Raw genomic sequence first — 72,089 nt, 5'->3', positions numbered from 1 at the left:
GATTTCCATCGCTCCACCATTGGCGGCCGTGCCTTCAGCTGCCTGGGCCCTAAGCTCTGGAATTCCCTCCCTAAACCTCTCTGCCTCTCTCTCTCCTCCTTTAAGACACTCCTTAAAACCTACCTCTTTGACCAAGCTATTGGTCACCTGTCCTAATATCTCCTTATGTGGCTCGGTGTCAAATTTTGTTTAATAATCGCTGCTGTGAAGCGCCTTGGGACATTTTACTATGTTAAAGGCGCTATATAAATGCAGGTTGTTGTTGAGGGTGGAAGAGTTCGGGATGCGGGTTTAAGGAGATAGTCGGTTACAGAGCAAAGGAGGCTGGGATTATCTGCGATCTACAGCCTTTTACACCATAAACTTGGGTCCCTCTCGTTGGCTCAGCAGGTTAGCTCAATAAATAGCTGAGCCATGAAGATCAGGAAGGCCACAGGTTTGACCGTTGAGTCTGTGATTAATCAGCTGATCTCAACCAGGTTGGCGATACCATCACCGAATTCATCGCCTCATCACAACCCCTTGGTTCACCTAGTCTTCACTCCCATTATCCATCCCGTTGTCCTGCTCTGTCAGCCATCACCTGAGCTTTTCAATAAGCAAAAAACTAATGCACCATCTGCCCCAAAGCCCTAACCTCAGCACCGATTAATTAATATGATGAATGCTCCCAGTCAGGAGTTCTGTTTCTATACCCGAAACATGAATCTGTCTTCTCTGTTTCGATACTGTGGGACATGCTGCGTAGTTCTCTTTGACAATGTATTTTTACCTTATGGTTTAGAGGGGCATTGTTGTTAATTGTATCCATGTGATTTATATCAATTAATGTTAATTATATTCAGGTGGTGTGTATAAATTGAGAACGCTCTAGCATCCATTTATAAGAGAGCTGATCTAGGGGGTGTGTGTGTGTGTGATGTTGAGCTCTGTGAATAAAGGCTTGGAAGCAACTGAAGACCAGGCTCTAGTATTTTATCCTTCACCACTTGGCTACCCAATTTATTACAATTGTTGCCATGGTAACTGGATGATCTGAGTATGTATTGCCCCGTGCATCAGGTGCTACAGAAGGATTATTTCCTTTTAATTGTAGTCCTGTGTTGCAGCTTCACCAGGTTGGCACCTCATTTTCTGGTGCTGCCCTTCTTCACTCTTCATTGAACCAGGTTTGGTCATCTGGTTTGATGGTGATGGAGGATGAGGAATATGCTGGTCATGAGGTTACAGATTGTGGTGGAATACAATTCTGCTGCTAATGGCCCACAGCGCCTCATGGTTGCCCAGTTTTGAGCTGCTACATTGGTTCTTACTCTATCCCCATTAGCATGGTGGTAGTGCCACACGACACGGTGGACGGAAGGCAGGATTGGTCTCCTCAAGGACTGTGTGGTGGCTACTCCTACCAATAGTGTCATGGTAAGATGCACCTGTGACAGGTGGACTGGTGAGGATCAGGTCAAGTAGATTCTCTCACCATCTGCTTCAAGCCCAGTCTGGTAGCTCTGTCCTTCAGGACTCGGCCAGCTCCGTCAATGGTGGCATTACCAAGTCACTCTTGGTGATGAACTTTGAGGTTCCCCACCCAGAGCACATTCTGTGCCCTAGCTACCCCCAGTGCTTCCTCCAATTGGCATTGAACATGGAGGAGGACTGATTCATCAGCTGAGGGAGAGCGATAGATGATAATCGGCAGGAGGTTTCCTGCCATGTTTGACCTGAAGCCACGAGAATTCATGGGGTCCTGAGTCAATGTAGGGAACCCATGAAGTGGGGTCACTCCCACCCAACTGTATCCCACATTGACCGTGCTCTGTGACCTATTATACTGGACATTGGGAGTTTTCTGTACCCCATCATACTGTACATTCACAATGTTGCAGTATATATCGGTGGTGGTTCAATGGGTAACACTCTTGTTTCTGAGTTAGAAGGTCATGGGTTCAAGTCCCACTCCAGAGACTTGAGCACAAAATCTAGGCTGACTCTCCCAGTGCAGTACTGAGGTGCTGTCTTTTGGATGAGATGTTAAACAGAGGCCCTGTCTGCCCTCTCAGGTGGATGTAAAAGATCCCATGGCACTATTTCCAAAAAGAGCAGGGGAGTTCTCCCCGGTGTCCTGGACAATATTTATCCTTCAACTAACATCACTTAAACAGATTATCTGGTCATTTATCTCATTGCTGTGTGTGGGATCTTGCTGTGCGCAAATTGACTGTCGTGTTTCCTATATTACAACAGTGATTACACTTCAAAAGTACTTCATTGGCTGTAAAGCATTTTGTGATGTCCTGAGATCATGAAAGGCGCTATATAAATGCAAGTCTTTCTTTTTCTTTTTTACATTGTCATTCTGTATCCTATTATAATGTACATTGACATATCTGTGTACCCATAATGGTGTACATTGACAGTGTTCTGTACATTGTGTAATCTGGCGAGACCGTCATTTATTGCCCATCCCTAATTGCCCTTGAGAAGGTGGTGGTGAGCCGCCTTCTTGAACTGTGGCAGTAATTTTGCTGTAAGGAGCCAAAAGCTGAAATAACAATTAAACAGGAAATTGTAAAACTTTGGGGTTAGTCACAAGATTTTGCTGTTGGTATTTAGTCCCTTTTTGCTGAGTTCCTGACCTGCCATATGTGAAGTGCCTGATGAGGGAGGAGGCCTGTGTTACAACAAAGGCCTGTGATACAACAGAGGCCTGTGTTACAGAGCCTGAGGCCGAGTCACAGCCCAACACAGGAGAAGCCAGTGGAAGCAGTGGCTCTCTGAAACAATCTATTCAGCACAAACAAAGTGATGGTCTTATCTTCCCAGTTACTGTGAGGCCGGGGGCCGGAGGGTAACGGGAATGGCTGGATCTCACATCTCAGGCAAAGCCTGAATATCACATTCCCAGTGCCCAGGTGTGCCCAGGCTAAAGCAGAGACACTAGAGGAATAAACTAAACGTCGCTGCACTCTGTGGGGTGAATCTTTTACGACGGTGTGAAACAGGTGATACTGAATCTGAAGCCCTCTTTACATCTCTCCCCATTTTAATTTCCACAGACTTCAATCAGGAGAGATGTAAAACCAGCTGCCTGGTTTACACCGTCACACAAAGTCAAAATCTTCCACCTGTGCGGTAACATCTCTCTGAGATTCTGAAAGCTTGATTCTGTCTGATGAAAGCAATGAACTGACCTCAGTAACTATGTTTAAAGATTAACCCCATGACTTGCTTTTCTTTTTGAACTTTTGAAAATGATTTCGCTCTCTCCTCTCTTGCTGAGCTTCAGACTTTGGGAATATCGGCCGGCCTCTCCTTACATTGGCCAAGTGGTTATTCTTTGTGAGCCCAGACAGTGGCTACAGGCTGATCCACCGTGATGGACATCACAACTGGGACCTGGATAAAGTCCACGCACAGAGTTTCTAGCAAGGGATGACACACATCACACACCAGACATCACAATCCAGACGTCACACTCCAGATGTCACACTCCAGACGTCACACTCCAGACGTCACAATCCAGATATCACACTCCAGACGTCACAATCCAAATGTCATGCTCCAGACATCACAATCCAGATGTCACACTCCAGATGTCACACTCCAGATGTCACAATCCAGACATCACAATCCAGATGTCACACTCCAGATGTCACACTTTGCTACAGATATATAGCAATCTTAGTAATGAGGAAGAAAGCCAGGCATTAAACCAGGAGCCAGAAATTGACCAGAAGTTACAATTACACTCTGATTGGCCTCCTGTTGTTACAAACAATAACAATATATATATATTTATCTAGTGCCTTTAACGTAGAAAAACATCCCAAGGCGCTTCACAGTGGCATTCAGACAAAATAGATGCCGGGCCAAAGAAGGAGATAGGAGGGGTGACCAAAACCTTAGTGGGTTTCAAGGAGGGTCTTAAAGGAGGAGAGAGAGGCGGAGAGGTTTAGGGAGGGAATTCCAGAGCTTGGGCCTGAACAGCTGAAGACACGGCCGCCAATGGTGGGACCAATGATGCACAATTGCCTGGAATTGAGTTATTATTTGCTATTTTCCTACAGGGAATCCTTGAACAAGAGTCTTAAAGGAACAGGCCAGCAGCTGAACATCACATGCTAGACTCCACAGTATCCATGAGCACTGCCACAGGAGATCAGGTTGAACATAAATATATTGTTAAGAGTCTGAAATTACTCGTCCCTTCAGCTTTCGTTCATTGTGCTTTTCGCAAAGTGATGAATCACTGCGACTGACTTTACTTCTTTGTAACATCTGGCCCTTAACCTCAGTGTGCGTAGAAACCCAATTAATTTTTTCCTGCTTTAGACATAACACAGGAGCCCCTCTTTCCCTCTGATTTGTGACTCTTCAAAGTGCCCGTTTTTTGAGCTGGTTGCCTCCGTCGTCTTGTCTCAATGGAAATATTAGTCTGTTGTCCCACGGCTCCCTGGCCCTTTCTTTTGTTAATTATTTTTATTTACTGTCTGGTAAAGGTTTCTCTTACTCGTTTAACTTCCTCTCCATCCAGCACAGTCCTCTATTGATAACCAAACATAAAACACCTTGTGTGCAGCATTAACCTGGCAGTTTGTCGCGCAGTCTGTCTCCTTTCACAGGTCACTCCATGACTTTGTGCTTCTAATGAGCAGCTTCACTCAATGGAAGTGTATATTGGAAAAAAGAACTTGCATTTCTACAGCGCCTTTCATGACCTCAGGTCGTCCCAAAAAGCTTTACAGCCAATGAAGTACTTTTGAAGTGTAGTCACTGTTGAAATGTAGGAAATGTGGCAGTTAATTTGCGCACAGCAAGATCCCACAAACAGCAATGTGATAATGAACCAGATAATCTGTTTCTTAGTGATGTTGGTTGAGGGATAAATATAGGCCCCAGGACACCGGGGAGAACTCCCCTGCTCTTCTTCAAAATAATGTCGTGGGATCTTTTCCATCCACCTGAGAGATTGGGCGGGGCCTCAGTTTAACGTCTCATCCGGAAGTCGGCACCTCCGACAGTGCAGCACTCCCTCAGTACTGGCACTGGGAGCTTCAGCCTGGATTATGTGCTCAAGTCTCTGGAGGGGGAACGAGGTGAGAGTGCTACCCACGGCTGACACCTAGAGAGTGGGGACAGGAAGAGAAATCCTAGATCTGCCAAAACCTTTCAGGACAACAGATTATCCGGTAGGAAATTTGATTCTCCCAGCTTTAGTGCAGGAAATTTAATTCTTGAGAGACCAGGCTGTAAATTAAAATGCGGAATCTCTCCCCCCCCCACACTGAGCTCGCAGGCAAAGAGACAATCTGCTCTCAGCACTCTCTCTGGTCTATCAGCCGGGGGGTTCCCCAGGGAACTGCCTCCCCTGCTGCTCCTGGTCCAAGATACCATTATGCCTGTAAAGTGACACTTCATCATAGTGTCATCTTGCCTCTGATATCAGCCTCTCCTCCTGAAACAGGCCCTGTGATCAGATGTCAAAAACGCATTATATCCACAAGATTGAGAAGGTAATGGTCATTATCTAACTCTTGCAAAAACTGTGCTTGGGAGCCTGAGCACGATAATAAGATCGGCAACCACCTCCGTCAGCCCATATATTATCCGTCTGTGAACAGTACAAGGGAATGACACTTCGACTGCCTTCTCCAACAGCAGGATGAAAGAATGAAATGCTCTGTCCCTTATCTCGCTGACAGAAAACCACACTAGACAGTTCTGCTTGATTCTATCTCCCTCCCTCCTCCCCCACCCCCATGCCTTTTCTCTCCCTCTCTCCATTCTGACATTTGCTTAATCTTGCAGCCTGTCAGTCTCTCTTTCACCAGCCTTGATCCACCCTAATCTTGTCCCTCAATTTTTTTTTTCTTCTCTTCTCCCAATAATTTGCCGAAATGATTGCGTTCCCCAAGGTCATGTTTGGGCTTTGGAAGCCATTAACCTTGTCACATGCGATGATGCTTTCTACGGATTCTCACTCGTTGGAGGGCAAAAATAAAGTTACCAACCATTTCACCGGGGTGTTGGGGGTGGGAATTAAAAATGAAACATTCACCTTACAGGCGGGTTGAATCTGGCAAAATTAACTCAGATTGTGTGGCAGGTGAGGAGCTCTAGGTGAGTGGCCGGAGAGTGAAGAGAAAGGGAAGAAATGTTTTTATTAATATCGTTTCTTCTTCTGTCAGTGTGGCTCAGTGGGCAGCACTCTCGCCTCTGAGTCCAAAGGTTGTGGGTTCAAATCCCACTCCAGACACTTGAGCACAAACTCTTTAAAAAAAAACCCGCTGGTGCCGGTGCTGCACTGTCAGAGGTGCCGTCTTTTGGATGAGACATTAAACCGAAGCCCTGCCTGATCTCTCAGGTGAAGGTAAAAGATCCCACAGCCTCTATTTCAAAGAAGAGCAGGGGAGTTCTCCCCGGTGTCCTGGCCAATATTTATCCTCAACCGACATCACTAAAATAGATTATCCATTATCACGTTGCTCTCTGTGGGATCTTGCTGTGCGCAGATTGGCTGCCTTGTTTCCTACATTATAACAGTGGCTACACTTCTAAAATACTTCATTGGCTGTAAAGCGCTTTGGGACGTCCTGAGGTTGTGAAAGGCGCTGTAGGAATACAAGCTCTTTCTTTTCTTTTTCTGTTCTCTGCTGAAGGCACCGGCTCTGTTTCCGAAGGGCACTCATTGACCTCTGTTTCCCTGCCCAAGTTCCCATTCTACACGTGTGCGCACAGTTGAGTGTGTGTCTGCAGGGAATTCGACTGTGGGAGGGTGGCATCACAGCCAAATCCGATCCTATCCTCGTCCAACATAGGCACACCTTCCAGTAGTAGCCACTGGACAGTGATCAAGAGCAGGAGCTCTGGCTGATTTCCTCTCTCTCTAACCCAGGGGTCACTGGACAGGGATCAGGAGCAGGAACCCTGGTTGATTTCACTCCTCCCCCTTGCTCAGGGGCATTGAGTCTAAGTGAGGCAGCTGAATTGCCACCTCATTTACCCCATCCCGAACCTGAGACCTCAGTAACGCACCCAGGCAGCTCGTTCGCTGACTGAGCAATCGGGGCGGGGACAGGGGGTGGGGGAAAGTCACTTTTGATCATTACAATGCTTTACACTGCTGTTCTGGTCAAATAATCACAAACTTTTCCTCATTAAAGGTATTGTATATATCCGACTCCCAACACTAAAGAGGGTGACTCGTACCTTAAGATGCAGAGTAGACGGGCCGTAAATCTGATAAACACTCCGGCTGTGAGCTTTAGGAGTATTTGGAAAAACTGCCAGACACAAACTGCAAGGAAATGGAGTGACGTGCCAGGGGACGGAGAATGAGAGGGGGTGAGGGAAGGGGGAAAGGGGGAGAGGGGAAAGGGGAAGGGGAGAAGGGGAAGTGGAAGGGGGAGAGAGGAAAGGGGAGGGGAAAGGGGAGAGGGCGAAGGGAGAGGGGGAAGGGGGGTGGGGAAAGCGTGTGCTGGGCGTGTGCTGGGCGTGTGCTGGGCGTGTGCTGGGTGAGTGTTAGAAACACTGAGAATTGGGCACGGACGCCTGTCTTGCCTGATTTGCGGCGCTCCTGTGAGTCCAGTGAGCTGCCATCCCCTCTCACCCCTCACAGCCCGCTCTGGGCGAGACTCCCCGCTGACCCCTATGTTGGAGGGGGGGTTTGCTGGTGATGTCTGCACCCCTCCCCCACTCCCCATTAGATCTCCAACATAACAACATAGGAACAGTAGGAGGCCATTCAGCCCCTCGAGCCTGTTCCACCATTAAGTTAGATCATGGCTGATCTGTATCTTAACTCCATTTACCTGCCTTGGTTCCGTAACCCTTAATACCCTTACCCAACAAAAATCTCCATCACCCCATTCGATCTCCATCACCCCCATTAACTCCCCATCACTCCCCTTAACTCTCCATCACCCCATTAACTCTCCATCACCCCATTATCTCTCCATCACCCCATTGTCTCTCTATCACCCCCATTAACTCTCCATCACCCCCATTATCTCCCCATCACTCCCCTTAACTCTCCATCACCCCCATTATCTCTCCATCACCCCCATTATCTCCCCATCACTCCCCTTAACTCTCCATCACCCCATTAACTCTCCATCACCCCATTATCTCTCCATCACCCCCCATTATCTCCCCATCACTCCCCTTAACTCTCCATCACCCCATTGTCTCTCCATCACCCCCATTATCTCTCTATCACCCCATTAACTCTCCATCACCCCCATTATCTCTCCATCACCCCCATTATCTCTCCATCACCCCCCATTATCTCCCCATCACTCCCCTTAACTCTCCATCACCCCATTGTCTCTCCATCACCCCCATTATCTCTCTATCACCCCATTAACTCTCCATCACCCCCCATTATCTCTCCATCACCCCCCATTATCTCTCCATCACCCCATTATTTCTCCGTTCCCAGTATACAATGATCGGAGGCAGAGGTTTTTCGATAGGAAGTACAATTGTGTCCAGCGGGACTGGTCCGGCCAGCTTTTCCTTCCCCTCAGCTGAAAGGCAGCAAAGCTCCCAGTTCACAGGGGTTTCCAGCTGAGATTGGGATTGAACGATTGGACTTGGCTGGTTGGCTGAATGGCCCTTTCCAAAGTTACAACTGCCCCTTCATTACAAGACAAGGTCACAGGTTCAATGTTACAGAACAGTGTCGCGGTCTCAGTAACATCCACCATGGAAATACAGAGTGATAGGGAATGGTCCCTATAAGCAGCTTACCCAGGGCCCAGGGGGTATTGGTATTTATTGCTGGGACTGCTGTTAAAGCCATGTTGAACTGGTAATGTGTTTTTCACACATACACATCCATACACACTCACTCACAATCACAAGCGTGTATATCCATCGACACCCAAACACGCACATACGCGTGCGTACACACCTGTACACAACCCCACACATAAACAGCCACTGCTCCACACACACACACACACACACACACACTAACTCACAAACATTGACAGACACCCATGTACAAACCCTCCACAGATACCCACACATTTAGGGAAGGCAGTTTTCGATGCAATGAAACCAACTCCAGAAAACTCCTTGCTCTCGCAATTTGCCTGCCACTCTTCCTCTCTTGGGCCCACACTCCACCCATCGAATCACCACTGGCCACCCTTTCATCCCGCTGTAAAATTGCAATGATGTGACAGAACTACTTTTCAGGCTTGTCTCAGTGGGTGATGGATGATGATGTGACCTGGGTCTTCAGACTGGATGGGCAGGTTGGACAAAAGGAATGTTGGCTGTGCCTGCCGACTGTTTTCTTTGGTTAATGGAGCATTGAGAAGGTCTTAACCCCCTTGACTTGACAGAACTTTGTGTGCAAGATGTCAGAGAAAGAAGAATTGGAAGGTGGGGGAGGAGAGTGAACCCAGCCCAGAAAACGCTTGAACTTGTTTGGTGTCTTAAAGCTTTTGTCCAATGCCACATTCCAGACTTACCTCAGGGAACACAATCCCTAACACAACAATCATTGTCTCTCGTTTCATTTTCCTAGTGGAGCTTTAGAAAAATGAATGAATTATTAAGCATCAGTGGAGAGCAGTGTCAATGATTAAAGAGTCACATTCGGCCATTTTGGGCTTAGAAGACAAGAATGTCCTGGATCCCTCAGTGGTTTGGCGGCTAAATGAACAACCAGATGTGATCCTAACTTGCGCTAAGTCCTGTTCACCCATCACCCCACTGTGCTCGCTGACCTACATTGGCTCCCGGTCTGGCAACGCCTCAATTTTAAAATTCTCATCGTTGTGTTCAAATCCCTCCATGGCCTCGCCCCGCCCTATCTCTGTAACCTCCTCCAGCCCAACAACCCTCTGAGATCTCTGCGTTCCTCCAATTCTGGCCTCTTGCGCATCCCCGATTTTTATCACTCCATCGTTGGCGGATAACAAGGAGAAATCCTGAGCTTAGGGCCCAGAATTGGAGGAATGCAGAGGTCTCGGAGGATTGTTGGGCTGGATGACGTTACAGAGATAACTAGGCTCAGGTAGGGAGACGGTTTGGACCAATCACAAATCGAAAACACCTTTTCAAAAAAAACCTAGTTTTCCACTCTTTAATTTTCAGATGTAACCTGTTACCAGATGAAAGTAGCACATCGAGGAGTCTGTCAGAAGGTGTTTAATATCATTACAATTTATTGCTGCCTTTATAAGACTGACTAGGATCCTCATGGTATGTGACAGATGAACATATTACATGTGTAAGCGTGTATCAATCACAATAAGAGGCAAAGTGATTTAAGGTAAACACATCTGAAGCCTGCAGTCACATCTGCGTCCAGTAACATCTCACCAAGAAAGGAGATTTGATTTTGCAGAATAATTAGCATCTTCTGCTGTTATTTTAATTTATCTCTCTCTCCTCTCCTGACTCTCCAGTCATGACTATTCAACCACAGAGGGCATCATCGCTGGGCCCAATCCTGACCCTTGTACCCAACACTCACACATATATATGTACCTTGCAGCAGGGGGGGTCATTCAATTTATTCTAGGGATGTGGGCGTTGCTGGCCAGGCCGGCATTTATTGCCCATCCCTAGTTACCCCTTGAGAAGGTGGTGGTGAGCCGCCTTCTTGAACCGCTGCAGTCCGTGTGGTGAAGGTTCTCCCACAGTGCTGTTAGGTCAGGAGTTCCAGGATTTTGACCCAGCGACGATGAAGGAACGGCCGATATATTTCCAGGTCGGGATGGTGTGTGACTTGGAGGGGAACGTGCAGGTGGTGTTGTTCCCATGTGCCTAGAATCATAGAATGAAACAGCACAGAAGGAGGCCATTTGGCCCATTGTGCCTGTGCTGGCTCTTTGAAAGAGCTATTCAATTAGTCCCATTCCCCTCCTATTACCCCATAGCCCTGCAAATGTTAACTTTTCAAGTATTTATCCAATTCCCTTTTGAAAGTTATTATTGAATCTGCTTCCACCGCCCTTTCAGGCAGCGCATTCCAGATCATAACAACTCGCTGAGTAAAAATAATTCTCCTCATCTCCCCTCTGCCTCTTTTGCCAATCACCTTAAATCTGAGTCCTCTGGTTACCGACCCTGCTGCCCTTGTCCTTCTAGGTGGTGGAGGTCGCGGGTTTGGGAGGTGCTGTTGAAGATAGTGATCAGGACCAGGAACCCTGGCTGATTTTTTCTCCCCCTCTCGACCCCGGTGGTGGGGGGGGGCTGAGGCCAATTGCAGCAGCCCTGCCCCTTCCCGACTGAGGTACCCAACGCAGCACAGACTGTGCACTGACCCTAGGACACCCCCACTGCTCAGTGCCGCACTCCAATGTGTCTATTCCTGATAGAGCCTTGTCTACGATACAAAGAAAAACCCTCAGTTCCAGCATAAATGTGTCCACCGGATTTCCGGAGCTGTTCCTGCCAAAGTTTGTGGGGTTGGGGGAGGTGGCAGTGAGCGGCCACATCACTGGAGGTTCATCTTGGGAACACACCTGCCAGAGGAGGCCGGGCATTGTAGCCCAGGGTGCTGGGATTCCTGACCCAAGAAAGAAAAGGAAGAAAGACTTGCATTTATATAACGCCTTTCACGACCTCAGGATGTCCCAAAGTGCTTTACAGCCAATGAAGTACTTTTTGAAGTTTAGTCGCTGTTGTAATGTAGGAAACACGGCAGCCAATTTGCGCACAGCAAGATCCCACAAACAGCAAAGCGATAATGATCAGATAATCAGCTTTAGTGATGCTGGTTAAGGGCTAAAAGGGTTAAATTATAAGGACAGGTTGTGTAGACGAGGCTTGTATTCCCTCGAGTTTGGAAGATTAAGGGATGATCTAATTGAGGTGTTTAAGATGATTAAAGGATTCGACAGGCTGGAAAAAGAGAAACTATTTCCTCTGGTGGGGGGCCGTAATCTTAAAATTAGAGCCAGGCCGTTCAGGGGTGATGTCACGAAGCACTTTTTCACACAAAGGGGAGTGGAAATCTGGAACTCTCTCCCCCAAAAAGCTGTTGAGGCTGGGGGTCAGTTGAAAATTTCAAAGCTGAGACCAAGAGATTTTTGTTAGGTAAGGGGATTAAGGGTTATGAAGCCAACATGAGTAAATAGAGTTAAGATACAGATCAGCCATGATCTCATTGAATGGCGGAACAGGCTCAAGGGGCTGAATGGCCTCCTCCTGTTCCTATATTCCTAGATCAGTCGGTATTGGGGAGGAAATCGAAAGGCACGATCCTGTGGGGTCGCTGTTACGTTTTGGGTGACCGAGAGGTGCAGTGGACCAACGGCAAAGGGAACATAGAACAGGCGCAAACAGGCATTTTGATGCAGCTCGCCCAATATCGGGCGGCCCGGACCAGGGGAGGGGAGGGGGTTGCAATCACGGAGGGTCAGTGGATCTCAGGACTTCTCTGGCTCAATCATCAGTTAAATGGGTCGGAAAGTGCATGGCGCACGCTCCAACTAGTTGAGTCCTAAATCGAGGTCCTACCTACGACCCCCGCTCTGATTCTTGTTCCACCAACTCCCTGCTGGTGGCAGTGCAGAGAACCGTGACTCAGTGTCGCCACCACTAGGAATTGAGTGGAATATTAATCAATAGCAAATTAATAACAAAAATATAAAACGTGCTTTATAATGTTTTCAATTGAAATAGTTTTTAATATTTGTAAGTCACTGTATCACCAAGTGAGCAATTCGCTTATTCTAAATTTGGGACATCCTGAGGCTTCTTTCTTTTGACTGACCAAATGCCGGCTTCCATTTTAAATCCTACTGAATGGGACAGTCTCTATTTTAATTTAAATGCTGTATATATAAAATAAAGCTGGAAATTTCCATTGTCATCACATCTAAGAGCCTATTTTATAAATGTGTGCTGCCAGGCCTCTGTTCTCTGGTGTAAAAGGACCGTGTTACATAGAATTACATAGAATTTACAGCACAGAAACAGGCCATTCGGCCCAACTGGTCTATGCTGGTGTTTATGCTCCACATGAGCCTCCTCCCTCCCCTCTTCATCTCACCCTATCAGCATATCCTTCTATTCCTTTCTCCCTCATGTGTTTATCCAGCTTCCCCTTAAATGTATCTACACTATTCACCTCAACTACTCCTTGTGGTAGCGAGTTCCACATTCTCACCACTCTCTGGGTAAAGAAGTTTCTCCTGAATTTCTCATTGCATTTATTAGTGACTATCTTATATTTATAGTCCCTAGTTTTGGTCTCCCCCACAAGTGGAAACATCTTCTTTATGTCTACCCTCTCGAACCCCTTAATAATTTTATAGGCCTCTATCAGGTCACCTCTCAGCCTTCTCTTTTCTAGAGAAAAGATCCGCAGTCTGTTCAGTCTTTCCTGATATGTATAACCTCTCAGTTCTGGTATCATCCTCATAAATCTTTTTTGCACCTTCTCCAGTGTCTCTATATACTTTTTGTAATATGGAGGCCAGAACTGTGCACAGTGCTCAAAGTGTGGTGGTCTAACCAAGGTTCGATACAAGTTTAACATAACTTCTCTGCTTTTCAATTCTATTCCTCTAGAAATATAAATGTTCTAACCCTCACAAGTCGGCCTCTATTCCCTCTGTCTGGTCTGGATTCCATCTAGGGGGTTGCCAACCCTCCAGGACTGTCCTGGAGTCTCCAGGAATTGAAGGTTAATCTCCAAGACACTGCAGTGAGCAAAAACCCGGGAGAAAAATCATGGGGGCATTAAATAAATTGTGCTTTTTTAAAAAAAAATTCTTTGAACACTTTGATTATTAGTAATAAAAATATTTGAGATGGGGAATAAAGGCTGTTTGACTGACAGTCAAAAATCATCCAATTGGGTAATGAAGGGTCTGATCGCTTTCTGATTGGCCGTGGGAAGGCGGAGCGCTACGAGGATGGACATGTTGGTCGACCAATGGCGGGAGGGTGGGGACGGGGCGGTTGGAGGCATGAGGTCATGTGATGAAACCTCCAGGAATATGTCCAACCAGAGTTGGCAACCCTAGATCTATCCAGTCTTCAGATGAGAAAGGGCGATGTTGTAACACACTGTGTCACTCAGTCACTTACAAAAGACATCTTCATCCCCCGTTTCTAAGCTAGATTTGAACTCTAATATCAGAAGTGATACACTTGCCAATGCCATCCAGGCCCCAATCAGAGGGCCAGGTCCTTCATAATTCTCTTTCCGGGTTAGATTATAAATGCAGAAGGAAGGAGACTTTCAGCTTCCATCTCCATGACCTTTATCGGACCATGATCTGAAATTTGAGAATCCGCTGTCCGAGCAGATCGAGCCACCAACCTCCTCACCATCGCAAGGCACTTTGTCTTTGGATTTGAAGGCAGGTCCCAGAGATGAAAGGTCAATGTCTTGACATTCTCTGCCACCCAGTCCCCCACCAAAGAGTGGAGATTTCATCCTTTTTCCTCTTTGAACTGAAGTCTCACAGGTGAAAGGTTACTGTTCTAATACACTTGCCCCATCCAGTGCCCCCTCGGAGAGAGATGACCTCCCCCCCCCCGCCCCATCTTCTCATTCAGTTGTCAGCCGTGGCTCGGTGGGTAGCACTTCTCGCCACTGAGTCAGTAGGTCATGGGTTCAATCCCAGTCCAGAGACATGAGTACAAAATCTAGGCTGATACTCCCCGTGCAGTACAGAGGGAGTGCTGCACAGTCAGAGGTGCCGTCTTTCAGATGAGACTTTAAACCAAGGTCCCGTCTGCCCTCTCAGGTGGATGTAAAAGATCCCATGGCACTATTTCAAAGCTGGGGAGTTCTCCCTGGTGAATATTTATCCCTCAACCAACATCAAGGAAAACCCAAAGATGTTTATAAATACATAAAGAGCAAGAGAATAACTAAGGAAAGAGTAGAGCCTATTAGAAACCAAAGAAGTAGCCTATGTGTGGAGGTGGGAGATGTGGGTATGGTTCTTAATGAATACTTTGCATCTGTCTTCACAAAAGTGGGGGCCGATGCAGAGATTGTAGTTAAGGAGGAGGAGTGTGAAATATTGGATGGGATAAACATAGTGAGAGAGGAAGTATTAAGGGGTTTAGCATCTTTGAAAGTAGATAAATCGTCAGGCCCGGATGAAATGTATCCCAGGCTGTTAAGAGAAGCAAGGGAGGAAATAACAGAGGCTCTGACCATCATTTTCCAGTCCTCCCTGGCTACAGGCGTGGTGCTGGAGGATTGGAGGGCTGCTAACGTTGTACCATTATTTAAAAAGGGAGAAAGAGATAGACTTAGTAATTACAGGCCAGTCAGCCTAACCTCAGTGGTGGGCAAATTATTGGAATCAATTCTGAGGGACAGCATAAATCGTCATTTAGAAAAGAACAGGTTAATCAAGGACAGTCAGCATGGATTTGTTAAGGGAAGGTCGTGTTTGACTAACTTGATTGAATTTTTTGAGGTGGTAACAAGGAGGGTTGATGAGGGTAACACGTTTGATGTAGTGTACATGGATTTTAGCAAGGCTTTCGACAAGGCCCCACATGGCAGACTGGTCAAAAAAGTAAAAGCCCATGGGATCGAAGGGAAAGTGGCAAGTTGGATCCAAAATTGGCTCGGTGGCAGGAAGCAAAGGGTAATGGTCAACTGGTGTTTTTGCGACTGGAAGGCTGTTTCCAGTGGGGTTCCGCAGGGCTCGGAACTAGGTCCATTGCTTTTTGTGGTATATATTAATGATTTGGACTTGAATATGGGGGGCTTGATCAAGAAGTTTGCAGATGATACAAAAATTGGCCATGTGGTTGATAGTGAGGAGGAAAGCTGTGGACTGCAGGAAGATATCAATGGACTGGTCAGATGGGCAGAAAAGTGGCAAATGGAATTCAATCCAGAGAAGTGTGAGGTAATGCATTTGGGGAGGGCAAACAAGGCAAGGGAGTACACAATAAATGGGAGGATACTGAGAGGTGTAGAGGAACAAAGGGACCTTGGAGTGCATGTCCACAGATCCCTGAAGGTAGCAGGACAGGTAGATAAGGTGGTTAAAAAGACATATGGGATACTTTCCTTTATTAGCTGAGGCATAGAATATAGGAGCAGGGAGGTTATGCTGGAACTGTATAAAACATTGGTTAGGCCACAGCTTGAGTACAGCGTACAGTTCTGGTCACCACATTACAGGAAAGATGTGATTGCACTAGAGAGGGTGCAGAGGAGATTTATGAGTATGTTGCCAGTGATGGAGAATTTCAGCTATGTGAAAAGATTGGATAGGCTGGGGTTGTTTTCTTTGGAACAAAGGAGGCTGAGGGGAGATTTAATTGAGGTATACAAAATTATGACGAGACTAGATAGAGTGGATGGGGAGGACCTATTTCCCTTAGCAGAGGGGTTAGTGACCGGGGGGCATAGATTTAAAGTAATTGGTGGAAGGATTAGAGAGGAGCTGAGGAGAAATGTTTTCACCCAGAGGGTGGTGGGGGTCTGGAACTCACTGCCTGAAAGGGTGGTAGAGGCAGAAACCCTCACCTCATTTAAAAAGTACTTGGATGTGCACTTGAAGTGCCGTAACCTACAGGGCTACGGACCAAGTGCTGGAAAGTGGGATTAAGCTGGATAGCTCTTTTTCAGCCAGCGTGGACACGATGGGCCGAATGGCCTCTGTCTGTACCGTAACTTTCTATGATTCTAACATCACGAATAAAACAGAATATCCGGTCACTTATCACATTGCTGTTTGTGGGATCTTGCTGTGTACAAATTGGCTGCCCTGTTTCCCTACATTACAACAGTGACTACACTTCAAAAATGCTTCATTGGCTGTAAAGCGCTTTGGGACGTCCTGAGGTTGTGAAAGGCGCTATAGAAATGCAGGTCTTTCTTTTTCTGTTTTCCCTTGCACTTGGTCTGGATTTGAAGCCAGGTCCGGGAGGTAAAGGTCTCTGTCCCACTGCTGTGCCCCCCGGGCCCTGTGTGTAGAACAGGCAGGGCGAATCCTGCTCGATCTCTCTGCCGCTCTGTGTAAACTGACGGCAGTTGTCATTTATTTTGTATAGCGGAATGTTTTTACACAAGACTTCAAACCGGTCTGATGCTCAGACGGAGCGGACACAACACCCGGCTGTCCCTCGGCCGGTCAATCGCCAATTTGCCTAATTCCCCCGGTCACTTTCCGCCCGGCCCATTGCACTTTGTCCTTTTAGACTCAGTCAGGAATAGCCTGTGGGGGCAGTTTGACAAATGAATTTTCCACAGCCCTATTTTCAGGGTGTGAATGGAACAAACATTTTTGACATTAACTGATAGCAAACATTATAAATAGTTCATAACTCCATCCACATTTCCCTGCAGAAAGTGCAGAGACCCCCCCTCCCAAACACCCCTCTCCTCTCCAGGTCTGGTGATTAATTTGGACCATCACTCATGTGTCGATACACCTTCTGAGCTCACAGAGGCTCCTGTCCTCTCCACAGCGCAGATAACAAGCGGACGGAATAATGAGGGATGTCATTTCACTTTTCATTCTGAAGGAAAGCCCATTACGTGAGTCAAGCTCCTGCCTGACAAGCCATGAATCAACCAGTCTCCTATGAAATTAAAATCAAATTATCAGTGCCGCTCAGGGCCCACCTGTAACTGCAGCAGGTAGGGGCAAAGACACAGGGTATTTATTTGTTAAATGAGGGAAGAGAGAGCAGGGAGAGAGCGAGCAAAAAAAAACCCAGATGCACACAGCGATTGAAATGAGGACAATGTCCCCTGTTAAAGAGACACTGTCCTGGATCAGGAGTTTCAGCGTCTCAATCCCAAATGGAAGGTCGGAGGTTTCCCTGAATTCCCAGGGCTACCTGGCACTCACTTTCTCTCCCACCAGCTCTAGGAATGAGATGTTCGATGAGACAGAGCAATCTCATCGCAGCGACCAGGGAGAAATCTCGGTGTTTGCGCTTGCTACCCCCTAACAGAGTGATGTTGGTCTAGACCGTGGGGAAATCACCAAACCCAGGTAATCTCAACCTCTCAAATGGGGATGGATGAATGGTTCAGGGCAACTGACAAGGGACAAATGGGCAGAGAAGAAAAACCTGGAAAAAAAGGTATAAAGCATTCTTTTCCTCTTCCAATTCAAATTTTAACATCCCCCTCATTAAAGGGGTTTTAATCTCCTGGCCAGCCCCCCATCTTGCACCCTCCATAAACTTGAGCTCATCCAAAACTCTGCTGTCCGTATCCTAACTCGCACCAAGTCCCGTTCACCCATCACCCCCTGTGCTCACTGACCTACATTGACTCCCGGTCCAGCAACACCTCAAATTTAAAATTATCATCCTTGTTTTCAAATCCCTCCGTGGCCTCGCCCCTCCCTATCTCTGTAACCTCCTCCATCTCTACAACCCTCCGAGATCTCTGCGCTCCTCCAATTCTGGCCTCTTGCGCATCTCCCGATTTTCATCGTTCCACCATTGGCGGCCGTGCCTTCAGCTGCCCGGACCCTAAGCTCTGGAAATCCCTCCCTAAACCTCTCCGTCTCTCTCTCCTCCTTTAAGACGCTCCTTAAAACCTACCTCTTTGACCAAGGTTTTGGTCACCTGTCCTAATATCTCCTTCTTTGGCTTGGTGTCAATTTTTGTCTGATTACACTCCTGTGAAGAGCCTGGGGATGCTTTACCAAGTGAAAGGCACTATATAAATGCAAGTTGTTGTTGTAAAGCGAAGGGGACACAGAGGAACTGAAAGTCTCTTTCATTTCTCCCATATCAAAGCGAGGGACACGCAAATGCTGTCACGATACATGGACACGTTTCGATATTATTTGTGTCGTCGTGTTGAATGTTTGTCAAAGACAAAACCCCTTTACAACATTTCCTTTTGCTTCTAGGACCTGGGTTCAAATCCAGTCCAGACTGATTGGCCGAAAGTGGCCCTCGCTGTTGGCTGTAAGAATTCTTTGTGAAATGACTTTGGCAGTCTCGGTCTAATCCTGATGGACATGGGCCAACAATTCAACCCTAATTGGCCACAGGATGCTGGTGGGAAATGAAAAAAATCTTACACAGCTGAGGTACATTGTTGGGTAAAATTGAAAGAGCTTTACTCCATATCTAACCCGCGCTGTACCTGCCCTGGGAGTGTTTGATGGGACAGTGTAGAGGGAGCTTTACTCTGTATCTAACCCGTGCTGTACCTGCCCTGGGAGTGTTTGATGGGACAGTGTAGAGGGAGCTTCACTCTGTATCTAACCAGTGCTGTACCTGCCCTGGGAGTGTTTGATGGGACAGTGTAGAGGGAGCTTCACTCTGTATCTAACCCGTGCTGTACCTGCCCTGGGAGTGTTTGATGGGACAGTGTAGAGGGAGCTTTACCAGCATAGACCAGTTGGGCCGAATGTTTCTTTGATGTAAATTCTATGTAATCTATCTATGTAATATAAATATGAAATCATTGGTAATATATATATATATATATATATAAAATCACCGGTTATGACGTCTAATGGAGTATTTTTTAAAGTCAGTGGAATGTTTTTTGGATGGTTACTGCTGATGTTCCCCAGTCTCCGTTTGCCCCGTTTCTCATCAGCTGTTTCCAGGCGGGGCTGTTTTTCATTCTCCGCTGAATGTTCACTAACTCACCTCACCAATGTGTCAATTTTGCATCCAAGAATTTTCTTCACTGATAAAGGAATATTTTAATAGCTTATTGATTTTACTTTCCTGTGACGTGTTCCAGATTCTGTAATGAACTCTCCAAACTGCTCCTCGCTCAATAACTTAATTACAATACACTATGTTTCCTTTCCTCTAATGTAAAACTCAACCGCTTATCTTTGCGAATTCGTGACATCTTCAAAATGAGGGGTGAGAGAGAGCGAGAGAGAGAGATCTGTGTAATGAGAACAGCATACTCCTCATTGTACCCCAGTGACCGTGTCACTGACACCCAGGTTGAAACCCGCTCCCTGAGGTGATAGGACACTGCTCAGAGACACCGCAGGTTAGATCAAAGTATTAACATCACTCCTCCCCCACCCCAAAATCAAATAAGAATTTTAAGGAACACGGATAGGTCATTCAACCATCCATTTCTTGATTGCCCTCTGCTGCAGTTGCCCGTTTTCTCAGTATGTCTCTCAACACCTTTCTCCAGAACTGCATCAATCTCTTGGTCCCATTTACACTGTGGTGCTTCAGTGACACATCCTGGTGACTGGATTCCTTCCCTTCTTACACCTGACTCTCTAAATGTCCAAAAGCAAAATATGCTGGAAATCTGAAATAAAAACAGAAAATGCTGGAGAAGCTCAGCAAGTGAGGCAGCGTCTGTGGAGAAAGAAACAGAGTTAACGTTTCAGGTCGAAGACCTTTCGTCAAATATGAAGGGTCTCCACAGATGCTGCCTGACTCTCTAAATGTCCAGCTAGCTGCTGTAGGTTGGGATAGAGGGAGGGAGGGCCGTTCATTGGCCTCTAATGGCAAGTGTGTGTGTGTGTGTATGTGTATGTGGGTGTGTGTGTGGCTGTGTATGTGTGTGTGTGGGAGTATGTGTGTATGTATGTGGGTGTGTGTGTACATGTGTGAGTGGGTGTGTGGATGTGTGTGTGTGGGTGTGTATGTGTGTGGGTTTGTGTGTGTGTGTGGGGGTGTAAGTGTGTGGGTGAGTATGTGTGTATGTATGTGGGTGTGTGTGTACATGTGTGAGTGGGTGTGTGTATGTGTGTGGGTTTGTGTGTGTGTGGGTGGGTGTGGGTGTGTGTGGGGGGGTGTGGGTGTGTGTGGGTGTGGGTGTGTGTGGGGGGGTGTGGGTGTGGGTGTGTGTGGGTGTGGGTGTGGGTGTGTGTGTGTGTGTGGGTGTGGGTGTGTGTGGGGGGGTGTGGGGGTGTGTGGGTGTGGGTGTGTGTGGGTGTGGGTGTGTGTGTGTGTGTGGGTGTGGGTGTGTGTGGGTGTGTGTGGGTGTGGGTGTGTGTGTGTGTGGGTGTGTGTGTGGGTGTGGGTGTGTGTGGGGGGGTGTGGGTGTGTGTGGGTGTGGGTGTGTGTGTGTGTGTGGGTGTGGGTGTGTGTGGGTGTGTGTGGGTGTGGGTGTGGGTGTGTGTGGGTGTGTGTGGGTGTGGGTGTGTGTGGGTGTGGGTGGGTGTGGGGGGGGTGTGTGTGGGTGTGGGTGTGTGTGTGTGTGGGTGGGTGTGGGGGGGGTGTGTGTGGGTGTGGGTGTGTGGGGGGGTGTGTATGTGTGTGTGGGTGTGGGTGTGTGGGTGTGTATGTGTGTGTGTGCTACATGTGTGTGCGTGCGTGCACGCAGATGTTGCTGAGAACAGTGTTGGACTAGGCTATGATGTCCTTTATGGTTGAACATCCCATCAGCATTCACTGCCCAGGTTCACACATGAAGAATGGGCCAAATAGCCCGGTGGTGAAGGATGGAATACTAGAGCCTGGTCTTCAGTTGCTTCCAAGCCTTTATTCACAGCACTCCACATTACACCCACCACACCATAGATCAGCTCTCTTATAAATGGATACAAGAGCTTTCCAATTGTACCATCTGAATACAATTAACACTAATTGATATGAATCACATGGATACAATTAACAAAATGGTGGGATACTCAAGAACAACTGGCTCTGTACCCCAGTTCGAGTCAAAGACTTCAGGAGAGACGTTGGGGGTGGAATTGGTCATTAACGATAGCGTGAATCGGGTCGTAGCGAATCCATCACGTCTTACACTGCCAAAGATCAATTTCACCCCCAACAACAACATTTATATAGCACCTTTAACGTAGTAAAATGTCCCAAGGCACCTCACAGGAGCGATTATCAAACAAAATCTGACACCGAGCCACATAAGGAGATATTAAGATAGGTGACCAAAAGCTTGGTCAAAGAGTTAGGTTTTAAGGAGCGTCTTAAAGGAGGAGAGAGAGGTAGAGAGATTTAGGGAGGGAATTCCAGAGCTTAGGGCCCAGGCAGCTGAAAGCATGGCCGCCAATGGCGGAGCGATGGAAATCGGGGATGCGCAAGAGGCCAGAACTGGAGGAACGCGGAGATCTGGGAGGGTTGTAGGGCTGGAGAAGGTTACAGAGATAGGGAGAGGAGAGGCCATGGAGGGATTTGATTACAAGGATGAGAATTTTAAAATCGAGGTGTTGCCGAACCAGGAGCCAATGTAGGTCAGCGAGCACAGGAGGGATGGGTGAACGGGACTTGGTGTGAGTTAGGATACGGGCAGAAGAGATTTGGATGATTGTCCAAAATATATCTAAATACCCGCTCCACACATTGCCTGCTTTAATATACTCCTGCAATTACAATTCACCAAATCTGTTAGCTTAATAACCAGTCCTGACAGACTGTCGGAAAGGTCAAAAACAGGGTGCTTTATATTCAGGGTAGCAAGGACTTTAATTTAATTGAAAATTGATTGTCAGGGGGAAGTTATTAAGGGTGATTACTGTCTTGAGAGTGCGCTGATTGGATTTATGCAAATAAGTGCGTTCTCCAGGTACAACACGGCACTGCACAGAGTGTCGTGTAATTAGGCTGTAGGTATAGCCAGTTACCGTGGTTACTTTTTAATTTAGGGTTACACAGCGGCAGTATAACACTGCTGGGAAACATTAACTGTTGGGGATGTCAGAGTGAGTTTTACTACTTTGAACTCGGGCTGTGAATATCTTTTCATTAATTATGATTCCTAGTTGGATCATTTTCGTTTAAGGTTGTGGAAAGTTATTCCAAGCTGCAGCACTCACTTCCAAGGGGGCTATGTAAACGCAGTTTAACCCTGTATGTGCATCCGATGTGACGGCTCAGCGCTTACTGTGGAGCGGAGCCACATGGCACAGGAAGATCCTTGGTCTGTGCGAAGTTAGCTGATCGCAGCCTGGGCAGCAGCATGGGGGACTGCAATTGGCCGCAGTGCCCGCTGGGTTCTGCAGGGAAACATCATCACTCGTTAAAACAGAAAGGCAGAGTATTAAAACAAAAAAGCAGATTATTATTTAAATGGTGATAGATTGGGAAATGTTGATGTAGAAAGGGACCCGGGTGTCCTTGTACACCAGTCACTGAAAGCAAATGTGGAGGTGCAGCTAGCAGTTATGAAGGCAAATGGTATGTTGGCCTTCATTGCAAGAAGATTTGAGTACAGGAGCAAGGATGTCTTACTGCAGTTATACAGGGCCTTGGAGAGACCACACCTGGAGTATTGTGCACAGTTTTGATCTCCTTAGCTAGGAAAGGATATACTTGCCACAGAAGGTGTGCAGCGAAGGTTCACCAGACTGATTCCTGGGATGGCAGGACTGTCGTACGAGGAGAGATTGGGTCGACTCGGCCTGTATTCACTCGAATTTAGAAGAATGAGAGGGGATCTCATTGAAACATATAAAATTCTGACAGGGCTAGACAGACTGGATGCAGGGAGGATGTTTCCCCTGGCTGGGGGGTCCAGAACGAGGGGTCACAGTCTCAGGATACGGGGTACATAAGAACATAAGAACATAAGAAATTGGAGCAGGAGTAGGCCAATCGGCCCCTCGAGCCTGCTCCGCCATTCAATAAGATCATGGCAATTCACTGTGTAGGACATTTAGGACTGAGATGAGGAGAAATTTCTTCACTCGGAGGGTGGTGAACCTGTGGAATTCTCTACCACAGAAGGCTGTGGAGGCCAAGTCACTGAATATATTTAAGAAGGAGCTAGATAGATTTCTAGACACAAAAAGCATCAAGGGGTATGGGGAGAGAGCGGGAATATGGTATTGTGATAGAGGATCAGCCATGATCTTTACTGAATGGCGGAGCAGGCTCAAGGGGCCGTATGGTCAACTCCTGCTCCTATTTCTTATAATCTGTTTTAGTGATGTTGGTTGAGGGATAAATATTGGCCAAGACACCAGGGAGAAATAGGGCAGATGGGGCCTCAGTTTAACGTCTCTGGAGTTAGATCACAGATCTGCCATGATCTTATCAAATGGCAGAGCAGGCTCGAGGGACTGAATGGCCTACTCCTGTTCCTATGTTCATCTGAAAGACGGCACCTCCGATAGTGCAGCACTCCCTCAGTACTGGCACTGGGAGTGTCAGCCTAGATTTTGTGCTCAAGTCTCTGGAGTGGGACTTGAACCCACAACCTCCTGACTCAGAGGCGAGAGGGGTACCCACTGAGCCACGGCTAACAGCTGATGTCCGCTAACGACAGCATCAGCCTCAACTGTGATGCCCCCTGTAGTTGAATAGGCTCACACATGAGGAACAGAAACTTGGGCAAGGTACCAGAGGAGGCGGGTGCCCATGGAACTGTACCCCAGCCAAAGACAGGAAAGAAGGGGAGGAAACGATGGAAAATAATAGTTGAATCTCATTCACTCTTATCTACTTGTTTGGTCTTTAATTTTAAAGTCTCTCAAACAGGACCTCACATCCATCCAGAATCCGGAATATAGAAACTTTGCCTCGTAACATCCACACAGTGAATTGCCAGAACCTCCGTCAGCCAGCACCAGACATGATCAAATAAGGTCCTGAGCCCATAATCTAGGCTGACACTCCAGTGCAGTACTGAGGGAATGCTGCACTGTCAGAGGTGCCGTCTTTTGGATGAAATGTTAAACTGGGGCCCCTAATCTAGCAGTTCATGTGGATGTTAAAGGTCCCATGGTACCAAGAGCAGGGGTGTTCTCCTGGTGTCCTGGCCAACGTTATTGCCATTTGTGGATCTTGCTGTGCAAAAAATGGCCACCGTGCTTGCCTAAATAACAACAGTGGCTGCACTTCAAAGGAACTAATTGTATGTGAAGTGCTTTGAAATGTTTTTTCAGAGTGCAATATAAAGGGGAAAGTGCAGGAGGGGGAAAAAAATCACAAAACAATTTACAACCAACAACAGCATCACAGAGACAGGTTGACTGCATCGTGAACGAGACCAGATCACATACCTGACAATGAGTACAAACTTTAAGTGAAGCTCTATTCAGTGCCTGGTCAAACACCCTTGTCCAAAACAGTTTAACCAGTGACTAGTGGTGGAATGTGTGTGTGCATGTGTACCCTAAATGGTAAGTCTTAACAGTGGGGAACAGAGGGATCTAGAGGAGCGGATAGAGGCATCTTTACAGGTAGAAAAGGCCATAAAAGGTAAATGGGATTCTGCATTTTAAACGTAGAGGAACTGTATACAAAAAGCAAAGAAGTGATGTTGAACTTGTACAGGTCATTGGTTGGACCACAGTTGGAGCTTATTGCATGCAGTTCTATTACAGAAAGGGTCCAGAGAACATTCATTGGAATTATACCAGGAATGAAAGGCTAAAATAATTGAGGCTTTTTTTGCACTGGAACAGAGAAGGTTCAGGGGGATCTGACAGAGGTTTTCAAAATTATGAAAGGATTTGAGAGGGTAAATAGTGAAAGACCGTTTGGTGAATCAGTAACGAGGGGCACAGACTGAGGGTCATGACTGGAAGAATGAAAGGGGAGGTTGGAAGAAATGTTTTCATTCCGGGGGGTTATTAGAACGAGGAACCCTTTACCGCAGGGGGCGATGGAGGCAGAGACTGTAAAAGAGAAAGGAACATACAGAAATTGGGAGACAGAAGAGGGTAAGAAAGCAGAGATGATAAATGCGTTAATGCCACTTGACCAGCTCCTGTGACAGACAAATTTTCCAGAGGGGGAGATGAGGAGACATATTTTTACCCAGCGAGTTGTGATGATCTGGAATGCGCTGCCTGAAAGGGCGGTGGAAGCAGATTCAATAATAACTTTCAAAAGGGAATTGGATAAATACTTGAAGGGGAAAAATTTGTAGGGCTGTGGGGAAAAGGCAGGGGAGTGGGACTAATTGGAGAGCTCTTTCAAAGATCCTGCACAGGAACTTTGAACTGAATGGCCTCCTCCTGTACTGTATCATTGTATGATTCTAACATCATTTAAAAGGCAATTGGATAAGGATTTGAAAAAGATACAGGGAAAGGGAAGGGAAATGAGAATAGAAGTAGACAGCTCCAGTTGGAGCTCACACTGGCCCAGACATGATGGGCTGAATGGTCTTTTATGTTGTAAATTTATGACTCTAGGGTCCTAGAGCAGCACAATGACTGAAGGCCGCAAGTTGAGGGGGGGGGGGGAAGTGGTCTGCAAATAGGGGTTGCCAACCCTCCAGGATTGTCCTGGAGTTTCCAGGAATTAAAGATTAATCTCCAGGACACTTCTGTGAGCAAAAATCTAGGAGAAAAATCATCGGGACATTAAACAAAATTGTGTTTTCTTTTTAATTTCCTTCGAACACTTTCGTTTATTGGTTATAAAAAATATTGGAGATTGTTGAAAACGGGCTGTTTAACTGACAGTCAAGGTGAATCCAATTGGGTAACAAAGAGCCTGTTCCCTTTCCAATTAGCCGTGGGAAGGCAGTGCACCTGGAGGATGGGCCAATGGCAGGAGTGTGGGGGCAGAGGTCATGTGATGAAACATCCAACCAGAGTTGGCAACCCCTAACTGCAAATGACCCCAGGCCACATTTTGAGCGTTAATGTCCTAAAATATAACTCGTGTTAACCCTTTAGGTGCTGCCTATCCTCAACAGCTTCAGGATTCGTGGATCCCCTTTGGTTATCCTGCCTTACCCCACACCCAGGTTGAGAATTGAGGGGAGTGGAAGGATCAGTAGGTTTCTCCGATGCTTCAGGTAGGGCTTTGGGTTAACATTTCATTCAAAGAACCTCCAAAAATACAGGTCTTCCTCAGTGCTGCATTGAAGCATCAGCCGAGATTATGTAACTATGTCCTAGAGCGGGACTTGAACCCACAACCTTTAAACCCAGAGACAAGAGCCACTACCAACTGAGCCAAGCTGTCCAGTAAATAAATTAATTGGCCATTGGAATACTGAGCTATGGGGACCAGTAAATCCCAGTTTCTGTCCCGATCTGTGCTGCTTTCTGACCTCAGTCAGGACAGCAGTTGTGGAGGGTTACAATTGGGCTCAGTGCCCTTGTGCTGGGAAGGGAATCGACCGAGGCTCCCGCTGCTGATCGCTCTCCAGTGACCCCTGCTGGACAGCGCTAGTGCATCAGATGAGATCAGAATCAGCTCGGTTTCACAGGTCAAAACGCTCCCCAACACTCATTGCCCGCACCCACACATGAAGACTAGTGGGGGGTGGGGTGGGGTGGGGCAGGGGGAGAAAGAGAGGGGGTCCCAGCCTCCAGGGAACCGTTCCCAAGCAACAAGTCTGCGCTTTCAACAGAGGTGGGGCGCGAACCGGAGAAACAAAAGATGGGGAAGGTTTGTCAGTGGGCAGATTACATTGTTACAGGACACGGTAAGGTGTCGAATGTTGGGAGCCCAGCGACCCGATCTGACAGGCCCTTTGTTACGTGTCTATGTTACGTTTGCGAAGGTATACAGCCTCTAATTATGATAGGGAGAAGCAGCACCCTGCAACTTTCTCAGTGGGTACAAGACGCTCGTACGTAATACATTCTGACACCAGTGACTCTATTATGAAGTGGGAATAACTCCTAGAGTCTCAAATTCTTCTCTCGTTGCCCTGGCAGCCGTTTAGCAACGAGTGAGTTAAAGTATCTGTTGAACCAGAAACACAACAGCCTAACCCCGTGGGGACAGAACCCACAACCAGTGACCTACCAGTCAATCACCACTGAAAAGGAATCAGCTCCTCCGCTATCCAACTGCTGATGCCATTTCACCCAACATGCCCTGGTCACCGATGAGACTCAATAAAATATCTCCACCAGCAATGGTGAGCAAAGAAAATTATTTAAATATTAAGAGTATCAACCTCATTCAGCAGGGTAGCATTCTGAGAAAGCCAAACTTGCATTTATACAGTGGATGTCCCAAAGCACTCTACAGCCAATGAAGTACTTTGAAGTGTAGTCATTGTTGTAATGTAGGAAAAGCAGCAGCCAAGTCCCACAAACAGCAATGTGATAATGACCAGTTAATCTGTTTTAGTGATGTTGGTTGAGGGGTAAATATTGGCCAGAACACCAGGGAGAACCAAATAGTGCCGTGGGATCTTTTACATCCACCTGAGAGGGCAGACGGGGCCTCGGTTTAACGTCTCATCTGAAAGACGGCACTTCCGACAATGCAGCACTCCCTCAGTACTGGCTCTGGGAGTGTCGGCCTGGCTTATGGGCTCAAGTCTCTGGAGTGGGACTTGAACCCACAACCTTCTGACTCAGAGGCGAGAGCCACAGCTGACGCTTGAATGGATGAATTAAGATGGGCCGAATGGCCTTCCTCATCTGTAATTATCTTGTGAAACTTTTTTGCAGGTCTGTGTCAACACATAAATGGAGCAAAACACATCTTTCACGTCACAAAGGTCACTATCGCTGTTTTGTGATCTTGTCTTTCGACGGCACCTTACGTCAAAAGCATCTCAAAGTGCTTCACAAAAAATACCTTTTGAAGTTAAGACAACAGTTGCCATCCCGTACCAGCAAGATCCCACAAACAGCAGTGAGAGGATTGACCAGTTAATCTGTTTCTTGGTGGTGTTGGTTGAGGGGGGAATGCTGGCCCCAGGACGACTCCACGTTCTTCGAATAGTACCGTGGAACCTTTGACGTCTACCTGAATCACCAGGAAGAGACTCTGTTTAATATCTCCTCGGAAGGAGTGGCCCTCCTACAATGCAGCAGTCCGAGTACAGCCTAGATTAGGTGCTGCAATGCTGGTGTGACGGGTAAATACACAACCTCCTGAACCAAAGACTCGAGAGTTTTTGGGTAAACCTCACTTCAGATCTATTACTCAGCACTGAGATCACTGGCAATAACTATGGGCTCATACTGTGTAAATGGGATACAGTGTCCCCTCAGTACTGGTACAATCCATTACTGTGAAGAACAGCTGGCAGGGGACCCAGTGATTTCGGGTGGATTCTACCAGGGGGAAAGCGATCACTCTGAAAGATTACTGCCCCAATCTACCCCAACGTTTTAGCACAATGGCAGCCGTCCACTTGCCTTAAAGTGTAAAACCTTCCCAGTCCAATGGCAGACGGGCAGAGGGAAAGGAATATAAGTGCGTGGATTATTGTAGAAACTGCAACGACCTCCACTGTTGCTCCTCAACCAGCTGGACCAGACTCCAGGGTGCACAACCTAGACTATAAAGTGAAGGAAGAGGATTTAACAATTAAACATACTTTCAAAAGACATTTTTAGGGAGTCTTTTTAGTTTGACATTAATAAATCGAGTTACACTGAAACTACAGGACAGAAACAGGCCATTCGGCCCAACTGATCTATGCCAGCATTTATGCCCCACATGAGCCTCCTCCCTACTTCATAAGAACATAAGAAATAGGAGCAGGAGTAGGCCATACGGCCCCTCGAGCCTGCTCCGCCATTCAATAAGATCATGGCTGATCTTCAACCTCAACTCCACTTTCCTGCCTGATCCCCATATCCCCTGATTCCCTTAGAGTCCAAAAATCTATTGATCTCAGTCTTGAATATACTCAATGACTGAGCATCCACAGCCCTCTGGGGTAGAGAATTCCAAATATTCACAACCCTCTGAGTGAAGAAATTCCTCCTCATCTCAGTCCGAAATAGCTGACCCCTTATCCTGAGACTATGTCTCCTAGATCTAGACTCTCCCAGGCAGGGGAAACATCCTCTCAGCATCTACCCTATCAAGCCTTCTCAGAATCTTATTCATTTCAATGAGATCACCTCTCATTCTTCTAAACTCCACAGAATATAGGTCCATTCTACTCAATTTCTCCTCATAGGTAGGAACATAGGAACAGGAGTAGGCCATTCAGCCCCTCGTGCCTGCTCCGCCATTTGATAAGATCATGGCTGATCTGTGATCTAACTCCATATACCTGCCTTTGGCCCATATCCCTTAATACCTTTGGTTGCCAAAAAGCTATCTATCTCAGATTTAAATTTAGCAATTGAGCTAGTATCAATTGCTGTTTGCGGAAGAGAGTTCCAAACTTCTACAACCCTTTGTGCGTAGAAATGTTTTCTAATCTCGCTCCTGAAAGGTCTGACTCTAATTTTTAGACTGTGCCCCCTACTCCTAGAATCCCCAACCAGCGGAAATAGTTTCCGGTCAACTCTCTCATCCCAGGAATCAATCTAGTGAACCTTTGTTGCACCGCCTCTAAGGCGAGCATATCCTTCCTTAGGTAAGGAGACTAAAACTGCACACAGTACTCCAGGTGTGGTCTCAACAAAGCCCTGTACAATTGCAGCAAGACTTCCTTACTCTTGTATTCCAACCCCCTTGCACTAAAGACCAACATACCATTTGCCTTCCTAATTGCTTGCTGTACCTGCATGTTAACTTTCTGTGTTTCGTGTACAAGGACACCCAAATCTCTCTGAACACCAACATTTAATAGTTTCTCACCATTTAAAAAATATTCCTTCTTTCTATTTTTCCTACCAAAGTGAATAACCTCACATTTCCCCACATTATACTCCATCTGCCACCTTCTTGCCCACTCATTTAACCTGTCTATATCCCTTTGCAGACTCTTTGTGTCTTCCTCACAGCTTACTTTCCTACCTAGCTTTTTATTGTCAGCAAAATTGCATACATTACACTCGGTCCCTTCATCTAAGTCATTAATATAGATTGTAAATAGCTGAGGCCCAAGCACCGATCCTTGCGGCACCCCACTAGCTACAGCCTGCCAACCTGAAAATGACCCGTTTATTCCTACTCTCTGGCTTCTGTGCGTTAACCAATCCTCAATCCATGCTAAATATATTACCCCATCCCATGAGCCCTTATCTTGTGTAACAACCTTTCGTGTGGCATCTTATCGAATGCCTTTTGAAAATCCAAATATACTACATCCACTGGTTCCCTCTTATCTACCCTGCTAGTTACACCCTCAAAAACTCTAATAGATTTGTCAAATGCGATTTCCCTTTCATAAAACCATGTTGACTCTGCCTAATCATATTATGATTTTCTATGTGCCCTGTTACTACGTCCTTAATAATAGATTCTAGCATTTTCCCTACTACTGATGTCAAGCTAACTGGCCTATAGTTCCCTGTTTTCTCTCTCTTTCCTTTCTTGAATAGTGGCGTTACATTTGCTACCTTCCAATCCACAGGGACCGTTCTAGAATCTCAGGAATTCTGGACGATCAAAACCAATGCATCCATTATCTCTGCAGCCACTTCTTTTAAAACCCTCGGATGTAGGCCATCAGGTCCAGGGGTTTTAGACGGCTTTTAGTCCCATTAATTTTTCTAAAACTTTTTCCTTCCTAATATTAATTACTTTAAGTTCTTCCCTTTCATTAGACCCTTGGTTCCCCACTATTTCCAATATGTTTTTTGTGTCTTCTACTGTGAAGACAGATATAAAATATTTGTTTAACGTCTCTGCCATTTCCTTATTCCCCATTATAATTTCTCCTGTCTCAGCCTCTAAAGGACCCACGTTTACTTTCACTATTCTCTTCCTTCGTATATGCTTGAAGAAGCTCCTACAATGTTTCTTGCTAGTTCACTCTCATTCAATTTTCTCCCTCTTTATCAATTTCTTGGTCATCTTTTGCTGGTTTCTAAAACCCTCCCAATCCTCAGGCTTACTACTCTTTTTGGCAACATTATAAGCCTCATCTTTTAATCTAACACTATCCTTAACTTCTCTAGTTAGCCACGGTTGGATCACTCTTCCTGTGGAGTTTTTATTCCTCAAGGGAATGTATATTTGCTGGGAATTGTGAATTATTTCTTTAAATGTTTGCTACTGCTTATCTAGTCATATCTTTTAAATCTAATTTCCCAATCTACCTTAGCCGACTGGCCCCTCATACCTACATAATTGGCCTTATTTAAATTTAAGACCCTAGTTTCAGGCTTAACTCTCAAACTCAATATGAAATTCTATCATATTATGATCACACTTCCCCAGAGGATCCTTTATTACAAGATTACTCGGTAATCCTGTCTCATTTCCCAATACTAGATCTAAAACAGCCTGTTCCCTAGTTGGCTGCTTGACATATTGTTCTAGGAAACTCTCTCAGATACATTCCATGAACTCGCCCTCCAAACTACTTTTGCCAATGTGGTTTGCCCAGTCTATACAAAGATTAAAGTCCCCCATGATTATTGCATTACCCTTGTTGCATGCTCCTCTAATTTCCTGATTTATACTCTGTCCAACATTATGACTACTGTTAGGGGACCTGTAAACCACTCCCACCAGTGTTTTCTGCCCCTTGTAATTTCTTAGCTCCACCCATACTGATTCTACATCCTGATTTTCTGAGCTAAGGTCCTTTTTCACTACTGTCCTTATATTATCCTTTATCATCAGGGCTCCCCTCACCTCCTTTTCCATTTTGTCTGTCTTTTCTTAAAGCCAACTACCCTGGAATATTTATTTCCCAACCGTGGTCACCCTGCAACCACGTCTCAGTAATAGCTAAATCAAACCTATTTATCTCTATTTTGTCTTGTTATGAATGTCTCGTGCATTCAGAGACAGCGCCTTTAATTTTAACTTGTTACTTTTTTTTCCTAATGTCACCTTAGTCACTAACCCTACCAGGATATCCTTCTACTCCTTTCTCCCCCAAGTGCTTATTTAGCTTCCCCTTAAATGCATCTAAACTATTTGCCTCAACTACTGCTTGTGGTTGCGCATTCCAAATTCTTACCACTCTTTGGGTATTTTTTAAAAATTAGTTCTCCAGATGTGGGCGTCGCTGGCAAGGCCGGCATTTATTGCCTATTCCTAATTGCCCCTTGAGAAGGTGATGATGGGCCTTCTTCTTGAACCGCTGCAGTCGTGGGGTGAAGGTGCTCCCACAGCTGTTAGGGAGGGGGTTCCTGGATTTTGACCCAGCGATGATGAAGCTCAAGTTGGTGAAATGAGAAAATGAAACAGGGTGCTCTCAGAGGGGGGGGGAACAATCGAACAACACAGACAATCCAAGACTGTCAGCACGTACATCGAATCAGCAGTAACAATCACTTCCAATTCCAGGGCTGTACCTGAACACTCGGATAGGAAGCTGCCCGATAACAGCAGGGATTGCCAGCTGAGATTGTGCTTTCGGCTGTCTCATGCTCCATGAACATGATCACTCGTGCGTGCTGTATATACATCGGGCAGGAGGGGATACGTACAGGAGATGTATACCATTTACACAGGTATAGCAGATCACGAGAGGCAGATACACAGTTGGCTCCCCCCATCACCAAACCAACTTTTCCCGCTCCCAATTACTGTATCCTCTGCTTCTGGGGAGTGCAATGTACTGTTTCAGGGACATGTACCATACAGCATCAGATGTGAATCAATTATTACTTTAATCCTGTACATGTTGAACATACAATGCTGGCAGGAGGTTTATTTGGCACATCATTACCAATAATTAAAGGGGGGGGGGGGGGGGGGGGGAGAAAATCACGCTCAAGTCATTACACTGTAATGTGTATGATTCTATGTGACTGTTAAACCATCCCTTCAAACTACTCCCACCCCCAGACTTGGGTCACTAGTGCTGCACCCTAGTGTTACACAGCTCACAATGCTCTCTCTGGACACAAGCCAAGTTTGCTGGCTGTGTTCACAGTTTGGTGGACATGGTACCAAGGTATCACATACTCACCATCACAGATCACTGGAATCCTAGCGACTGCATCCTGTATAAAAAGAGACATCAACATCCGAGTGTTACAGTGCTAGGCACCGGTGAATAACCAGCATTGTACTCGGTGTGTGTACACAGGGAGGTATGCACGCAGGACTTGACATATGTTTAAGATGCAGTAAAAATGAGGAACGAGTTGGCAGTCGTTTCTATATCATTTTATTATTAGGTTTAATAATCAGTGATTTTGCCTGTGAGGGGACAGAATACAGGACATCAACGAACAGCTGCTGTGACAATTCTACCGTGTGGGTGTCTGCACGTGGGAGTGTGTGTGCGTGCACGTGGGGGTGTGTGTGTGTGTGTGTGTGTGTGTGCGTGCACGTGGGGGGTGTGTGTGTGTGTGTGTGTGTGTGCGTGCACGTGTGTGTGTGTGTGTGTGTGTGTGTGTGTGTGTGTGTGCGTGCGTGCGTGCGTGTGTGCATGCAGAGTAAAATGCATGTGTTCTGACTGCATACAGCGATATGAACACAGCTCCACATTCTTATTGAACTGGCGAGTGAGGTATTCAAGTGCGGCCTGGACAGGTGTAATTTTTCTAACATCAATTTCAAGGCCTGTTGCCCCACAGTCTGAGTTAACTGTTAACCAGAGACGGTGGGCAGAGTCTAAAGCTTTACTCAATAACCCACACGTGAACCATCCAGTTAAACACAATACCTCCTCACGGGTAGAAAAAAACAGTATCATAAATTTAGTTACAAAATGTTAGCAACAAATATTAAACCCCTGTTACACCTGCTGAATTCAGGAGGGTTTATAAACCTTCCCCTTCCACCTCTGCCTGTACAAGTCGGGTCACAGCACTGGCTGGAGAGGAGCACAACCTTAAATCTCCGAAACCCTCAGTTACTAAATTATATTAGAGGCACAAAATCTCCAGGCACATTCTTTTTGTGTTAAACCCTTTGTCCAATCTTCAATCTACTTTGGTGTGTGCAGTAAGTCTATAAGCAAGTGGCAAATAATCCGGAGCCTGCCCGAGGGTCGGCTTTGCCCGAACACAGAGCAGGCGGGTTAGACCACGACCCCCATCAGGTTCACCCGCCGGTTCTGATACCGCTTGGAGATATCGGCCTCGATCTGAAAGAGAAAACGGAGCAAAAGGACTTTACACAACCCCTGCCGCACACCATCAGGCGCTAATACACAGCCCCGCCGCACACCGTCAGACGCTAATACACAGCCCCGCCGCACAGCGTCAGGCGCTAATACACAGCCCCGCCGCACACCGTCAGGCGCTAATACACAGCCCCGCCGCACACCGTCAGGCGCTAATACACAGCCCCGCCGCACACCGTCAGGCGCTAATACACAGCCCCGCCGCACACCGTCAGGCGCTAATACACAGCCCCGCCGCACAGCGTCAGGCGCTAATACACAGCCCCGCCGCACACCGTCAGACGCTAATACACAGCCCCGCCGCACAGCGTCAGGCGCTAATACACAGCCCCGCCGCACACCGTCAGGCGCTAATACACAGCCCCGCCGCACACCGTCAGGCGCTAATACACAGCCCCGCCGCACACCGTCAGGCGCTAATACACAGCCCCGCCGCACAGCGTCAGGCGCTAATACACAGCCCCGCCGCACAGCGTCAGACGCTAATACACAGCCCCGCCGCACAGCGTCAGACGCTAATACACAGCCCCGCCGCACAGCGTCAGGCGCTAATACACAGCCCCGCCGCACACCGTCAGGCGCTAATACACAGCCCCGCCGCACAGCGTCAGACGCTAATACACAGCCCCGCCGCACAGCGTCAGGCGCTAATACACAGCCCCGCCGCACACCGTCAGGCGCTAATACACAGCCCTGCCGCACAGCGTCAGGCGCTAATACACAGCCCCGCCGCACACCGTCAGGCGCTAATACACAGCCCCGCCGCACACCGTCAGGCGCTAATACACAGCCCCGCCGCACACCGTCAGGCGCTAATACACAGCCCCGCCGCACACCGTCAGGCGCTAATACACAGCCCCGCCGCACAGCGTCAGGCGCTAATACACAGCCCCGCCGCACACCGTCAGGCGCTAATACACAGCCCCGCCGCACAGCCCCAGGCGCTAATACACAGCCCCGCCGCACACCGTCAGGCGCTAATACACAGCCCCGCCGCACACCGTCAGGCGCTAATACACAGCCCCGCCGCACACCGTCAGGCGCTAATACACAGCCCCGCCGCACACCGTCAGGCGCTAATACACAGCCCCGCCGCACAGCCCCAGGCGCTAATACACAGCCCCGCCGCACACCGTCAGGCGCTAATACACAGCCCCGCCGCACAGCCCCAGGCGCTAATACACAGCCCCGCCGCACAGCCCCAGGCGCTAATACACAGCCCCGCCGCACAGCCCCAGGCGCTAATACACAACCCCGCCGCACTCTGCTGCCTTTATCCTAACTCGCACCAAATCACGTTCATCCATCACCCCTGTGCTCACTGACCTACACTGGCTCCCAGACCGGCAATGCCTCGATTGTAAAATTCTCATCCCTGTTTTCAATTTCCTCCGTGGCTTCACCCCTCCCTATCTCTGTAACCTCCTCCAGCCCTACAATCCTCCGAGATCTCGGCGCTCCTCCAATTCTGGCCTCTTGCACAGCCACGATTTCCTTCGTTCCACCATTGGCGGCCGTGCCTTCAGCTGCCTAGGCCCCAAACTCTGGAATTCTCTCCCTCAACCTCTTTGCCTCTCTCTCCTCCTTTAAGAAGCTCCTTAAAACCTACCTCTTTAACCAAGCTTTTGATAACCTGTCCTAATATCTTCTTATACGGCTCGGTGTCAAATTTTGTTTGATAATCGCTCCTGTGAAGCGCCTTGGGACATTTTACTCTGTTCAAGGCGCTATATAAATGCAAGTTATTGTTATTGTTGTAATAGTGTCAGACACTAATACACAGCCTCTGTCGGACACTAATACAGCCACATACACAAATACTCGAGTACAGTCACCCACGTTAATACTCGAGTACAGTCACCCACGTTAATACTCGAGTACAGTCACCCACGTTAATACTCGAGTACAGTCACCCACGTTAATACTCGAGTACAGTCACACGCATTAATACTAGAGTACAGTCACACGCATTAATACTAGAGTACAGTCACACGCATTAATACTAGAGTACAGTCACACGCAATACTAGAGTACAGTCACACGCAATACTAGAGTACAGTCACACGCAATACTAGAGTACAGTCACACGCAATACTAGAGTACAGTCACACGCAATACTAGAGTACAGTCACACGCAATACTAGAGTACAGTCACACGCAATACTAGAGTACAGTCACACGCAATACTAGAGTACAGTCACACGCAATACTAGAGTACAGTCACACGCAATACTAGAGTACAGTCACACGCAATACTAGAGTACAGTCACACGCAATACTAGAGTACAGTCACACGCAATACTAGAGTACAGTCACACGCAATACTAGAGTACAGTCACACGCAATACTAGAGTACAGTCACACGCAATACTAGAGTACAGTCACCCACATTAATGCTCGAGTACAGTCACCCACATTAATGCTCGAGTACAGTCACACACATTAATGCTCGAGTACAGTCACACACATTAATGCTCGAGTACAGTCACACACATTAATGCTCGAGTACAGTCACACACATTAATACTCGAGTAGTCACACACAATACTAGAGTACAGTCACACACATTAATGCTCGAGTACAGTCACACACATTAATGCTCGAGTACAGTCACACACATTAATGCAGAGTACAGTCACACACATTAATGCAGAGTACAGTCACACACATTAATGCAGAGTACAGTCACACACATTAATGCAGAGTACAGTCACACACATTAATGCAGAGTACAGTCACACACATTAATGCAGAGTACAGTCACACACATTAATGCAGAGTACAGTCACACACATTAATGCAGAGTACAGTCACACACATTAATGCAGAGTACAGTCACACACATTAATGCAGAGTACAGTCACACACATTAATGCAGAGTACAGTCACACACATTAATGCAGAGTACAGTCACACACATTAATGCAGAGTACAGTCACACACATTAATGCAGAGTACAGTCACACACATTAATGCAGAGTACAGTCACACACATTAATGCAGAGTACAGTCACACACATTAATGCAGAGTACAGTCACACACATTAATGCAGAGTAGTCACACACATTAATGCAGAGTACAGTCACACGCATTAATACTCGAGTACAGTCACACGCATTAATAGAGTAGTCACACGCATTAATAGAGTACAGTCACACACATTAATAGAGTACAGTCACACATTAATAGAGTACAGTCACACATTAATAGAGTACAGTCACACATTAATATAGAGTACAGTCACACATTAATATAGAGTACAGTCACACATTAATATAGAGTACAGTCACACATTAATATAGAGTACAGTCACCCATGTTAATATTCGAGTACAGTCACACGCATTAATACTGGAGTACAGTCCTACATAATACAGCACCGGACATGTTAATGATTTACTTTTCCAAAGTTTTCTAACAACTTTAGGCCCACACACGTGAGTGCCTGGACGAGTCACTTACTAGCTTCCGAAGCTCTTTGGTTCTCTGGATTAGAAGGTCTAGTTTCGGTTCCAGGGCAGCCTGCTCCTCCAGAGACCGTTGCTGTTTCTGGACCATCAAGTGCTGCTTTTCTCCCACCGCGTCTGCCTGCTTCAGCTTCTGTTGCAGGAGGTCAGTCACACGGTCTACGTATCTGCGGCAGGGAAACAGCCCCGTTAAATGCATGCGACCCGCCATGCTTTCATTTCACTTTGAGAGATTTTCCTCTCTACCCCTCCCACCCCCAGGATTCTGACTGCGGTTGGGGCTTGATTCCACAAGTGCTAGATGCCCTGCGGTTCCTCGCTCAAGCGCTGTCAGACAAGTAACGTCAGCAGCCTATTTAACCGTGGGGGCCGTTGCAGCTGTAAGCAGCGTCTTGCTAATGCGATGATAACATGCCAAGCATAAGAACATAAGAAATAGGAGCAGGAGTAGGCCAATCGGCCCCTCGAGCCTGCTCTGCCATTCAATAGGACCATGGCTGATCTGATCCTAACCTCAAATCTAAAGAACACAAGAAGTAGGAGCAGGACCAGGCCACTCAGCCCCTGGGCCCGCTCCGCCACCCACAGGGCCTTGACGGTCAGAAGACTGACTGAATATAATCGACTAAGAGAGAAGATATGAGAGAGTTAAGGTACAAACCGTGAGAAAAGCAATGATGGCGTCACGCAGACGCACTAAAGAGGATTATATCATTTACAAGATGACTTAATGGGTTAGCAACAGCCATGCTCAATCCTTGTCCTGATGCCAGACACATGCACACTCCAGCTGGAATCACTTAGGGGAGGGGGATCTGGGCTGATGTTTCCCCTCCCAACCTAGGATGCTGTGTCCACCAACTGTGGCACCCTTACTGCTGTTGTGATTCAGATCAAGTAACTCAGAACAGACCCAGGATTAATACATAGAAACACAAAAGGGAGTGGAAATCTGGAACTCTCTCCTCCAAAAAGCTGTTGAGGCTGGGGGTCAATTGAAAATTGATCGATTTGTGTTGGGTAAGGGTATTAAGCATTACAGAACCTAGGCAGGTAGATGGAGTTAAGTTACAGATTAGCCATGATCTAACTGAATGGCGGAAGATGCTCGAGGGGCTGAATGGCCTCCTCCTAGGTAAACCCCGGAGGGAACAGAGAGCAGAGTCAAAGTCAAAATGCGAAGGGGTAAAACACAAGCAGCACCAAACCTGGGAGAGGCGTGAATCATGAACAGGTGTCGCATCTTCACATTGGTCAGCCTCTGAACGAGGTCACCCACCACCGCTGCCATGGCAACAACCTTACCAACATCCTGAACCTGGACGATGGTCGGGGCAGTTTGAAACTGGTTCATGGAGAGGATGTCTGCCTCCTCTCTCATCTCGATGAGTCGCTGGGTCAGGAAGACCTGTAACTGGCAGAGACGATTAAAGAAATGCAATCAGGAAGCAGCCCAGAACGGAGGGTAACAGATGCTGCGGCTAACTTTTAGTCTTGGACCAACCAGAGGCAGCTCTCAGGAGTACTCTATCACGGAGTGATGGGGTATAGGTCTGGCCCCTGCAATTCCCCCACACAGTCAAGGGGTGCAGCTCTGGCCCCGCGATTCCCCCACTTCAGACACTTCACTACAAGAAGTGAAACAAAAATCAAATTGAAACATCGGACTAATAATTCTCAACAAGTTTAGTGAAACTGGCCCTTTCACCCACTGTACAGAAGCTGGGATAACCCGGCCTCCAAACAGCATCCCAGACTTTAGAATTATACAGCACAGAAGGAGGCCATTCGGCCCATCGTGCCTGTGCCAACTCTTTGAAAGAGCAATCCAATTAGTCCCACTCCCCTGCTCTTTGCACATAGCCCTGCAAATTTTTCAATTTCAAGATTATATCTTTTGAAAGTTACTACTGAATCTGCTTCCGCCACCCTTTTAGGCAGCACATTCCAGATCGTAACAACTTGCTGCATAAAAATTTTTTTTCCTCATCTCCCCTCTGGTTCTTTTGCCAATTACCTTAAATCTGTGTCCTCTGGTTACCGACCCTCCTGCCAGTGGAAACAGTTTCTCCCCATCGACTACATCAAAACCCCTCATAATTTTGAACATTGCTATGTTTAGCTTGGGAGCATGAATAGGAAGGAAAGCTGGACTGAACCCCAACCCATCAACATCACACTGCTGGGCAGACCCAACGCAGCCTCACATACACTCGCTGCAGTGAGTCAGCGAGTCGGCTGAGGTCCAGAAGTGAAGAGGAAATAGCCCCCTCAGGCTCTATTTGAGTACCGCTGGTATATGATAGATATATGAGAACAAGTTAAAAGAACAAAGTTTTCAACAATATATCTAGATAAAACTTTTGAGACTGTGCGTTACACTTCAAAGTGCCAAATATGTTTAAAAAAAGGCGGTTATTTCAGGCTGAGGTGAATTGCAGGCTAATATTACGGAGAGAAATATGTAGAGTGACCTGGAGCTGGAATTATACAATCACAGTGCAATCTACAAACTTCCCTCACCAACAGGGACTAACATCAGTGCCCGTACAGATCACCTCCCCACAGGGAAGGCTTGAGCAGCGGGTAAATGCATCAGCTGCAGTGGTACTGGGCCAAGAAATGAAGAGGGTCTCCAGGTTCTCTCCCCGGTCTGTGCGCAGTTCAGTGGGGGAGGGGAAGCTGCAGGTGATGCGTTGTCCTCCACAGATAGGACAAGGAACAAAACATTAACCAGCTAAGGGCCCCTACTCCTCATCGCTCTCCAGAGGCCCTTGCTGCGGAACAAAAAAAATTATAATCGAAAGCCTTGCTAGTGCACACTTCCTATAAGCATCACACTCACTTATGGTCACACTCAAGTCATCATCACACTCACTTATGGTCACACTCAAGTCATCGTCACACTCAAGTCATCGTCACACTCAAGTCATCGTCACACTCAAGTCATCGTCACACTCAAGTCATCGTCACACTCAAGTCATCGTCACACTCAAGTCATCGTCACACTCAAGTCATCGTCACACTCAAGTCATCGTCACACTCAAGTCATCGTCACACTACGAGCAACTCCACATGAAATCTGAAGAGGAGGAGCAAAAGGGAAAAAGTGGGGGTGGGGCTGGGGGAATAAGGGGGAAGGGGTGCCAACCTCAAGGTGGGGGGGTGGGGGGGTGAGTTTTTATCCTAGGTCCCATCAAGACCTCCTGCGTCACACTGGTACGGAACTGCAGTCATCTCCACTGCCTCTACTGGAACATAGGAACAGGAAGATGCCATTCAACCCCTCGAACCTGTTCCATCAGTCAGTCAGGTCACGGTTGTTCTCCATTTACCCGCTCCATATCCCTCGATACTCTTACCCAACAAAAATCTGTTCACTGGCGTCACACTGTGGCCAAAAGGTGCTCAAGCATCCCTCTAACATGCACTGCAACACTACATTTCACTCCTGAATGTTGTATTTTGAACGTTTTTCCAGTACTTATATTTTTTGTTGAAAAGTACCTCCATGAGTTCATTAATAAACTGGTTTCTAGTTTCTGTGTTTTCCAGGATTGTCAGAGCATCATTCCCTTTTGCCACTCCATCACCACCTAGAATCATAGAATAGAATTTAACTAACTGAGAAACAGTCAGTCTGTGATTTTAAAATCCTCGCCCAAAGTTACATTTGAATATTACCCAGTTGGACTGAATGCAATTATTTTATTCAGAATCATAGAATCTTACAGCACAGAAGGAGGCCATTCAGCCCGTCGTGCCTGTGCCGGCTCTTTAAAACAGCTGTCCAATTTAGTCCCACACCCCAGCTTTTTCCCCATAAGCCTACAAATGATTCCTCTTCAAGTACATGTCCAATTGCCTTTTGACAGTTCCTATAGAATCTGCTTCCACTACCCTTTCAGGCAGTGCATTCCAGATCTTAATAACCCTGTGTGTGAAAAAAATCTCTCCTCATTTCCACTCTAGTTCTTTAGCCAATTATTTTAAATCTATGACCCCTGGTTACCGACCCACTTGCCAGAGGAAACAGTTTCTCCCTACTTCAAAACCCTATCAAAACCCCTCATAATTTTAAATATCTCTATCAGGTCTCCCCTTAACCTTCTCTGCTCTAAAGGAGAACAATCCCAGCTTCTCCAGTCTATTCACATAACTGAATAAATGACTCACCCTTAATATAATATTCATGTGTTTGATTTTTCGGTTTTGAGACTCAGAAGTGACTACAGAATAGTAATCTCATTACCGACAAATGTTCTTTCACAAATAACCCAAAGTTCATGATCCATGTAAGTAGAACGAGGGAGTGTGAAAGTCTCCCTTATCCGTGTAAACTGCAGTACAGAGGTTGTACCCGCTGATAATTCCATGGGCAGCACTGCCACCTAGTGTCCAAAGTGTAAGCACTTCCTACTTAAAGAGAGATTGTACTGAAAGAACAAACAAACTTGCATTTCTAAAACGCCTTTCACATCCTCAGGAGGTCCCAAGGTGCTTTACAGCCAATGAATTACCATTTGAAGGCAAATGCAATTTGCGCAGAGCAAGGACCCAGAGACAGCAATGAGATAATGACCAGATAATCTGTTTTAGCGATGTTGGTTGAGGGAGAAATGTTGGTCAGGACACTGGAAAGTGACACAAGGTCTTTTATGTCTATCCAAGAGGACAGACAAAGCCTCAGTTTAACATCTCAATCTAAAGATGGCACCTCCAACAGTGCAGCACTCCCTCAGTACTACACTGAAGTGCCAGCCTGGATTATGTACTCCAGTCTCTGGAGCGGGGTTTGAACCCACGACCTCGGGAGTGCTACCCACTGAGCCACAGCTGACAATTTATTGACAAAACTAAAGCTAGTTGAGAAATATAATGGCAGACTCTTTATATGATGAAGTTGTCAGTAGATTGATCACCAAAGTTCAGTAGAGTAACTGTATAATTTTTATACTGCCAGGTATTTACTATTCCGCATAAAAACCATCCGAACACTCCCCCACCCCCCCACCAATTAGATTCCAGCCTGTAACTCATTCCATATTATATATTCGTCAGAGCCCTTTTACTAAAGAAGAAGAATTTAAACTTTACAGGCTGGCATCTAATCGATGGGTTCGGGGGGTTTATATATAGAATAACAGATCCCCGGGAGTGAGTTACAGGCTGGAATCTAATCGAGGGGTTCGGGGGGTTTATATATAGAATAACAGATCCCCGGGAGTGAGTTACAGGCTGGAATCTAATCGAGGGGTTCGGGGGGTTTATATACAGAATAACAGATACCCGGGAGTGAGTTACAGGCTGGAATCTAATCGAGGGGTTCGGGGGGTTTATATATAGAATAACAGATCCCCGGGAGTGAGTTACAGGCTGGAATCTAATCGAGGGGTTCGGGGGGTTTATATACAGAATAACAGATACCCGGGAGTGAGTTACAGGCTGGAATCTAATCGAGGGGTTCGGGGGGTTTATATATAGAACAACAGATACCCAGGAGTGAGTTACAGGCTGGAATCTAATCGAGGGGTTTAAATAACCTCATAAACATACTTGCATCCCCAAGCTTAGGTGACCAGATTGTAACTCAATCCCCTGTTTATAGATTATATAATGTATCAGTGGGGTTTGAACCCACCTGACTCAGAGGTGGGAGTGCTACCCATCAAGCCACGGCTGACAACTTATTGACAAAACTAAAGCCAGTTGAGAAATATAATGGCAGACTCTTTATATGATGAAGAATACCTTCAGCCCCAGACTCCACCACTTCGATTTCAACTGCAGCACTTGTGTTGTCTCCCCAGTCGATCACATCAGCTCCAAGCTCCTGGCAGCTCACCTTGGAGAAAGTACAAAGTAAATCCAATTAAAACCTGCAGCAAACGACATCAGGACAGGAGGCTCCGAGTCGAGGTGAGCACGGCGACACTTTCATTAAGTGGTTTTGGTGATTTACCTCATCACTTTCTTCCACTGAGATGCCCCAATCGATGCCACCTGACTGGTCTGTTCCAGCGGTGCCATCATCTCCCCAGTCAATCTGGAACACAGATTAGAACACAGTGAGTTACCTGGCAAAGACCAGATAACTTGGCAAAGATAGCCTTATGTGGGCTACACAGCTTACCTGCACTCCATAACTAGTTAGTGTAAGGCGGGGTGGGCAGTGAAAGGCAGGGTGGGCAGTATAAACCAGGGTGGGCAGTATAAACCAGGGTGGGCAGGAGTGTATCTTCGACCCTGGCCAAAGTCCTGGGCTGCCAACACATTGATGCATCCTCTCTGCACCCTTCTCCCGGGTTTTAACCAATCATCAGGTCACATTTATGAGGCTTGTGCCTCCCATTACAACTGCCTCCAATGGCACCCAATGTACAGGAAATAAACCAGGCTCCAATTCAATCGGAGTGATGCCAACAAGCGAACTCCCCAGCATCATCCGAACCCGAGATAGAGGAACAATGTGCCGTGCTCTCTTTGCAGCATCGACATACTTGCATCGAGATAAGTGGACTCGGAATCACAGTACAACCAGTACTTTGTACTTAAATTATTTTTGACTTCTTTTAAAACTTCGCAAGCACGGCAATATTTCACAAAAAAATAAATCAACTTGGGCCTGTAGGAAGCCAGTAACCGATTTGTGCTCCAACGCGCCCGGAGCTATTTCCTGATGCCCCACTGACTGTCAGGGATTGCAGCAGCAATCAGTAACCAACTAACCCTGGCGCAGTCACATCATCAGCAAAGATCCAGCAGCGAAGGGGTTAAGACAGGTGGAACATCCCGATTTCACTCACTGCGTCCTCAGGCTCCTTTGGTTGTGTCTCGGTGTTCTCTGGGCTGATTGGCCGCTCAACGACCAATGGTGCCTGTCCTGTTCTCCATTCATAGACAGTCGTATTTCCTCTCAGTTGAGCGTATTTCAGAAGTGGGACGACGGGCTCGGAGACCCTGTCAGTCAGAACACACGGGAATTACTCAGCAGCCAAACACAAGGGAGCATCAGTGAGTCCTGGCGCAGGGGTGGGTACAGAGCAGCGGGGGAGGAAACATTGGAACAGGAGGAGGCCATTCAGCCCCTCAAGCCTGTTCCACCATTCAATTAAATCATAGCTGATCTATATCTTCAACTCCATTTACCCGCCTTGGTTCTGTAACCCTTAATACCCTTACCCAACAAAATCTAACAACAAAAATCTATCAACCACAGTTTTGAAATTTTCAATTGACCCCCCAGCCTCAACAGCTTTTTGGAGGAGAGTGTTCCAGATTTCCACTCCCCTTTGTGTGAAGAAGTGCTTCCTGACGTCACCCCTGAATGGCGTAGCTCTAATTTTAAGGTTATGCCCCCTTGTTCTGGACTCCCCCACCAGAGGAAATAGTTTCTCTCTATCGACCCTATCAACTCCTTTAATCATCTTAAACACCTCAATTAGATCACCCCTTAATCTTCTATACGCGACGGAATACAAGCCTCGGTGCTGGTTGAGGGATAAACATTGACCAGGACACCGGGGAGAACTCCCCTGCTCTTCTTTCAAATAGTACCGTGGGATCTTTTACGTCCACCTGAGGGGGCAGATGGGACTTCGGTTTAACGTCTCTTCCGAAAGACGGCACCTCCGACAGTGCAGCACTCCCTCAATACTGCACTGGGAATGTCAGCCTGGATTATGTGCTCAAGTCTCTGGAGTGGGGCTCGAACCCACGACCTTCTGACTCGGAGGTGACAGTGCTACCCACTGAGCCACGGCTGACACCTATCACCTCCCCCACTGCCACAGGTTTAGTGACTCTGCCGCTGATACTCCCCTCAGAGTCCAGTCGTGCTGCTGCTGGTCTAGTTATGGGGATCGGCAGCTTAGGAAGCGCCACCTAGTGGTAGAAATAAGCAGCTGCAGGCATGACGGTGTGTCACAAATTGGCGATGTCCCAAATGATGAGGCGGTGACAAACGTAGCAAATTTAATACATCAAAGTCCCCCACAGGAGACTGGTCAAGAAGGTACGAGCCCATGGAGTCCAGGGTGCCTTGGCACTTTGGATACAAAACTGGCTTAGTGGCAGAAGGCAGAGGGTGATGGTCGAAGGTTGTTTTTGTGACTGGAAGCCTGTGGCCAGTGGGGTACCACAAAGATCGGTGCTGGGTCCCTTGCTGTTTGTGGTCTACATTAATGACTTGGATATGAATGTAAAAGGTATGATCAGTAAGTTCGCTGATGATACAAAAATTGGTAGGGTGGTAAATAGCGAGGAGGATAGCCTCAGTCTGCAGGACGATATAGATGGGTTGGTCAGATGGGCGGAACAGTGGCAAATGGAATTTAACCCGGAAAAGTGCGAGGTGATGCACTTTGGAGGGACTAACAAGGCAAGGGAATACACAATGAATGGGAGGACCCTAGGCAAGACAGAGGGTCAGAGGGATCTTGGTGTGCAAGTTCACAGATCCCTGAAGGCGGCGGAACAGGTAGATAAGGTGGTAAAGAAGGCATATGGGATACTTGCCTTTATTAGCCGAGGCATAGAATATAAGAGCAAGGAGGTTATGATGGAGCTGTATAAAACACTGGTTAGGCCACAGCTGGAGTACTGTGTGCAGTTCTGGTCGCCACACTACAGGAAGGATGTGATCGCTTTGGAGAGGGTGCAGAGGAGATTCACCAGGATGTTACCAGGGCTGGAGCGCTTCAGCTATGAAGAGAGACTGGGAAGATTGGGTTTGTTTTCCTTGGAGCAGAGGAGGCTGAGGGGGGACATGATTGAGGTGTACAAAATTATGAGGGGCACAGATAGGATGGATACTAAGGAGCTTTTTCCCTTCGTTGAGGGTTCTATAACAAGGGGACATAGATTCAAGGTAAAAGGCGGGAGGTTTAGAGGGGATTTGAGAAAGAACTTTTTCACCCAGAGGGTGGTTGGAGTCTGGAACTCACTGCCTGAAAGGGTTGTGGAGGCAGGAACCCTCAACATTCAAGAAGCATTTGGATGAGCACTTGAAATGCCATAGCATACAAGGCTACGGACCAAATGCTGGAATATGGGATTAGAGTAGACAGGGCTTGATGGCCGGCGCGGACACGATGGGCCGAAGGGCCTCAATCCGTGCTGTATAACTCTATGACTCTATGACTAAATATTGCATCGGATGACTGGGTCAAAGGCAAATTGCACTTCTTTCACAATGAACAAATGTTGAATTAATTTCTATCAAAACTCAGTGGGAACATTCCGGTTTAATTCGCTGCTCACCATGGTGCAGGGCCCTGTTTCATTCTGCGCCTCCTGCACAATTCCTACCTGCCACACACAAACTCCACACAGGCCTCGTACAACTCAAGAGTGTCTGTAAGGTTGCTGGTTCCGTCAGCGATACCATCGAGGCCGGAGGGGAGGTCCCGGCACAGGGATAGCAGCTCCTGTCGGACATCCTTGCCCTGTTCAGCGATACAGAAACACGAGGACTTCAGCTACTTATAACCAGGGCAAAGTGGCCCGCACTCCTTACATTACTTCAGGTAGCAGTGTTACTTTCTCTCCTCTAGTTCTCCACCATTCCTGACCTGCTCCCTCTGCCGGTGCTGCTCTGTGACCAGCGATGGACTGGAGCCCAGCTGTTCACATTACGGCCCAGGGGCCAGACAAGGCTCGAGGGCCCCAAAAATCTGGCCGTCAAGTGCCAGTAACTCACCCGCCTTCAGTCTACTACTGAAATGGAGCAGAAAATTCAAACAGTACCGGGTGAGGAGAGCCTCTTTGTTGGTTCCTTGAATTCAATGGTTTGTGATGTAGCTGTGTGTGGCCCATGGAGTTCCAAACCATGCAACTAAATACCTGTGAAAACTGGACGCTCCAGACTATAGAAACTTTCTCCAGAGATAACAGGCTGGCAGGACACAGGGTCATGAAGCCGACACAGAGATTTCTTAATGATAATAAAAAGTTCAAATCATGAAACTTGACTGCAGCGGCCAGCCACCTACTGTTAGCCATGCCAAGCTCTGACAGGAAGGAAACGCCCTGTGCCCCAAAACCACATCCTCTGTGGCAGTAAGGGGCACGAAAATGGGGTGGGAAAGGAAAAGAAAGACCTTGTATTTATATCGCACCCTTCACGACCTCAGGACGTCCCAAAGCACTTTACAGCCAACAAAGTATTTTTGAAGTGTAGTCACTGAAATGTGGCGGCCAATTTGCGCATAGCAAGCTCCCAGAAGCAGCAATGAGATCACTCAGGGGTTACAGACATTGTGGCTTCTGTGTCACATGACTGTCTTTGTTTCTTTATCTTTTTTTATTACGTCCACAGAGAAATTATGAGTGCTACGCTTAAATGTATTACAGAGAAATGTGACAGACAGGAAGCGTGGCTGGACAAACCATTTTATATTATATATACACTAATTAATCTCCCATGATACGATGCATGCTACAACAACAACTTGCATTTATAGAGCTCCAGGACAGGTGTGAAAGTAGGAAAGTTTAAACTTTTTGATTAGGATAATTTACACTTTCGACCTCCTGCACTGGGCTCCCTTTCTTACAGATGCAAAGCAACCTGGAACTGTGTGTTTCAGCTTCCTGCCTCTGAATTGGCCTGTCAATCAAACAAAGCCAACATTCTTATCTGCAAACCAATCTTTAAGTGAATCTACTTGTACTCACTTTAAGGAGGATGAGCAATTATACCTTCCAGCCTTAAAGGGACACACACATACATTTTAGTTTACAGGATATCCTGCTCCTGCGCTTATAGTTTTGCTAGAATTATACATCTACTGCGAGCGCAGACACGAGCTGACCCACCGTTATTCCAAACTGCTTGCAGGAGGTGAAGAACTTCTCTCTCGCCCCAGCTGCGTTGTTGATATAATCCAGCTCCTTGCGACTGTACTCCTGCTGGAGCTGTTGGCACTTGCTGATCTGCTTTCTCAGCGACGGAATTTCATAGTTCACATTCCGCACCAGTAAACTGGATAGTTCAACTGTTGTTAAAAAAACAGAAGTGAGCCAGTGAGGGACGGGAGAGGGCGAAAACACGGCTACAGACGCAGGGAATTCCCCATATTCCCAAAGGAGCTGTGGAGTAAATATTGCACCATACATTTGCTGCCACTACAGAGCACTGTTCACGGAGGTTCGAACCAGGACCAGAACAGAACCATTACCTGAGCAAAACCCCACCCGTTTACAGCATAAAGCTCAACTCAGTGGGGGCGGTCTTGACTTTTGTCACCCGACCGGGGGAGCATGCTGGCCAGTGGCCAAGTAGCCCCCCTCCTCCCCATTTTGAGGTCCCAGGCTTGTTTAAATTTGGCAGGCAAGCTGCGGGGAGCCAAGAAGCTCACCGGATTGAGGCGTCCAGCAAGTGTAAGTTGGGGGCGGGGGGAAAGGGTCACAATTGCGGAGGGTGGGGGTCCCAGGGAGGCAGCGGCCCTGATTATTTTTGTGAGTCACTCCTAACTCCTCGGGGCCCCACACTTACTGGGTTTCATCCCTTCCACTGCCCGTGGAGCTGGTCAGAATGAGCAGAGAGCAAGTTCTGACCAATTCTGACCTAAAATGGTAATCGACATCCCATTACGTCCTAGCATCCCGATTTCCATATTAAAAGGGGCCAATTGTCCACATTTATAATGGAAACTTGCCATGCAAACTGGTCACATTGTAATTACACCCTCTGGCCAGTGATGGTACTGCAGCGTGTCTGTCACGTTTACATAGGCAGTTACCATTATAAATGTGGACATGGGGATTTATACCGGGTGCTGCAAGATTTTTATAGATACCTGTACTGCGAGATACTTCAGATCATCTGTTTTAGGTGTTGGTTGAGGGATAGATACTGGCCAGGACACAGGGGAGAACTCCCCATCTCTTCTTCGAATAGTGCCATGGGATCTTTTACGTCAACTTGAGAGGTCAGAGACGGCACTGCCAATAGTGCAACGCTCCCTCAGCACTGGCACTGGGAGTGTCAGCCTGGATAATGTGCTCATGTCTCTGGAGTGGGGACTTAAAGCCACGACCTCAGACTCAGAGGCGAGAGTGCGACCCACCGAGTCACAGCTGACCTACAGACTCCATGCCCGACCCGGATTTAATGTGTGTAACTGCAAACTGGCTTCCTTACCTAGATAAACGTTGTCTTTTTCATATAGAGACACTATTTCCTGCCAATCCTATAGCAACAAAAAGATAAAGAAAAGGGGTAACTTTGTTTTTTTTTAAAAAAAAACCTATAATTCTAATTCAGAATAAATTTACCTTCATTCGCTGAGAAGAATAGCCACCAAAAATATTCTTTGTGGAAGCTTCTGTTCTTCTGAGAATCTCTATGATTCTCAGGCAATGGAAATAATGGATATCTGGAAAAGGGGGAAAAATATCAGACCGACAGTGAAGAAATAGCACAACTCATTAGCTACCTCTAGATAGATAGATAGATGGAGATTGATATATATATATATATATATATCAAGATCTTAAGTCTAGCATTCATCGAATCCATATCGGTCACTCTGCAGTAGTGGCATTGGGAGCATCAGCCTCGATTTTGTGCTTAAGTCTCTGGAGTGGAGGCTTGAACCCACGATTTTCTGGCAGGATGAAAAATAAAATGCTGGAAACACACAGATCAGTCAGAATCTGAAACAGAAAAGGCAAGTTAACTTTTCAGCTGAGGCCCTTCACCAGAACTGTCTCCTCTCTTTCAGATGCTGATGGATGCACTTTATTTTTCCAGCACTTTTAGTTCCAATCTCTGGCACTCAGTTCTCCCTTTTTAATCTCTACAGTATTTGCGAAGCCCGTTACAGCACCATCCAGTGACCAGAATATGTTACCATTGCAATTATTACTACAACAACTTGCATTTATATAGCGCCTTTAACACAGGAGCGAATATCATACAAAATTTAACACGGAGCCACATAAGGAGATATTAGGACAAGTGACTAAAAGATTAGTCAAAGAGGCAGATTTTAAGGAGCATCTTAGACCGTAAGACCATAAGAGATAGGAGCAGGAGTAGGCCATTCGGCCCCTCGAGCCTGCTCCGCCATTCAATGAGATCATGGCTGATCTGATTTTTACCTCAACTCCACTTTCCGTCCTTTCCCCATATCCTTTGACTCCCTTACTGATCAAAAATTTGTCTAACTCAGCCTTGAATGTATTCAATGACTCAGCCTGCACAGCTTTTTGGGGCAAAGAATTCCAAAGATTCACGACCCTCTGGGAGAAGAAATTCCTCCTCATTTCAGTCTTAAACGGGCGACCCCTTAATCTGAGACTATGCTCCCTAGTTTTAGATTCCCCCATGAGGGGTAACATCCTCTCAGCATCTACCCTATCGAGTCCCCTCAGAATCTTGTATGTTTCAATAAGATCTCCTCTCATTCTTCTAAATTCCAATGAGTATAGACCCAACCTGTTCAACCTTTCCTCATAAGGCAACCCTTCCATACCCGGAATCAACTTAGTGAACCTTCTCTGAACTGCCTCCAATGCAAGTATGTCCTTCCTTAAATAAGGGCACCAGAACTGTACGCAGTACTCCAGGTGTGGTCTCACCAGCACCCTGTACAGTTGTAGCATGACTTCCCTGCTTTTATACTCCATCCCCCTAAAAATAAAGGCCAATATTCCGTTTGCCTTCCGGATTACCTGCTGCACCTGTATGTTGACTTTTTGTGTTTCATGTACGAGGGCACCCAGATCCCTCTGTACCGCAGCATTTTGTAGTATTTCTCCATTCAAATAATATTTTGCTTTTTTATTTTTCCTCCCAAAGTGGATGACTTCACATTTTCCCACAATATATTCCATCTGCCAAATTTTTGCCCATTCACTTAACCTGTCAATATCCCTTTGCAGACACTTTGTGTCCTCATCGCAACTTGCTTTTCCACCTATCTTTGAATCATCAGCAAATTTGGCCACAAGACACTCTGTTCCTTCATCCAAGTCATTGATATATATTGTAAATAGTTGAGGCCCCAGCACTGAGCCCTGCGGCATCCCACTAGTTACAGATTGCCATTTTGAAAATGACCCTTTTATTCCGACTCTTTGTTTTCTGTTAGTTAGCCAATCCTCTATCTATGCCAGTATATTACCCCCAACACCACTCTTATCTTGTGCAGTAACCTTTTATGTGGCACCTTATCGATTGCTTTTTGGAAATCCAAATATACTGCATCCATTGGTTCCCCTTTATCCATCTGCCCGTTACTTCCTCAAAGAACTCTAATAAATTTGTCAGACACGATTTCCCTTTCATAAAACCATGTTGACTCTCCTTGATTGTATTATGAGTCTCCAAATGTCCTGCTATTACTTCCTTAATAATGGATTCTAGCATTTTCCCAATGACAGATGTTAGGCTAACTGGTCTATAGTTACCTGCTTTCTGTCTCACTCCCTTCTTGAATAGGGATGTTACGTTTGCGGTTTTCCAATCCGCTGGGACCTTTCCAGAATCTAGTGAATTCTGGAAGATTACAGCCAATGCATCCACTATCTCTGTAGCCACTTCCTTTAAGACCCTCGGATGCAAGCCATCAGGTCCAAGGGACTTGTCAGCCTTTAAGACCCATTAGTTTACCTGATACTTTTTCTCTAGTGATAGTGATTGTTTTTAGTTCCTCCCTCCCCTTTGCCCCTTGATTTTCTACTATTATTGGTATATTATTAGTGTCAGATACAAAATATCTGTTCAATTCCTCTGCCATTTCCTTGTTTTCCATTATTATTTCCCCAGTCTCATCCTTTAAGGGACCAATGTTTACTTTAGCTACCCTCTTCCTTTTTATTTACTTGTAGAAGCTTTTACTGTCAGTTTTTATATTTCTTGCTAGTTTACTCTCATCATTTATTTTCTCCCTCTTTATTATTCTTTTCGTCATCCTTTGCTGGTTTTTAAAGTTTTCCCAATCTTCGGGCTTACCAGTAATCTTTGCCATGTTGTATGCTTTTTCTTTTAACCCGATACCATCCCTGACTTCCTTAGTTAGCCATGGTTGGTTCACCCTTTTTGTGGAGTCTTTCCTCCTCACAGGGATATATTTTTGTTGCGAGTCATAAAATATCTTTTTAAATGTTTGCCACTGCTTATCCACCATCATACCATCTAATCTGTTTACCCAGTCCACTTTAGCCAATTCCGCCCTCATTCCTTTATAATTGCCCTTATTTAATACAGTAGTTTCAGACCCTAGATCCTCGCTCTCAAACTGGATGTGAAATTCTATCGTGTTATGATCACTGCTTCCCAAGGGATCCTTTACTTTTGAGATCATTAATTAATCCTGTTTCGTTACCCATTACCAGATCCAAAATGGCCTGTTCCCTGGTTGGTTCCCCGACGTATTGTTCTAAGAAACAGTCCCTAATACACTCTATGAACTCCTCTTCAGGGCTATTTTTGCCAATTTGATTTGTCCAATCTATGTGAAAGTTAAAATCGGCCATGATGATTGCATTCCCTTTTTTACAAACCCCCCCTTATTTCCTGATTAATATTTTGCCCTGACAGTCTTATAGGAGGAGAGAGAAGTGGAGAGGTTTAGGGAATGGAATTCCAGAGTTTACGGCCTAGGTAGCTGAAGGCACGGCTGCCAATGGTGGATGAAAATCGGGGATGCGCAAGAGGCCCGAATTGGAGGAGCGCAGAGATCTCGCAGGGTTGTAGGAGCTTACAGAGATAGGGAGGGGGCTCGGCCATGGAAGGATTTGAAAACAAGGAAAAGAATTTTAAAATCGAAGCGTTGCCAGACTGGGAGCCAATGCAGATCAGCGAGCACAGGGGGGTGATGGGAGAATGGGACTGGCCCTCGGCACCACCATGGGAACAAGAAAAAAAGTACAGAGAGAAAATTAAAATATCAAAACACGTTAATATTCTTGTGCTTGGCCCCAGGACCATCGCAAGGTTATCAATGAACCCTGCTTACACACACAGGCTCCCGGGGTGAGACTGAGCAGAAATGGTACTGACATGATCCCGACAGGAGCTGTTTGATCTCCTCATTCTCTGGCATATCCTGGATGGCGTTGTTTATCTTCTCACGAATCATCAGCACCGAGTTCTGCCACTTCAGTTTGCAGTGTCGCCTATCCACCAGCCAGTCTGGGAGAGAGAGGAACAGAGAAAACAAGATACTCCTGTGAATCCCGCGTCATCCCGAGCATTCAGGAAACAACGTCATTAGAGGGGTTTCAATTTTTTTGTTACACACACACACAAACGTACCCATCTACTTTCTACTCTGGGCTACACATTGATTACTGACAAGAAGGCACCCTGCAAAATTCAGGCCAACACTCCCAGGGCAGTACAGAGGGCGTGCTGCACTGTCAGAGGTGCCGTCTTTCGGATGAGATGTTAAACCGAGGTGTCCTCTCAGGTGGATGTAACAGATTCCACGGCACTATTTTGAAGAAGAGCAGGGGAGATCATCCCGGTGTCCGGGCCAATATTTATCCCTCCACCAACATCACTGAAACAGATTATCTACTCATTATCACATTGCTGTTTGTGGGATCTTGCTGTGCGCAAATTGGTTGCTGTGTTTCCTACATTACAACAGTGACTACACTTCAAAAGTCCTTCATTGGCTGTGAAGCACTTTGGGATGTCCTGAGGTCATGAAAGGAACTATATAAATGCCAGTCTTTATGCCTTACCACTGAGAGTTTTGCCCAATTGTTGTGATTTATCTGGACACTCTCAGGTTACTTTTCCCAGAGGAAACACAGCAGCCAAATCGTGCACAGCAAGTACTGGCACTGGAGTGTCAGCCTAGATTATGGGCTCAAGTTTCTGGAGTGGGGCTCGAACCCACAACCTTCTGACTCAGGGGTGAGAGGCAGTTTCAGACTGAGGCCAGTAGGTGCCTCTGTGGAACGAGTTTCGTCAGCTGACTGTGTGCAAAGCCACAAGCAATTTGCCAGTAATAAAAAATTCTTTCAAATCTTAGGGAAATTGCCTGCTGCTCCTGTGTTAGACTCACATCCACTTTGCTGCTAAAATTAGTAAACGGTAACAAAATACATTCCCCAAATGGGGTTTTAAGATCATTGGCATACTTAAGAAAAGACATACTTGCTCTCGAGGCAGTACAAAGAAGGTTCACTCGGTTAATCCTGGGGATGAGGGGGCGGACATATGAGGAGAGGTTGAGTAGATTGGGACTCTACTCATTGGAGTTCAGAAGAATGAGAGGCGATCTTATTGAAACATATAAGATTGTGAAGGGGCTTGATCGGGTGGATGCGGTAAGGATGTTCCCAAGGATGGGTGAAACTAGAACTAGGGGGCATAATCTTAGAATAAGGGGCTGCTCTTTCAAAACTGAGATGAGGAGAAACTTCTTCACTCAGAGGGTAGTAGGCCTGTGGAATTTGCTGCCCCAGGAAGCTGTGGAAGCTACATCATTAAATAAATTTAAAACAGAAATAGACAGTTTCCTAGAAGTAAAGGGAGCAGGCAAGAAATTGGACATGAATTTAGATTTGAGGTTAGGATCAGATCAGGCATGATCTTATTGAATGGCGGAGCAGGCTCAAGGGGCCGATTGGCCTACTCCTGCTCCAATTTCTTATGTTCTTATGTTCTTAAAAGAACCATGAGGAGAATTTTTTTTTTTTACGCAGTGAGTTGTGATGATCTGGAATGCACTGCCTGAAAGGGTGGAGGAAGCAGATTCAATAGTAACTTTCAAACAGGAATTGGATAAATACTTGAAAAGGAAAAATTTACAGGGCTATGGGGAAAGAGTCGGGGAGTGGGACTAATTGGATTGCTCTTTTAAAGAGCCGGCACAGGCACGATGGGCTGAATGGCCTCCTTTTGTGCTGTAAGATTCTGTGATAAACAGTTTAAAAACAAAGATGCTGTCCATTCCCGATACACCGGTGCAGAGATTTACCCAGGAGCTTGCTGGTCTGTATATCAATTGGCATTTTCCTGTGTTCCTGTAAGGAAAATAAACACAAGATAATCCCTGATAAAAACTTGAACAACTTGTGTTTCTATAGCAGTCCTCACACCGCCTGCTCGGACACTGACGGACGGTCATAAGAACATAAGAAATAGGAGCAGGAGTAGGCCATACGGCCCCTCGGGCCTGCTCCGCCATTCAATCAGATCATGGCTGATCTTCAACCTCAACTCCACTTTCCCACCCGATCCCCATCACCCTTGATTCCCCCAGGGTCCAAAAATCTATCGATCTCAGCCTTGAATATTTTCAATGACTGAGCACCCACAGCCCTCTGGGGTAGAGAATGCTAAAGATTCACCACCCTCTGAGTGAAAAAATTCCTCCTCATCTCACTCTTAAATGGCCGACCCCATATCCTGCAACATGACGGTCAGCACCGCCTTGCTCGGGCGCCCTCGGACGGTCAGCCACCGCCCGGCTCGGGCGCCTTCGGACGGTCAGCCACCGCCCGGCTCGGGCGCCCTCGGACGGTCAGCCACCGCCCGGCTCGGGCGCCCTCGGACGGTCAGCCACCGCCCGGCTCGGGCGCCCTCGGACGGTCAGCCACCGCCCGGCTCGGGCGCCCTCGGACGGTCAGCCACCGCCCGGCTCGGGCGCCCTCGGACGGTCAGCCACCGCCCGGCTCGGGCGCCCTCGGACGGTCAGCCACCGCCCGGCTCGGGCGCCCTCGGACGGTCAGCCACCGCCCGGCTCGGGCGCCCTCGGACGGTCAGCCACCGCCCGGCTCGGGCGCCCTCGGACGGTCAGCCACCGCCCGGCTCGGGCGCCCTCGGACGGTCAGCCACCGCCCGGCTCGGGCGCCCTCGGACGGTCAGCCACCGCCCGGCTCGGGCGCCCTCGGACGGTCAGCCACCGCCCCTCCCCCACTTGATGCCTCGTTGTCATGGTTGACGACGACATAAAATCCCTTATTATCGTCGCTTGTTTACGTCACAGGAGGCCATATACAGGTGGAATCGGTTACCACGGCAACCGAGGCCTCCCTCCTTACTACAGCCTTCTGTACCGTCTCCCGCTCCCTGGCGGGCCCAGGCCGCTCCTCGCACTGACTCCGCACAGCAAGCGGCTCTCACCTCCATCCCGCCACCTCCACCCCGCTCAGGCCCCGCCGGCACCGCCTGGACACCTCTGCCCACGTGTCCTCACCACGGCAGTGACAGCCAATCCGGCATCGGAACCAACCTCAGCCAATCAATTTAGAGGAGCTCCCCACAGCCAATAGACGATGGACCTGTCGCTTTTAGCCCACCAATCACATCTGCAGAACGGGTCGCACCATCCACCAATCGGAAGTCGCGCTTCGCCGTTTGAACAATCAAAATGAGCCCGGTGACTTACTATTGGTGGCAGCAAATGAAGGCGGGACTTGCTTTAGCCAATAATAATGAGGCCATCTACACTGACCAATCAGATGGTGCATAGCAATGCAAATAAAAATTAATTCCTAGTTTAGCAGGAATTCCAGCCCCAGAAAGTGGGGTAGGGAGGGAGAACTTATATAAACTGTATAAAGGAATGGGGAGAATTTATATAAACTGTATAAAGGAATGGGGAGAATTTATATAAACTGTATAAAGGAATGGGGAGAATTTATATAAACTGTATAAAGGAATGGGGAGAATTTATATAAACTGTATGAAGGAATGGGGAGAATTTATATAAACTGTATGAAGGAATGGGGAGAATTTATATAAACTGTATAAAGGAATGGGGACTAAGCTGTTACTGAGTACCCTGGAGGGGCAGCCAGCCAAATGCTAATGTCCCTGCCCTGAGGACCTGAATGAAGTAGTTGTGTCGATTCCTCGCCAACTGGATTCGGAGACTGGTGATGGGTCTCCCTTCATGTTTCAAAGCCCTGTCTAACAAAAATCTATGGCCAGCAGATGGCAGAGTATGTCCAGCAAAAGGAGAAGGGAAATTATCATTAAGAAAACACTGAAAGGAACAAACAAAATATTTTTACACCCAAAGGACTCTAAAAAAACATCTAGGCAACTATTTTAACAAAAATAGAATCATGCACCTTTAAAACAGCTAACGGCAGCAAACAGAATCAACCAGAGTCCTCCAAATTATGTCCTTAAGTTGGAGATGTGGGATTTTGATAGAGTAAATAGGGAGAAACTATTTCCACTGGTTGGAGGGTTGGTAACCAGTGGACACAGATTTAAAGTAATTGGCAAAAGAACCAGAGGGGAGATGAGGAGAAATCTTTTTTATGCAGCGAGTTGTGATGATCTGGAATGCACTGCCTGAAAGGGCAGAGGAAGCAGATTCAATAATAACTTTCAAAAGGGAATTGGATAAATACTTGAAGGGAAAAAATTTGTAGGGCTGTGGGGAAAGAGCAGGGGGGATTGGGACTAATTGGATAGTTCTTTTAAAGAGCCAGCACAGGCACAATGGGCCGAATGGCCTGCCTTCTGTGCTGTAACAGTCTATGAAGTGGGGAATGGAGGCTCTGCTTTTTATTCCTGGCTTATGCTTTTTTATTTCCTAGCCTCATTGAGACAAAGCAACCAATCGTGGCCTACGCTGTGCCACAGTTGGATATTCTGACCCAGAGAAGGGGCGGTGGGAACCACGGTAACACAGAGGGAAACAAAACCACTTGGAGAAGATTGGATTTTTGAACGTTAGAATCATGGGAGCCAGTACCCCTGTGGCACATTGACAAAGGGACATGGTAATCATCCAATGATCCCTGCCAGGAATACATATGTCTGGATATTTTGGGCGAGGACAGGATTGGGCTTAGTTGTGATGCCGTCCATGGTAGAATAGTCTGTCAACAACGATGTGCATCTTTATAGCGCCTTTAACCAGTGGGGTATTCATGTCCTGTGGATGTGGGTGTAGGTGGCCCCCTCACATCGTATGGGTTATGAGAGCCCATAAAACCTTCCCGATATACAGGAGTAACCCCTCTATCGCCTGATATAAAGATGGTTATGGCCATGGAAGGAGTGTTCACGTCTCGGAATGTCAGATTGATAATTATCATGCCAGTCACATGAGAATGTGTGCACAATAAAATATGCCCTTAAATAACGGGGTTACTGAGAAGCACCAGGGCTGTGAGGTAAGAATAACATTGTGATATCCTACAGCAAGTGACTAAAAAAAGGGGCTCGAAACAGGCTGAATGGGACAGACAACAGGCGAAAGGAGACAAACAACAGACCACATGGGACAGACAACAGGTGAAAGGAGACAAACAACAGACCACATGGGACAGACAACAGGCGAAAGGAGACAAACAACAGACCACATGGGACAGACAACAGGCAAAAGGAGACAAACAACAGACCACATGGGACAGACAGCAGGTGAAAGGAGACAAACAACAGACCACATGGGACAGACAACAGGTGAAAGGAGACAAACAACAGGCTGCATGAGACAGACAACAGGCGAAAGGAGACACACAGCAGGCTGCATGGGACAGACAACAGGCCAAAGGAGACAAACAACAGACCACATGGGACAGACAGCAGGTGAAAGGAGACAAACAACAGGCTGCATGAGACAGACAACAGGCGAAAGGAGACACACAGCAGGCTGCATGGGACAGAGAACAGGCCCTCTTTGTACAGTGTTATTTGGCTGATTTAACAGTGCCTGTGTACATTTGTGTTCCGCGTCAATGCCTCTTGTCAGTCCTCCATGGGCCGGCCAGGAGATCAAAGGCCGCTAAATACAAAGTTTATTTGGCAAACAGGATCTGATTAACCAGTATGGAAGCTTTGAATCAAATCCATATTATTAACCTCGCCTTTAAGAATCAGCAGCTGGAGCTGTGAAGACAATCGGTGTATCCTGAGCCAACAAACAAGCTCGGTGTTACTCTGGCTTGGCTCCAGATCCGATTCCCTTATTGTATATCAAACTGATAACACGAGCTCCCACTGTGAACGAGTTCTCGATCAGCGAGGAGTTTCAGTAGCCTGGGGCGCGGTTCAGCAGCTGGTTTCGGACTACACCTTTCCTGAGTTGTTAACATTTGTGCCTCACTGCCACTTCCCCTCCCCCTCCGTCCTGAGCATTTTCAATTTGCTTAATTTTTATCTTAGTTTAGTATTCCTTGCTGCAGGATTCTGAAACCTTTTTATACATAGTTTAGAAATTCATTGACACGCACCCATTTTACAGGCGTCAATCGGGCACCTAAGCGTCTAATATGGCGGGCGGCGTGCACACGTTCTGCGCCGGGTAGTACGCTGCCCGCCATATTGGTAAAGGCTGAAGTATAGGCCTCCAGGGTCTGCGCCTGAAACACGTGTCAGGCTCTTTTCATGTGTAAATTGGGGGCCCAACACCTGTTTCAGGAACCCTTCCCGAAATTGGGCTGCCCTGAATTCAGCCAGTGCCGAGCCTGCTGCATTCAGGATAACCAGGTCTCCATGCGGCTTAACCAGTGGTGCTTAAAGGAAAGCTCTTCAAATCATTCTTCCCTGAATGTGGAGCTGGCAGGAGCAGGAATCCCGAGACACACCAGTCCCCAAGACCATTGCCGGCCTCAGCTCAGCCCACTCTCAATTGCCCCACCCCCTCGATCGGTCCCCTCTCTCCCGATTGCCCCCTGCCACCCCTCCTCCCGCCCGATCGCCCCCTCCCTTCCGATCGCCCTCGTCCCAATCGCCCCCTCCCTTCCGATCAACCCCCTAGCTTTCGATCGCCTCCTTCCTTCTGATTGACCCCCTCGCTCTCGATCGCCCCCTCCCTTCCAATCAACCCCCTCGCTCTCGATCGCCCCCTACCCCTGATCGATCCTTCTCTTCCACTGGTTGGAGCGGAGCAGTCTCTCTACAGTGGGGACTGAGGAGCTGGGAGAGGCGTTGCAGCACCTCCACTGGCAGGAGGGTGTAGTTACAGCGTGACATGTTTACATAGGCAATTTCCATTATAAACATGGACATAGATTTTCTAATGGAGTAGAAGCAGATATATAATTTTTTATGTCATACAGATGGTAACCCAGGGTGATGCCAATCTCAGCCAACCTGTCAGGTGGTTGAAAAGTATTCTGTCATGGCAAAGGCATGTTCAGAGAACAAGTTATCTTGTCCACAACCCACTCCCAGCCCTCTGTCCTGCGCATAACCACTCCCAACCCTCTGTCCTGTGTATCACCCACTCCCAGCCCTCTGTCCTGTGTATAATCCACTCCCAGCCCTCTGCCCTGTGTATAACCCACTCCCATCCCACTGTCCCATTTATAATCCACTCCCAGCCCTCTGCCCTGTGTATAATCCACTCCCAGCCCTCTGTCCTGTGCATAACACACTCCCAGCCCTCTGTCCTGTGTATAACCCACTCCCAGCCCACTGCCCTGTGTATAATCCACTCCCAGCCCTCTGTCCTGTGTATAACCCACTCCCAACCCACTCCCAGCCCTCTGTCCTGTGCATAACGCACTCCCAGCCCTCTGTCCTGTGCATAACGCACTCCCAGCCCTCTGCCCTGTGTATAACCCACTCCCATCCCTCTGTCCTGTGTATAACCCACTCCCAGCCCTCTGTCCTGTGCATAACGCACTCCCAGCCCACTGCCCTGTGTATAACCCACTCCCAGCCCTCTGTCCTGTGCATAACCCACTCCCAGCCCTCTGTCCTGTGCATAACGCACTCCCAGCCCACTGCCCTGTGTATAACCCACTCCCAGCCCTCTGTCCTGTGCATAACCCACTCCCAGCCCTCTGTCCTGTGCATAACGCACTCCCAGCCCTCTGTCCTGTGTATAACCCACTCCCATCCCTCTGCCCTGTGTATAACGCACTCCCAGCCCTCTGTCCTGTGTATAACGCACTCCCAGCCCTCTGTCCTGTGTATAACCCACTCCCAGCCCTCTGTCCTGTGTATAACCCACTCCCAGCCCTCTGTTATTTGCCTGAATGGGAGCAGCTACATCAACACTCCTGAAGCTTGATACTGATCAGGACAGAACAGTTCGCTTGATCAGCACCCGCCACTAAACTCACTATCCACCCCTCCCCAACAGGTGTCCTGAAGAAGTGTCCCCCATAGGCCTGCCCCATGGGTTTATGCTCTGGGTTGAAACTGCACCAAACTCATTTCGCATACATCATTCTGGGATAGATTTAAAATCAGGCCAGTGTTTGCTAACCTGATCTATCCCCCCTCTCTTAACCTTATCACAGCCCATGTCCACCCTTGTAGCCTTCACTGCTAAGATTTCTCCTGTCCTGCTCTGATCCGCGTTCTCTCGGGCTCCTGAATTAATGATTAACACCTTCAGTAGAGGAAGGAACGGGAGAAAATTGGTGACAAAAATGCTTAGACTTATTAACTTCTCTACAAATTGTATCATAGATTGGCTGCAATTTGTGCAGGATACAGCACAGCTCCACCCTCCCCTCTGATCTCCAGCACCAAGAAGGACAAGAGCATTAATGTCAAGGGAACTTCCTCACCTCCAAGTTAGAATCATAGAATCATACATCACAGAAGGAGGCCATTCGGCCCACTGTGCCTGTGCCAGCTCTTTGAAAGAGCTATCCAATTAGTCCCACTCCCCTGCCCTTTCCCCATAGCTCTCCTAGTCACACAGCATTGTGATTTAGACACATATCCCCATTCCTTCATCATCACTGGGTCAATATCCTGCAACTCCCTCCCTATCACCACTGTGGAAGCACAATCAGCACACGGACTGCAGCGGTTCAAGAAGAAGGCCCACCACCAAGGGGCAATTAGGGATGGGCAATAAATGCCGGCCTCGCCAGTGACGCCCACATCCCAAGAATGAATTTTAAAAATTCAGTGAATTCTGGGAATCGAGTTATGATATAAAATTCTTTTGAATTCCAGTCTCACTTGAAGTTTGTTCATAGAATCGTAGAATGTTACAGCACAGAAGGAGGCCATTCGGCCCATCGTGCCTGTGCCGGCTCTCTGAAAGTGCTATCCAATTAGTCCAATTCCCCTGCTCTTTCCCCATTGCCCTGAAAATTTTTCCTTTCAAGTATTTATCCAATTCCCTTTTGAAAGTTACTATTGAATCTGCTTCCACCGCCCTTTCAGGCAGTGAATTCCAGATCAGAACAACTCACTGAATAAAAAAAATTCTCCTCACCTCCCCCTCCGGTTCTTTTGCCAATTACCTTAAATTACCCATCTGCCACTGGAAACAGTTTCTCCTTATTTAGTCTATCAAAACCGTTCATAATTATAATTTTATTGACTTCCTCAATCTTGCATCCTGGATTAGTCTCGTACCTGTTAACCACTGCTGGTTTAAATGTTGCTGTGGAACTCCCCCATCAATTTTATTATATAAATGACATGGGTACCTGCTGTGTGTAAATCTCATCGGAGCCTTGCTCTCTATAAATATACAATTAAATGAGTGAATTATTAAACAGGTTCTAACTGAGCAGAGCTCCAGACTTGGGAATAATCACAAGTCCTACTTTCTTTGGAGTTTATTTATGATTCTACTGATGGGACTGGAACCCAACCAGACAGAAGGTCATTACATACACAAACACTGGGATGGGGAGGAAGTCGGGGGGGGGGGGGGGTTGGGGGTCGCTGCTTTGGAGAGTTTTCGGGCAAGAAACGGAAAATTGAGCCAGGTGTATAATGGACGCCCAATCCGCTATTGCCCACTTTGTGTTAATTGTTTCTATGTGATTTATATCAATGAGTGTTAATTGTATTCAGGTGGTGGGTATCAATTGGGGACTCTCTTGTATCCATTTATAGGAGGATGTGTAATGTGGAGCTCTGTGAATAAAGGCTTGGAAGCAACTGAAGACCTGGCTCTAGTATTCCATCCTTCACCACCGGGCTTTCCAATTTGTAACACTTTGTGCCCCCTCCGAAGGTGGATTTCACCCCCTTGGAATTTCCAAAGCAGAGAACAGATGGGGAAAATTCCCAACACAGGGAAAGACCGGGAAGAGGGAGATTTCCAATACAACAACAACTTGCATTTATATAGCGCTTTTAATGTAGTAAAACATCCCAAGGCACTTCACAGGAACGTAATTAGACAAAAATTGACACCGAGCTGAAGGAGACATCAGGACAGGTGACCAAAAGCTTGGTCAAAGAGGTAGGTTTTAAGGAGCATTTTAAAGGAGGAGAGAGAGGTAGAGAGGCGGAGATGTTTAGGGAGGGAATTCCAGAGCTTAGGGCCCAGGCAGCTGAAGGCACAGCCGCCAATGGTGGAACGTTGGAAATTGGAGAATACAGGAAATAGGAGAGTTAAGGACTTTCCATGGAAAACCAAAACTTTTTCTTTTGTTTTTATCTGGTTTGAAAACGTCTTTTACTGACACAGTGATCCCTCCGACAGCTTTGCAACAGAGGTTTAAAACTAAATAAAGTGAAATAAATACATCACAGGTCAGCTGAAATTGAAAGTGCACCAAGAGTCAACACGGTTAATGATTGAGCTTCCATTTGTTAAACATTATGGGAACTGCTTGCAAACTGCGTTGTTATGATTCTCTGCAGCCAGGATTCTATCGACCTTCAGCCTCCCCCACTCACTCCCAGGATTCCTTTCTGCTGAGGGCATCTAATCCCCAAGCCTCCTGATTCTGATTTGTGAATTTCGTGTTCAAGGTCAGGGATGTCAGGGTTGGGAAATGGAAGACTTTCATATTTCAGCTCAAGTGATACAGGGGTTCAGTGGGGTAATTTTTGCCACATTAAAGACACTCTATGAATGCAAGTTGTCTTAAGTTATTCTTTGCAACAGCAGCGACTTGCATTTATTTCGCGCCTTTAACATAGTGAAACATCCCAGGAGCGATTATCAAACAAAATTTGACACCGAGCCACATAAGGAGATATTAGGACAGGTGACCAAAACCTTGGTCAAAGAGGCAGGTTTTAAGGAGCGTCTTAAAGGAGGAGAGAGAGGCGGAAAAGTTTAGGGAGGGAATTCCAGAGCTTAGGGCCTAGGCAGCTGAAGGGACGGCCGCCAATGGTGGAGCGATTAAAATCAGGGATGCGCAAGAGGCCAGAATTGGACGAGCGCAGAGATCTCGGAGGGTTGTAGAGCTAGCGGAAGGTACAGAGATAGGGAGGGGCTACACTTGTAGATCCTTTCGCACTCCCCTCTGTCCCTGTAGCTCTGATGTGGTCACCTCGCTATGGCCATCCCCACACCTCCACTCTGATGTGGTCACCTCGCTATGGCCATCCCCACACCTCCACTACTCGCCTTTAAACAGCCACCCAACCTCAAACAGACCATCGTTCGCAGCAAATTACCTAGCTTTCAAGAGAACAGCGTCCACGACGCCACACAACCCTGCCACGGTAACCTCTGCAAGACATGCCAGATCATCGACACAGATACCACCATCACACGAGAGGACACCACCCACCAGGTGCATGGTTCATACTCCTGTGACTCGGCCAACGTTGTCTACCTCATACGTTGCAGGAAAGGATGCCCCAGAGCATGGTACATTGGCGAGACCATGCAGACGCTGCGACAACGGATGAACGGACACCGCGCAACAATCACCAAACAGGAGGGTTCCCTCCCAGTCGGGGAACACTTCAGCAGTCATGGACATTCATCCACCGACCTTCGGGTAAGCGTACTCCAAGGCGGCCTTCGAGACACACGACAACGCAAAATCGTCGAGCAGAAATTGATAGCCAAGTTCCGCACCCATGAGGACGGCCTCAACCGGGATCTTGGGTTCATGTCACGCTACACGTTACCCCACCAGCGAACAAATGTTATCTGTTTTTAATATAATGGGTCATTTGCTGGCTCTCTCTGCCTTCCGGATGTTTCTGCCTCTCTCTGTTTTTTTTCTCTGTTTTTTTTCCCTGTTTGTTTTTTTGTTGAATGTGTATTCGGGGGTTCTGCAGGTGACACCTCTCTGTCTGAACACGGTGATTGCCTTGGCAACGGGCAGTTGCAGGGGCAGTCTGTAAACACCATGTATTGTTCTATATGTATAAATGCGTAGGCTTCAAGGAGATCCTGAAACATTTGCCTGAGGAAGGAGGAAGTCTCCGAAAGCTTGTGAATTTAAAATAAAATTGCTGGACTATAACTTGGTGTTGTAAAATTGTTTACACCTGTAGCTCTGGTCTAGGGTCACTAACGCTGGTTGGACGAATTGCTGGACCTTTCACATGACCTTTCACCACCAACTGCCTGGCCCCCACACTTCCTGCCAATGGTCGCCCAACATGTCCATCCTCGCGGCGCACTGCCTGCTCATGACAATTGGAAAGCCAACATACTCTTATTATCCAATTGGATCATCATTGAGTGTCCCTCAAACAGCAGTTTTTCTTTCATCTCCAATATTTTTATAACTAATAAACAAAAGAGTTCAAAGCAAATGGAAAAAACTCTTTTTTTGATGCCTCTATGATTTTTCTCCCGGGTTTTTGCTCCCAGCAATGTCCAGGAAATTAATCTTCAATTCCTGGAGAGTTGGCAACCCTACTCTGGTCACACATTCACAGTCGCACCACACGCAATGGGAGAGAAAATGGTAAATCAAAAGTTTGGAAGACGCCAATCTTATAGAACCCTAACCCTAACCCTAACCCTAACCCTAACCCTAATGCAGCCCATTGTGCCTGTGCTGACTCTTTGAAAGAGCTATCCAATTGGTCCCACTCCCCTGCTCTGTCCCCATAGCCCTGCAAATTTTTCCCCTTCAAGTATTTATCCAATTCCCTTTCAAAAGTTATAATTGAATCTGCTTCCATCACCCTCTCAGGCAGTGAATTCCAGCTCAGATTTGAAAAGCCTGTAGACTGGGGGCGAATCCAGAACAAGAGGCATAATTTTAAAATTAGACCTGGGCCGTTCAGGAGTGAAATCAGGAAGTACTTTTTCGCACGTGGAAATCTGGAACTCTCTCCCCTAAAAGATTGCGGATGTTGGGACCATTAAAATTTTCAATACTGAAACTGATAGATTTTTGTTAGGTAAGGGTATCAAGGGATATGGAGGAAAGGCAGGTAGATGGAGTTAAGATACAGATCAGCCATGATCTAACTGAATGGCAGAGCAGGTTCGAGGGGCTGAATGGCCTCCTCCTGTTCCTATATTTCCTATGACTGTAGTACAAGCAGACTGAAGGAGATGAGGTGTCCCAATGCTTAGAAGTCCCGGAGAAGATGTTAGAGTACAAAATGAGTCCTAATTTTAACACAGGGAGCGGGGGTACAGTGTGTAGAATGGGAGGGGATTTGGAGCTCAGGAGGAAGTAGAGAGGAAAGTTGAGAGCAGAAGTGACCATTGTGTCGATAAAATAGAGAGAGACAAGAACGCAGAAGAAAGGCTAGAAACAAGAGGTGAGAAAGGGATTGTCCTGACCAGGAGTGTGAGGGAGGAGCTGGCTCAGGTGTGGGGTCACCGGACACTAGGGTTGCCAACTCTGGTTGGACGCATTCCTGGAGGTTTCATCACGTGACCTCCCACCTCCAACCTCCCACCCGGTCAAACAGCCTTTTCTCCCCCATCTCCAATATTTTTATAACCAATAAATGAAAGTGATCAAAGACATTGAAAGAAACCCAAATTTTTTTTTAATGTTCCTATGAATTTCCTCCCGGGTTTTTGCTCGTGGCAGTATCCAGGAGATCAAAATCTTCCATTCCTGGAGACTCCAGGACAATCCTGGAGGGTTGGCAACCCTACCACTCACAGTCTGCTGATGTCAATAAGGTGAGGTCCCCTTGGAGTGAGTCTGCTTCATAGTAGGTATGGCACAGGAGGAGGCCATTTGGCCCATTGTGTCTGTGCTGGCTCTTTGAAAGAGCGATCCAATTAGTCCCATTCCCCCGCTCTTAACCCATAGCCCTGGAAATTTTTTCCCTTCATCTCTTTAGGGAAAGTGTGTACAGTCTCTCCAATCATCTTTCACTTTTCTAATCTCGGTTTCTGTCTTTACTTAAAAAAAACACAATTCGCTAAAACCCAGACGATTCTGAGTTAAAAAAAAAAGAACAGAAGATAAATGACAATCTACAATCTGATTTTAAAAATATAAGTCAGGCCAAAACGAAGGAGCTGAGAGGCTGAAACGGAGGCCCAGTCTGGTTATTCCGGAGTTTCAGGGGCTGTATGTGTGAAACTATCGCACTACTTAGTCACTTCACAGGGATCGAGGCTGATCAACTCGAAACCAAATGTTAATAAATAGTTTACAAAACAAATATTTTTGAGTTACTATTTGGAGAGCTGATTAATCTCGGTTAGGGACCTTGGGAAGGTCTTTTGGCAAGTCAAAGGGAAGTTATCAAGTTCCCTCCATACTTTAACCTGAAAGTTAGAGGTGAGTCACTGCCATTTGAAACTCTGACTCTCCTTGTAGAACCGATATCACCCCTCCCTCTCCCTCCAACACCTGCTGTGGAAGGACCTTGCCTTTATAGAACCCTCAGGACCTGCTATTTGTTTTTCCCCACGGCCTAGCTGACCTCTTGCTGCATTCAAATTCCCAACAAGAAGCCACATTGGCTCGGAATCCATAGCCCACCATGACCCCTGCATTTGAAAGCAGGATTACTTCTGCCCACTCGGGTGGACGTAAAAGATCCCACGGGAACTATTTCGAAGCAAAGCAGGGGAGCTCTCTCCGGGTGTCCAGGGGCCAATACTTATCCCTCAACCAACTCACTAAAAAAAACAGATTATCTGGTCATTTATCACATTGCTGTGTGTGGGATCTTGCTGTGCACAAATTGGTTGTCCCATTTCCCATATTTTAACAGTGACTACACTTCAAAAGTACTACATTGGCTGTAAAGCGCTTTGGGACGTCCTGAGGTTGTAAAAGGCGCTATATAAATGCAAGTTCTTTCTTTTTATTGTACCAATAGTGGGCAGTTCTGCCATGCCAGAGGCTTGTGAAGAAGTTTGCCTTCTGTCCTCTAATGAGGGCAGGAAAAAAACCCTCAAAAGCATTATTTAAACAAGAATAAGAATAATATACTTTCTCCACAACAATGCCAGGAGGTGGAGTACACAGTGAACTGCTGCCCTATTTCATACAGGTGTATGTGGGATGTAAAGGCTGCAAGTTTCAATGGTTATTTTATTGAAACTGGCCCAATTTTGAGGAAGGAGGCAGCTACCTGTGACTTAGATTTAATCGCCTTTGAGAGCAGAGTTTCACTTCATTGTATTTTATTATTTGTTGGTTTATTTTGGCGCTGTATGTTTCCAAGTATGAATGGACCAGTCTAACCTGTCCCATTTAGCCGTGTCTCATCTTAAACTGCTGGAGCCAGCCCAGCGTTGTGACTGGATCAAACACACGTGACCAATCTTTGAGGAAGTCCTGTACCCCTGAGGCACAAGTTGTGCATTTTCTTTCCATCTTATAAAAGATCTCACGCATTCTTCAAAGAAGAGCCCAGCGTCCTGTACAACATTTATCCCTCAACCCGCATCAATAAAACAGATTATCTGGTCGCTCATCTCATTGCTGTTTGTGGGAACTTGCTGTGAGCAAATTGGCTGCCGCGTTTCCTAACCTTACAACAGTGACTACACTTCAAAAGAGTATTTCATTGGCTGTAAAGTGCTTTGGGACATCCTGAGGAAGTGAACGGTTCTATGTAAATGCAAGTTTTTTCTTTGTAACAATAGCGAAACTGGATTGACAACTAGTTCAGCAACGGAGCAGAAGAATGAATAGAGAATCTTGTCATGGGGCACGGGACAGATGTGCGAGACACGGAATAGCAGAGTTCCAAAGGAGTCTGATGTGGGCCCTCCTGTTCACACTATTCATGAATATTCTTCAATACTTCAAGATTTTGTGTCCAGGTGGTGATTGGCTGATAGGATTCAAATGGATTTGATAGGGTAGATAGAGAGAAACTATTTCCCCTGGTGGGGGGGAGTCCAGAACAAGGGGGAATAACCTTAAAATTAGAGCCAGGCCGTTCAGGGGTGATGTCAGGAAACACTTCTTCACACAAAGGGGAGTGGAAATCTGGAACTCTCTCCCCCAAAAAGCTGTTGAGGCTGGGGGTCAATTGAAAATGTCAAAACTGAGATTGATAGATTTTTGTTAGGCAAGGCGGGTAAATGGAGATAAGATACAGTTCAGCCATGATCTAATTGAATGGCAGTAGAGGTTCGAGGGGCTGAATGGCCTCCTCCTGTTCCTGTGTTGCTATGTTCCTATGATTGGACCAATCAGGCAGATGGGTGAAGGAATGTCAGTTGAAACTCCATGCTTTGCAAATTGTGTACATGATGAGAGGGGTCAATGGAATTGTAGGATTGGCCGAACACCAACTAGATACATCACAACACCCCCCCCTCACTTCCCGTACAGCAGGAGGGCAAATTGCAGCCTCCGAGCCTGACAGTGCATGAGGAGTCCAAACCAGAGAAGACGGTGACAATAAGCCAGCCAGGACAGCGGTGGATCAGTCAGGTTGTGTACGGTCTTGTTTAAGATTTTGTCCTGAGGCTTAACCTTTGGTGGTGTGTGAAGCGATCGAGAATCGAGCTAAGGCGGGAGCACAAGTCCACTGGTCGACATCGGTAGGTTTTGCCACTCCACCGGGAACGGGGAACAGTTTTTATTTCACCTTTGTGGCTGCCTGCCCCTTTAAGCTGCTGCAGGTGCCCATTTCCTGCAGCAATGCTCGCTTCCTGCCGCCCACCTTCACACAACCCACCGCCCCCACCCCCCCCAACAGATGGGAATGCCCCCAAGATCCCACTGCTACAACCTCGAGGCCGCCGCTGGAAATTTCACCAGGGTCAGTGCCGGGTCAGCTGTGTGGCCGGTATGTTTGCCCTGTTGATCTGTACACTGTACACAGAGACTGGTGAGGGCTGGGCTCACGCTGGGAGAATGGGCACCAGGGTGAGATGGTGGTGAACGACCGGCATTCATTCAACCAGCCAAGAGTTGGAGCCTTGCAGAGAAAATCGGCAAAGGGGAAATGTTTCGCTGTAAAACTATAAACTGTTCTGTCGCAGTCAGATTTCAATCTTTGGAACAATCAACCCTTTCTTGTATCTTCCTGGTTTCAATGTCCTTGAGCAGGGAAAGGAGAACTAAGGAGTTAAAATCATTAATCTCCACCTTGTCGCACGTTCCTAGTCCTTTATGTAATATTTTATATTTACTATTTCTGACAGCTAACGAATGGAACAAAAGCACAGAGGTGAAACCTAAGACTGAAACTGGCTGTGTAACTGGTTGACTGGTTTCGCACAGTCACTCTCGGTCACTGACAGACAGTCGTGAAAGCAACAAGGTCTCACTAATCCCTGCAACTCCAACTCTGCCCAAAAATATCAAACGTCCAGCTGCAATCCCACACTCAGCAAGCACCCTATCCAGGAGCTTCCCTGGGTCTGAGGGAGAAATGAAAGGAGGGTCTCTCCCCTGGGGACCCACTTTGCACAACCTGGTTCCAGAACAAGACGGACAGAGGGCCGGGTACAGAGTATCAGGTTACACTAGGTACCAGACACTGTGGGCTGCTCAACCCTCACCAGACGTCAAGGAAGAGGTCTCACCGTGCGACAAACAATCACAGCAGAGACAGGACGGACCAACCATCACCCCAGCGTCATGAGAATTTTCATTGGATATTCCTTTCAAACTGCGAATAAATCAATTCAAAGTGCAGAGATTAACCCTTAATCATATCAGGGGATCTGCTGATCATTAGTTCCGGGGAGGGTTAATTCTCAGACAAATTTACAGAAATTTTTTGTGAATTTCAATGTCAGAGATATCAGTGTTTGGGAAATGGAATAATTTTCTGTTTCCTCTTTTCATTTTTAAGGCTGGTACAGAACAGGTTAGATACAGAGTAAAGTTCCCTCCACGCTGTCCCATCAAACACTCCCAGG

The 72,089-nt window shown here is 47.0% G+C and overlaps 1 protein-coding gene across 2 annotated transcripts; it reads right to left on the bottom strand.

Annotated features, from left to right (window-relative positions):
* Positions 1-33,767: 33,767 nt before the first annotated feature.
* Positions 33,768-57,389, bottom strand: cdk5rap3 (CDK5 regulatory subunit associated protein 3). Of its 2 annotated transcripts, XM_067969372.1 has the most exons (14): positions 57,308-57,389; positions 56,160-56,205; positions 54,227-54,358; positions 50,494-50,594; positions 50,360-50,408; positions 49,033-49,211; positions 47,524-47,660; positions 45,021-45,174; positions 44,177-44,260; positions 43,966-44,059; positions 41,722-41,810; positions 39,423-39,628; positions 38,210-38,381; positions 33,768-34,708 (listed from the first exon to the last, which is right to left on the bottom strand). In XM_067969372.1, the coding sequence occupies exons 1-14, from the start codon at positions 57,311-57,313 to the stop codon at positions 34,643-34,645; spliced, it is 1,515 nt and encodes a 504-aa protein (XP_067825473.1). In that variant the 5' UTR covers positions 57,314-57,389; the 3' UTR covers positions 33,768-34,642. The 2 variants fall into 2 exon arrangements, with proteins under 2 accessions (XP_067825473.1, XP_067825474.1); XM_067969373.1 differs by lacking the exons at positions 56,160-56,205; positions 57,308-57,389 and adding an exon at positions 55,334-55,447.
* Positions 57,390-72,089: the final 14,700 nt, after the last annotated feature.

Source organism: Heptranchias perlo, chromosome 30, assembly GCF_035084215.1.
Source record: "Heptranchias perlo isolate sHepPer1 chromosome 30, sHepPer1.hap1, whole genome shotgun sequence".
Taxonomy (NCBI): domain Eukaryota; kingdom Metazoa; phylum Chordata; class Chondrichthyes; order Hexanchiformes; family Hexanchidae; genus Heptranchias; species Heptranchias perlo.
Note: the sequence above shows the minus strand (reverse complement) of the source record. Positions and strands in the feature narration are given on the sequence as shown.

Excerpts from the sequence above, each read along its gene's own strand:
- cdk5rap3 (XM_067969372.1), bottom strand. Across the intron at positions 44,060-44,176 it reads CAGTGGAAGAAAGTGATGAG|GTGAGCTGCCAGGAGCTTGG; the intron begins GTAAATCACCAA and ends ACTTTCTCCAAG. Across the intron at positions 39,629-41,721 it reads TTATTAATGAACTCATGGAG|TTACAGGTCTTCCTGACCCA; the intron begins GTACTTTTCAAC and ends CGTCTCTGCCAG.